This window comes from Carcharodon carcharias, chromosome 22 (genome assembly GCF_017639515.1).
Source record: "Carcharodon carcharias isolate sCarCar2 chromosome 22, sCarCar2.pri, whole genome shotgun sequence".
In the NCBI taxonomy this organism is placed as follows: Eukaryota; Metazoa; Chordata; class Chondrichthyes; order Lamniformes; family Lamnidae; genus Carcharodon; species Carcharodon carcharias.
Window position 1 is genome coordinate 56,160,113 of NC_054488.1, and position 72,089 is coordinate 56,232,201.

At 40.7% G+C, this 72,089-nt stretch overlaps 1 protein-coding gene across 3 annotated transcripts; it reads right to left on the bottom strand.

Moving 5' to 3' along the window:
* Window positions 1-6,418: 6,418 nt before the first annotated feature.
* On the bottom strand, window positions 6,419-57,307 carry arhgdia (Rho GDP dissociation inhibitor (GDI) alpha). Of its 3 annotated transcripts, none has more exons than XM_041216996.1 (6): window positions 57,194-57,307; window positions 28,123-28,328; window positions 15,957-16,040; window positions 13,790-13,866; window positions 10,936-10,999; window positions 6,419-7,890 (listed from the first exon to the last, which is right to left on the bottom strand). In XM_041216996.1, the coding sequence occupies exons 2-6, from the start codon at window positions 28,310-28,312 to the stop codon at window positions 7,691-7,693; spliced, it is 615 nt and encodes a 204-aa protein (XP_041072930.1). In that variant the 5' UTR covers window positions 28,313-28,328; window positions 57,194-57,307; the 3' UTR covers window positions 6,419-7,690. The 3 variants fall into 3 exon arrangements, with proteins under 3 accessions (XP_041072930.1, XP_041072932.1, XP_041072931.1); XM_041216998.1 differs by having other exon boundaries at window positions 57,247-57,266; XM_041216997.1 differs by lacking the exon at window positions 57,194-57,307 and adding an exon at window positions 56,304-56,324.
* Window positions 57,308-72,089: the final 14,782 nt, after the last annotated feature.

The window sequence follows — 72,089 nt, forward strand, 5'->3', positions numbered from 1 at the left end:
ACCGGAGAAAGGGTTGTGGAAAGGGGCCGGAGTAGGACTGCAACAAGGAATGTTCCACAGTTATAGCTGGGACAAGTTTTTACATTTGGGCTCCAATGAGTCTAGCATTAGCAATAATCAGAAGCCAAAACTGAAATACTGATTGATTACAAGGATGGCCTAAGGGCTGGAATTGTAAGTAAAGGGTACAAACTAAGGTTAGGTTGTTGTAGGGAAGCCATAAGCACCCCTCCCATTTCTCAAGAATTGCAAATATTTGATCAGATGTTATTAGTTGTATTGACACAAGTGCACAACTTGGGCTGAATATTGAAAAAGCTATCTGAAAAAAGGGTGTTAAAAATAGGGAAGCATCTCTAGGGCCTTTGCACTTGCTAGGGGATAGCATTTGTCTCAGGACATTTGCTAAGGGGACTCTTGCAATGAGAGAAAGTTAGTTAGTAGTTGGCATGTGCTAGGGAGTTAGCATTAACACAAGACATTATCAGTCAATGGATGTCATAGGCTGGGGATTGCCGCAAGAATTCAAAAGAGGCTGATGTAATTGTCACCGGGTTTGGAGTTTGCCGTAAGAAATCCAGGTCAGTATTTGAATCCAGTATTAGGGCCAAAGAAATTGCCTCAGGAAAAAGTGAATAGTCTTTGCCAGGAAGCTGCTTTCAGCTCAAAAGAGAGCAAGTAGCTGTGAAACACGTAGCTACAGCAGTTAAGGTGGATGGGGAAATTATAACTGAAGCCTTAAAGCTGCAAAGGGGTTTTGCTTGTATGTTGACCAAGTTCAAATCTCAAAGAATGCCATCAGTCGAGACCAGGTTCAAAGAACAAAGACCCCTCCTCCCCAAAAAGTCCCAGGATCCACAAGAAAGACAATGTATCACGCCATAACAAAAACAGAAATACCTAGAAAAACTCAGCAGGTCTGGCAGCATCGGCAGAGAAGAACAAAGTTGACGTTTCGAGTCCTCATGACCCTTCAACAGAACTAAGTAAAAACCAGCTTATATTTCACCCCTCTCCTATTTTTACTCTGTTCTGTTGAAGGGTCATGAGGACTCGAAATGTCAACTTTGTTCTTCTCCGCCGATGCTGCCAGACCTGCTGAGTTTTTCCAGGTAATTCTGTTTTGGTTTTGGATTTCCAGCATCCACAGTTTTTTGTTTTTGTTATTATTAATGTATCATGCCATGCCTCAACTAGTGGAATGTTAAGAATTAACTGTTGTCCAATAAATCTTGTTGCTTTGCATTCTAAATCAGTGTCCTTTTTGACAAAACAATTATTCCCCAACAAGAATTTTCTTACACTGAGCTTTGGGATAGGATCCAAACCTGTAGCCTTGCTGACCTACATTGATTCCCAGTCCAGCAACATTTCTATTTTAAACTTCTCATCCTTGTTTTCAGATCACTCTACGGCCTCATTCTTCCCTGTGTCAGTAATGTCCTCTGAGATACTTGCATTCCTCTAACTCTGGTCTCTTGAGAATCCCCAATTTCCTTGCCTTTGCTATTGGTGTCAAGGCCTTCAGCTGCCTGGGCCCTGAATTCATGTTAAGCTCCTTAACATCTACCTAATGACCAAGTTTTTGGTCTCCTGTTTTAACATCGCCTTATGTGGCTTAGCATCCAATTTTGTTTGATGATGCTTCTGTAAAGTGTTTCGGGATGTTTTACTACATTAAAGGTGCTATATAATTGCTGGATGTTGAATCATCTTCCTGTCAGGTAGTATGTTTAGGCCCTAATGCCATTCAATTCCCTCTCCTGGAAGGCTTGACTCAAGCTGGAGTAAGGCTCTGCGGGTGCTGGGTCCTCATCAATGGGCCATCCTTCATAGAGGAGATTAAATAGCAGCAGCTGGTTATCCTACTGTAAGGGCAGTGTTTCAGCAGAGTCCAGGTCCATTAGTCTTCCAAGTCATGTAACAGGGATCAGGTGCAGTAACTTGCCTTAGTTTCTTCTTGCTCTCCCAACGTAGGGACACTCATGTGAACTATGGCAAAATAAAATTATCACCCTGCCAGGAAACACAGAACAGACCAGGGATTGAAACAAGGAACCCAATAGCTCAATTCAGTATCCAGCACAGAACCATCCAGCTCTTAATCATAAAAGAGCAGGTCAATTTAATACTCCACTGCAGAAAAAAAAAATGCCATAGTAGAGCAGTTCAATGAGCTTCAGGGGAATATTCATAGGAACTTAATGAGAGATGCCCAGATATTGGTTGAAATGGGAACATGACAAAAAAAGCTAAAAGGGCAACAATCTGCCACGATGTTACTCCTGGGTCTGTCTGGGAATGATGATGGTTAGTCATGAACCTTGCCTGTTCCTTTAAATTCACCGATTCAAATAGGCAACTTCAGGTAACTGACATTTTTAAATTGCTGTGGTCAGAGTGTCATTGTAACTGCTTGTAAACTCCCAACTCTTTCTTTATTCTTACATGGGATGTGGGCATCACTGGCAAGGACATCATTTGTTGCCCATCCCCAATTACCCTTGAACTGAGTGACTTGCTCAGCCATTTCAGAAGTCAGTTAAGAGTCTGGAGTCACATGTAGGCCAGACAATGTGAGGCCAGCAGATTTCCTTCCCCAAAGGACATTAAAAAAAACCCACCTGGTTTACTAATGACAATAGATGATTGTTTCACGGTCACCATTACTAAGATGAGCTTTTCAATTCCAAATTTATTTATTAAATTTAAATTCCACCAGCTGCCATGGTGGGATTTGAACCCATTTCCCCAGAGATTTCACCTGGGCCTCTGGATAACTAATCCAGTGACATTATCACTACCCGTCTCCCCCAATTGAGCCATTGACAAGGCTACTTTAAAAACAATGATTGTACCTGTAGCGAAGTGCAATATGCGAATGGGACACATGTACAACTGAGGTCCTGTGGGGTTAGTGAATCAAAGATTTTATAAAGAGTCAGGTGTTAGATATTTAAATAGATATAGAGAACAGGATGAATTAGATAGCTCTTTCAGAGCCAACACAGTTAGAATGGGTCAAATGGCTTCCTATATTGGACAGCTCCATAATTCATAGAATGATGGAATAAAATCACAGGAGGCCATTCAGCCCATTGTCTGTGACGGCTTTCACAGAGCTATCTAATAAAATCTCCTTCCTTGCTCTTCCCCCATAGCCCTGCAACACTTATGCCTTTTAAGTATTTATTCAACCCTCTTTTGAAAGTTACTGTTATATAGGCTTTTACCACCCTTTCAGGCAGTGCATTCCAGATCATAATCTAACTGTAAAAAACGTTCTCATGTTACCCAAGGTTCTTTTGCCAAGATCTTAAACCTGTATCCTCTGGCTATTGACCTTTCTGACACTGGAAAGGGTTTCTCTTTATGTGCTCGTGAATGAATGATTTTGGACTCTACTTAACTGTCCAAGAACAGTCTCAGCTTCCCCAGATAACCGAAGCAACTCATCTCTGCTGCCAGTAAATCTCTTTTATACCCTCTCCAAGTTCTGCTTGATATTCTTTCCAAAGTGTAGTGCCCAGAACTGAACATAATACTAAGGCTGAGGCCTAACCAGTGTTTTATACATTTTATTATAACTTTGTTGCTTTTGCTCTATGCCTTTATTAAAAAGAGCTAAGGATCCCATTCCTTTATTCCCCAACAGCCTTCTCAATCTTAAAGGTGACGGGGCAAGTTAAGTGTATGTAAAAGCCCTACCCCCCCACCCGGTTTCTGCATGTTTAAAATTGCACCGTTTAGTTAATTTGCCGCCTCATTCTTCTTACTAAAATACACTTCATACTTCTTTGCATTAAATTTCATCTGCCATACAGTCCCCTTGAAGTCTGTCACTAGCCATCTCATTGCTTAATTCATACAAACATCTAATCTATGAACTAAACTTAGCTTGAAGCTGAATTTGAAGTGACTTGGAAAAACTGAATTAAATACAATAAGTTTTCCATTGGAGAATAATTTTCCATAAAGTGTCTTGTTCCTTTAAAATATTAAAAAAATGCCACAAGTGGCAGTGTGTTAGTGTGTTTTCAGGCATTTAAAATATAAAGCTGGACTGAACAGAGCCTTGTGAATTTAATTTCCCATTTCAAACACAGCATCAGGGTAAAAACCCTTCTACCACACAAGAAAAACCTGACAATTAGAAATCTTGTAAATGGCACATGCTTAGAATAGAGACTCCCTTCATCTGCCTTGGGGAATAGACAAGCTGAGACATAAGGAGCAAAACCTTCAACTAGGACAATTAAGTAGGAAAATATAATCTGGATTTAATGAAATGTTTTATTTTGTTTAAATTCTTTAAAAGTTTTCCATTTCAGTTGCTGAGGGCCAAATAAAATAAACCAGGGTAAATGTAACCTGTGCACATGCTATTCCAGGATTTATGTATATTAAACGACAGATCATAAACTGAATGTTAAAACATTTTCACTTCTGCACAAGGATTCTAAGATTTTAAATTGCAACTTATTTCAGCTTCTGCTCCAAGTTCCCCAAAAGATTCAAGTCAAAACTACAAAATAACCCTTTTGTAAGAAATGACTCAGCTATTTTACTTCTTAAAGGAACCATAAATGCAAGTTGTCATCAGCCAGTGGTTAAATTCTTTGAACAAAGCAAGGGAAAAATCCAGGCAAGCACATTTGTTTCCCTGATATTGATGTCTTTCTCTATACACTCAGAATTTAGTCAGTTAGCAAGAGCAAGGATTAAGGAAAGCCATGTGTGTGTGTGGGTGGGGTGGGGGGGGGGGGGGGGGGGTTTTACATTTAAACACTAAACACAAATCTTTTCAGCACTCTACACCGGTTAGCTGTTACATGTCCAGTTGGGACCATCCCATCCTGTGCAGCATTGAATCAGGCTAGCTATAGAGGGGGCATGGAAAGAATCCAACCTCTAGTTACCAGTCTATGCAATCAGTCCCATTTATTATTAGATCACCTCAAATCAAGTGTCCTAGACCTACCTCAGGTATCAGACTGGAGCAGAAGAAAATACAAGGCTGTGGATAATCCAGGCATTCGTTCTGGGTTGCACTCGCAAATAGTTGCCACACAATGAACTGAAGTATCTCCCCTTCTGTAATATTAAATTCCATGGCTTCAAGATGAATTTTGTTTCAGTGAGAAAGGCAATAGAGGCAAAATTGCCACTTGGAAGAGTGTGGGTGAATAAATGGCAGCCAACACAGATTTGGAAATGGAAAATGGTGTCTGACTAGGTTGGCTGAGATCTTTAATGAAATGACAAAGTTGAAGGTAAAGTGAGTGCATTGCGTGTTGCATATAGGGGGTCGGTTAGCACAGTTGACCAAAGTGTGGTTCAGAATAACTCCAGCAGAGCAGGTTTGATTCCTGTTCTGGCTGAGGTAAACTTGGGACTGCCTCCTCACCCTGCCCGGGAGTGGAAGGCATTGGCAAACCACCACTGACAAAAACTGCCAAGAAAATGGCTCAGGATAAAGCACCAGCAGACAATGAGCCAAGGATCTGCCTCCGGGCAGAGCACACATGAATGAATATTGTGCATCAAACTCCATTTGAAAGCCCAAAATGCCCCATAACAGACTTATTCACAACACGCATTTTATAGTGAATTGTGCTGTTCAAGCTGCTCCGAATTGTTTACCGCCTTATTAAGCTGTGTCTTTCTAAAGGGATAGTTAATGGAAAAATATGTAATTCTCTTTGCGTAGGGGTGGGGGTGGGAGGAGGGGGTTGGGGTAGGTTAAGAACTTAAAAACTATATTCAAGCCACAATATTAAGTTTGCCATAAACAGCTTTAAATATTAAGTTAAGTGAATTGTAATTTTTGCTTTTCATTCTAGTAGGAACAGGATGACAGGTTCCTCTTCTACTTCCACATTTGCTGGAAAGTTGGACTTGTTTTGCAAAGCAACAGAATTCTCTTTGTCAGCACCCACAAGCAATAAACACCAGAGAAGTACAACCCCTCAAGCTGGCTCCACCAAGGTCATGGTTAATGTTCTACCTCAACTCAACTTTACTGCCCCATTCTCCCTGTTGCTAAAAATTCTTCAATCACAGTCATGAATACATTCAATGACTTAGCATCCACAATCCTGAGTGAAGAAACTCCTTATTCTCTAGACTTCACAGATGGGAAAAATAGGCTCTCGGCACCCACTCTGTCCAAGCTCCAAGACCAACCTGAAACATTAGCCCTTTCTCACTCCATAGTTGCTGCCAGTGTTTCCTTAATTTTCTGTTCATGTTTTAGATTTCCAGCAATCATCCATACAACCTACCTCTGACGTTTGGTTACCTGTAATTTCTCATGTGGATTGGTGCCAAATTCTGTCCGATAGTGCATGTGAAGAGCCTTGGGATGTTTTACAATGTTAAAGGCATTATACAATGCAAGCTGACAAAAGACGAAACATTTAGTCGGAATACTTTATTATATTTGTTGTGAAAATGAGGGTACTGTTCTTTAACCTGTTAATGTCCAGTCTACACAGGAGTCACAAGAGAACATAAAAAAATCTATTATCTTAAAAGGGGAAGAGCAGGGATATGGCAAGACAAACAGGTAAAAATCACATTTGGTCCCAGTTCTAACCTCAATGGCTACAGATTTCCAATGATGCATGCTGACTGCCTAGAACGCTATTTCTTGAATAAGCCACATTCAAAAATCGAACTATTGAACTAAAATTAGCTGGTCAATGGAGCACAGAATCCAGGATTGGTATACTGACACAGATTGATATGAGGCACAAAATACAAAGAGGCATAATGTGAGTTCCATCATCCCTTTCCAACACTCTGAAGCAACGTTTCTTCATCTTTTTGGCTGACGCTTCATCTATTGCTGAAATGTGTGTTCAGGCAGGTCCATTTAGCACCTGCTACTTGCAAACCTGTACAGGGTTTCCTCTGTTGTAATATGCCAAGAAACAACACAAAAATCTCTCTTTAGGAACTGTAGGCCTTCAATACTCAATTTTGTACATTTGAAATACTACTTTTAATAGGTGTGCATTCACAGAGATGTCAGCACTGATCAGACTAGCTCCAGTGCAGTGCTATCACACCCACAAGCATCTAGTCAGATAAAATGGGTTCTGGATCCATGCTACTGGTATAAAAGACTTTAAGAAATTGTACCATGATTTTTTTTTCTTCTGCCATTATTTCCAAAAACAATTTTAGCGTACATAAGGCAACATGGTTACACAGAATAAAAATTACAGGTTTTTTTTTTATATTCATGAAAGAACGGCCCCTAACAATTTATATTATATTCTTCTGCCTGGTTGAAACATTATTGTGATCATTCAAATTTCCAAACTTAGCACTGTGTTTATGAAATAGACGAGAAGTGGTCAAATCCCCACTGCGTCAAGACACCAAGCCGAGTCTAATTTACTCATTGCTTCCTCTTAAATCAAAACTGCAGCCCCTCTCCCCCCCACAAAAGGCAGCTGTTGGAAGAACAAAAACAAATTAAAATGAGACTGGGGAATGAAACATGTAGCCATGCCTCTGACCTGTGTCTTACAAAAAAATGGGTTTGATTTTCTTTTGCCAATGATCTCGCTGTGCAGTATAAATCTAACACATTTTTTGTTCCTTTTCAAAAAAGATAACTTTGGTACAGGAGGTGTATTTTTTGTTTCAATTGGATGGACTACGGCTGGTCTTGCATTGATTAATCTTTCCAATCCTTCTTGATATTGAGCTGCCACTCCCAAGAGAGGTGGTTGTGCTGATCATCATCTGTGAAAAGGGATTTGATAACATAGCTGCCTCTTGCCATCATTCCTTTGGGTGCTTCTTCCTGTGGTGTAAGGAACTCGTATTCGGTGTCACGCGGACCATAGCTCCCCACCATGTAATCAGATTTATCAACTGTTCAAAATGTACAAGAAAAAGTATTTTAATGAATCATCTATTTACCTTCTCACACTAGTACATCTACAACCAAGCCCCACAGAGGTCTGCTTCGGATATTTACCTAGCAAACAGTTGTGATACATGATTACTTAAAGCATATCAGTTTATTTCCACACTCCAGCTATCATGTACTCTAAGGGCTCACTATTGACCACCCCCACTTCTCTCCCATCTAGGAGGATAAGAGCCAGCCATTCAGCACCTTGATTCTGTTCCACCATTCAATTAAATCATAGATTATCTCCATCTTACCTCCAGCCAGCCACCTTGGTTTTGTAACCCTTAATATCCTTACCTAACAAAAACCTGTGTTTTGAATTTTTCAACTCTCAACTGCTTATTGGGAGGGGAGGGGAGTTCCAGATTTAACTGAAGGAACAGTAGGACAAAATAGCTCCTCAAGCCTGCTCTGCTATTCACTAAGATCATGGCTCAATTCCCAAATCTCTTTTCCTGCTATATCCTCACAGTACTTGAACCCCTTAATGTCAAAAATTCTATCAATCTCAGCCCTGAACAATACTCAATGACTGAGCATCCATCACCCTCTGGGGTAGAGGGTTCCAAAGATTCACCATGCTGAGTGAAGAAGTTTCTCATCTCAATCCTAAATGGCCAACCCCTTACTATGACCCCTAGTTCTAGAAAGTCTAGCCAATGGAAACAGCCTCTCAGCAGCCTACCAGGCAAGTGCCCTCAGAATTATATACATTTCAATGAGATCACCTCTCATTCTTTTAAACTCTGGAGAATATAGGGTCAACCCTCTCACCCTAGGAATCAATCTAGTGAACCTTCACTGCACCCTCTAACACTAATTGTTCACAGTTCTTCAAGTATGGCCTAAAAGCCTTGAACAACTAGAGACTTCCTCAATAGAGACTTCCTCAATCTTGTACTCCAACTCTCTTTCAATAAAGGTCAACATACAAGTTGCCTTCATAATTGCTTACTGGACACCTGCATGTTAACTGTATATTGCATGTACAAAGACAACCAAATCTCTCTAAATACCGTCATCTAATAGTTTCTCACTATTTAAAAAAAAAATTCTATCTTTCCGTACAAAGCAAAAAACCTCATTTTCCCACATTATACTCAGTCATTATCTTGCCCACTCACAACCTATCTAGATCTCTTTGCAGCTTACTTTCCCACCTAGTTCTGCATCAAACTTGGGTATTTTACACCTGGTCACCTCATCTAAAGGCACTGACATAGATTGCAAACAACTAAGGCCCTAGTACTCAAGTTACACCCTGCCATCCTGAAAATGACCGTTTATTCCTTCTGTCCATTAACCAATCCTCAATCCATACCAATATATTTCTCCCAATCCCATGACCCCTCATCTTGTGTAACAACCTATTGTGATACCTTATCAAATACATTCTGAAAATCCAAATATGCAACATCCGATTGCCCCCCCCCATCTACCCTACAGTAAGGTTTACATTTGCTGTCGAAGGGTCATAAGGACTCGAAACGTCAACTCTTTTCTTCTCCGCCGATGCTGCCAGACCCGCTGAGTTTTTCCAGGTAATTCTGTTTTTGTTTATGTTTTGTATTTCCAGCATCCGCAGTTTTTTTGTTTTTATTACATTTGCGACTGCCTAATCTAGAGTTGTTCTAGAATCTAGAGAATCCTGAAAGATCTTATTCAATGCATCTATTATCTCTGCAGCTACTACTTAAAACCCTAGGGTGTAGGCCAACAGGTGCAGGATTAGTCAGTTTTTAGTCCCATTAATTTCTTCAGTACTTTTTCCACACTGACACTGAGTTCCTCACTCATTAGATTTTTCAATTCCCTCATGTTCTGATATGTTAAATCTCCCACACAAAGTCAGATAAATTATTTGCTTGGCGTTTCTGCCACTTTATTCTCCATTATAATTTCCCCCTATTTCTGCCCCTAAGGGATCCACACTTATTTCAGCTAATTTCTTCCTTTTTACAAATGGATAGGAGCTTTTACAATCTGTTTTTATATTTCTTACTACTTTATTTGCATTCTGTTGTTCACCCTCTATCCCTCTCTTGGTCATTCGTTGTGCATTTTTAAAACTTTCCCAATCCTTAGGGTTACTACACTTGTGGGCAACATTGTAACCCTCTTTTATTCTAGTACCATCCTTAACTTTTCTAATTAGCCACAGCTGTATCAACAGGAATTTAATGCAAATTGGTCAATTAGTGTAAAGGTGACCTGGAATTAGGTTTGAATGGATTATGGCTACATTAACCAGATGTCACACTCTGCTTCCTGGGAAGTGAGGGTTCACTTACAGGAGTGGTCTTTGACCTGGAAAATGAGAAACACCAAGTTTAATCCTAAAAAAAATAACATGCATCTTTGGAGGTGATATGTAACACCCGGTTTTATCCTGCTGAATGGACACCCAAACTCTCCACCGATTCCTGTGGGTAGTACACAACATTGTGGCTGACATGTTAGATGTTTTCTCATGACATAAAACAAAGAGAGAAAACATTCTTTAAGAAGTAATATTGGGAAAAATTTCTCTTCTGAGGAAGTCAGAACTGCTGTGCATTTGTATCATTTATTTCCCTTATAGATTTTCAGGGTGTCCAAATCAGATATCCCAGTTTTGAAATCTACCCTATGAGTAACGTAGAACTCTGAATTTTATTACTTGTTTACAATTTATCACCAACAAACAGAACCAATATCTACCCCAACAGCCCAAGGTTCAAATCACAATATTAACTATGAATTCTAAATGTATCAAAAAATTAAAACAACACAAATCTGTTTTGTTTGAAGTAACACAGTTGCTGCATTTGAGATCTGCATTATTTTGAAGAGGAACTAGAGTGCATTTGTATTTGGTTGGGGAGGGGAGAAGAGGAAAAGGCTGCTTTTTGGAAAAGGGTATATGAAGGAAGTGGAGCTTAAAAAACATGATTTTCATGGCAATTACATTATAAACAGACTTTTAATTACACATCAAGAGCAAGTGACACGCTTGTACTCACTTTTTATTCCTTTCCTCGTCGTTGTCTGAACATATTTCAGCCCAGAGACTATTTCTTTATTAACCTGGAGAAATGGAGAGGTTCAGTAAACACATGACCTCTCAGCTATTGATACAATGGATGCTAATCCTTGTAGTGATTTAACTTCCATCACAAGTCTTTGACATAAAACACATGCTCATTCCTGAGAACAAACTTTTTTTTTCAACATGCTTGCCCATTGTAAATTTAATTTTCCATTGGCATGAAGCATACCAGTAGATAGCTTCGCAGACAGGGTGTAAGAATGGACCCACAAAGTTAAAATTGTATCTTAAATAGAATGGATAAAACGATGGATTTCAAAGCGATAATCACCTCTCCTCTCAGCAGAGAATGAGGACTAGTGCTGAAATACAATGACACACACTAACAACATTTCCTCATGAATTTCTACATGCATCAGCAACAATTTGTATTAATAGAATGCTTTTAACATAGTAAAACATTTCAAAATGCTTCACAGGAACGTTAACAAAATTTGACAACCACGTAATGAGATATTAGGACCGAGAAGAGGTAGAGCTTAGGGTCCAGGCAGTTCAAGGCACAGCCACTATTGTGGAACAATTAAAATCAGGGATGCACAAGCAGCCAGCATTGGGGCAGTATAGAGAACTGTGAGGGCTCAAGAAGTTTAGAGATATAAAGACGAGCCAAGGAGGGATTTGAAAACATGAGTATAAATTTTCAAATTGAGGCTTTGCCAAATCAGGAGCTAATTTAAGTTCATGGGCACAGAGGTAACGAATGAACAGGATTTAGTGCGAGTTAGGATACAGGCAGTAGAGTCTTGGTTAAGCTTAAGTTTATAGAGAGCGGAGGATGGGAGGCCAGCTAGGAGAGCATTTGAACAGACAAGCCCAGAGATGATAAAATCATGGCTGATGGTTTCAGCAGAAGAGCTGAAGGTAGAGATGGGCAATGTTATGGCGCTGAAGCATTTTTGATGGCGTGCATATGCAGTTGGATAACTTGGTCAAATACAACACATAAGGATCTGGCGCATCCTTAGATATTAGCTAGGGAACAGAATGCGGGAGGGGCTGAAAACAACAGCTTTGGTCTTCCTAATATTTAGCTGGGGATACTTTTGACCAATCCAGTACAAGACACCAGACAAGTGGTGTGACCGATGAGAAACAGTGCAGGGGCCAAGAGAGGTGATGATGCAGTAGAACAGAGATCACGCATGAAGGGAAATCACTGCAAGGTCCGACCAATCCTATCCCAATAAATGCAATTTGCAGCAGTGCAAACTGGACAATCAGATGCAGGAGCCTTGGCTGATTGTTCTCCTTAGTCAAGAGACACTACAATTGTAGCACTTCTATCTAGACACAATAGAAATCACTCATACTTTATTAAACCATCTGAAATGTGTAACTGCATTAATGCTTTGTAACCAAGATAATTAACCCTAGATTTATATAGTAGTTGTTTGCTAATTTGAAAGATTATAAAAAGAAATCCCAGTAAGATATTAAATGTCACACAGAGGTCAGGAACTAGTGCAGTATCTGATTAGCACAACTTAGAAGTCAGTTGGTTGCTCCAATTATCTCAGCACTTGTGAGTCAGGGGCTTCTGTTGCTGATTACTATCTAGGTCTCTTGCCTGTTGGATATTAGCCAAGGGCATGATCAAGCTCAAATGTGATGCTGCCCTAGACAAAATGCCTGCTAATGCTCACTATCAAGACTATCACACAACTTGCCACACTTTGGGAAAGGTACCATTAGGATATTGGTTGCCACCAAGAAACATCAGTCACAACCACATGCAAGCAGCAAAGGATGGTAGGGAGAAGGTGTGAGAAAAAAAAATCAAAGAGTAGCATGCTGCTGAGAGGCTCACATGCTGCAAGCTGAGAGTTTTCACCCTGTTAGTCTGTTTCAGCCTACATGGGCGAGACTAGCAAATTTTTGTTTTATTCTTTGATGGGATATGGGAGTTGCTAATGAGGCTAGCATTTGTTGCGCATCCCTAATTGCCCTTGAACTGAGCAGCTTGTTTGGCCATTTCCAGGGCAGTTAAGAGTCAACCACGTTGCTGTGGGTCTGGAGTCACATGCAGGCCAGACTGGGTAAGGATGGCAGATTTCCTTCCCTAAAGGACATTCATGAACCAGATGGGTTTTTGTGACAATTGATTATAGGTTCATGGTCACCATTACTGAGGCTAGATTTCAGTGACAAATGTTATTAATTTAAATTAAATTCCACCAGCTGCTGTGGTGGGGTTTGAACTCATGTCCCCAGAGCATTAGCCTGGGCTTCTAGATTACAAGTACAGTGACATTAACTTTGCCACCATCTCCCCCAAATATTAGAATAACCTCCATGCCTACTGGAGAACTTCATTCATAGTAACTTCTTATATTTTCCCACTGGGTTAATTTAATTTTTCTGCCAGTTTTCCAAGCTATTCCATTTTTTGTAACCACACTGGAAGAAAATGTATACAACAGGAACAAGTCTAAAAATAGAACCAAGCAGTCATAATTCTGAATTCTAATCTTCTTTAGCATAAAGTTGGGGCAGCTTCGCAATCATAACAATGGAGCCATTTGTTAATCTGACAAAGCTGACTGCTACATTGCAAATCTGTTCTTAAATCAAAGAATTGCTTGTTCCAGACTTCAGGTTGTTAATGACATTGTACTAAAGGGATAGAGGCCGCGGAGAGAGAGGAGTTGGAGGCTACAGCCGACAGCAAACAAACATTTGCCCGAATTGACAAAGCCAGGTACAGCACATTTAAATCATTCAATGATCTCACCATTGCATTTATGATTTTAAGTACAGAAACACACCTTGAAGCTGATTTTGATCTTGTATTCCACGCCCTCTTTCAGTACAAAAGGATGCTTTTTAAAGTTCTCAAGGTCACCTGAAAATAAAGACATTTTGACATACACAAGTACAAATTATTTATAAATTTAAGCACCTTAATCTTGCACTTTCAAACTGCATGAGTGTTTCTAAACAAAATTACACTTTAATGGAGTGAAAAGGTCCAAGGCACCTTTAAAAAAAAAGGTGCCAGAAACTAAGCAGGACTTCGGCAAGTGTTTAAAAGCAAGGTTACAGAAAGCAAAATCAAATGAGAAAGCTTTTCAAAGAGGAAAGAGATGTGCCTTGGCAGAACACTTCGGAAGGGAGCTCCCAACAGAGCATGATGACTGAAGGAAAGGAGGACACAGATGACCAGAGTAGGCAGCAAGTGCCAGGACAGAACTGGAGGTTGTTGCATAAGTGGAAAGATAAATAGGCAAAACAAGGATTTTGAACGCCAATGGGATTAGTGCAGGCAATATTGCCAAGAGGTAGATTATCTTGGGTGAGTAAGCAGATACACTTTGAAGTTCAGAATCAAACATAGACCCATGTACAAAAGACCTAAATTCTAAATCTGTGTCACAGTGTCATAAATTAGTTTCCAACCACTACTGTTTGCTGAAAACACTAACGCATATCAACATACTAGATGATTGCTTAAAGAAAGCAGGCTATTGAACTGTCCTACAATCCTGCATGGAGTAAAAGGACCCAGCATCACCATTTAACTGCTCTTCCCTTTAATTGCTATACACAAATGTTTGTTCTAAAGCTAACTAAAGCTATAGCTCAAATGGAATATAAGGCAACCTCATTTTAAACTTGCGTTAGTGGCTAGAATTCTGAAATTCAGACATCAAAATAAAATGGCAATTGAATGTGATGAGCCAATCCAGCCAAACAAAAAAAAATTAGACCAAATATTAAATCTTGTTCTTTTCATTAACATATGAAAAAGTATAAAATACTGCCATAGGAAGGAAAAGCAGATAACACTGAGTTTGTGAAGTACTAAAATAGGAGGTGAAAAAAAATTGAGGGGGTGCAACTAGATTTTTACATTCAACATGTCCAATCATTGCAGAGCTGTAAATGAGGCTAACAGAGTGAGTACTTATAAAGCCAAAACAATACATTCTAAAGTTCCTTTAACATATTAAAAGGTCTCAAGGTGTTTCACTGGAGGGATACAAAGCAAAATTCAGCATAAGCCACATAAAGCAACATTAGGACAAATGGCCAAAAGTTTGGTCAAAGAGGTAGGTTTTAAAGAGCGTCTTAAAGCAAGAGAAAGAGGTAGAAAGGCAGAGAGATTAAGGGAGGGAATAGACATCTGAAGGCCGCGCCACCAATGGAGAACCAATTAAAATTAAGGATGTTCAAGAGGTCAGAATTAGATGAACGCAGATATGTCAAACAATCATGACGATGAAGGAAATTTCAGACACAGGGAAGGGCGAAGCCACAGAGGGATTTGCAAAGCAGGGTGAGAATTTTAAAATCGAGGGCTTGATTGATCAATGCAGGTCAATGTAACCAACATAGGTCAGCGAGCACAAGGATGATAGGTGAACAGTACTCGGTGCAAGTTAGGACAGGCAGCAGTTATGGATGACATCAAGTTTACAGAAAGTAGAATGTGGGAGGTCAGCTAAGAGTGTGTTGGAATAGTCAAATCTGGAGATAACAAATGCATTAATGAGGGCTTCAGCAGCAGATGAGCTGAGATTGGGGCAAAGTCTGGCGATGTTATAGAGGTGGGAATAGGTCAGAGCAAGTTATCCTAGAAACTGTACAGTGCTCTGGTCACACCTTGATGCAGTACTTAACTTATGGTCATCAAGACACACAGAAGATATTCAAGACCTGAAAAGGATGAGACTGATTCTTGGCTAGAGACGGTTATGAAGAAAGGCGGGAGAAATTTACAATTTTCAGCCTTTAAAGACTGAAATGACAGTATAAAACAGCAAATGGTACAGAAACACTACTTCAAATTAAACTACAACCATAAGACAAGGGGACAGAGGTTCAAACTAGTAAAACATAAAATCGATTTTAACACTATTTTGAAAATTATACATATGAATAGATGTGCACATTTCATGATTATGAAGATCTCAAGTAGGGAGCTTTACTCACCTGTTAAATCCAAGACTAAGGCCTGAGGCGCAGTTGCACACACCAGTGTTAATCGAATCACTTGAACATTTGGAACATTTGGGTCTGTAAATAAAAAATAAACAATAAAAACTGATCTCTAAACACAGTTCTCAATACAAAGCAAATTTTAAAAGGTCAGAGCAAGACTAGTAAAGATTTAAATATCACTTCTCTTGACATGGGTTTATGGTTTTACTCAAGTAATATCCTCATTAAATTTGTAAGTTGCTACAAGTTCAACTCCGTATAAAAATCTGAACTATAAGTTTACCATGAGTATATTCAGCTTCCACGTCCTAAATCATCCAAGCAATACCACGCTAAATCTCCTTCAAATAGGGAAGCAACAATCTTTGATCTCAAATTTGGTGAAACAGTCACCTCCCTAACCTTTTCCCCGAACTTCAGGTCAGTGTTTGATTACACCACGTCATGGGTTATTTTACAACTTTAGAAGCGTTGTACAAGTTGCTGTTGAAGCAAATAGTGAAAACTTCTCTTTAAAAGTGACAAACCAGAATGCTGTGCACCAGCCTGCAGCGCAAACAGTTGGAAACTGTCAAACAATGCAGTAAGACAAGCTGCCTGTGTTTCTTTTTTAAATGTTATGTGTCTACTTTCTTTGAACTGCAGCCTCCAAAATTCCAAACATGGTTTAAGCATATTAAGACAGTGGATTTTATTCGGTCAAAGTTCATTTTTCTCATTTATGAAAAAGTTCCAGGAAATGCAACTGAAGGATTTCAATTTTAACCACTTGCTCCAATGCTTAGTCACATTATCAACAAAAAATTAAATTCTCAGTGCCTTTAGAAGTAAACTTGCATTATTAGAAACACTTTTCTGCCCCAGAGCATTGAGAGCAGTTGCAATCATTCTGGCTCTATGCTAAGTTAACACTGAACAAACTATAGTTTATCCTATGGTCAACTACGAATCAAGTTAGAAATAATATACAACCTGAATATACTGTACAGATCAGCCATGACCTTAATGAATGGCAGAGCGGGCTCAAGGGCTTCTGCTCCTATTTTGTATGTTCGTTTGTACATTAAGCAGAATATTAACACTCTAGATACATTTAATGCAATTGTTGAATTCCAGAGTTTTCGTTTCATAACTCCATGCTTAAAATCATGTTGATTCCAACACCTTTAACAATGTCAAATCAAAGCCAGCGCTGATATGCCAAGGTAACACTGGGTCTTTGTAAACAATGTCAGCTGAAAAAGGCAGAATATTGCAGGTGCTGGAAATCTGAAACAAAAAAAAAGTGCTGGAAAAACTCAGCAGGTCCAACAGCATTTGTGGAGAGAAAGACAGAGTTAACGTTTTGAGTCCATATGACTCTTCTTCAGAGCTAAAGAGAAGTAACTGAAAGTCATCTAAAATCATTTGTTTTAACTTTGTACATTTTCCCCAAAATAGGAGTTTCACTAGGTGTGACAACAGCATGGGTTCTACCCTTTCCCTTCTGAAAACTGACTGACACCAAGACCTCAGAATTAAGAAGTTATACCACCATCCATTACATAATCGCAATCTAAACCAGGAAATCCATTGTGCCAGTTTTGCCTCACAACAAGCTTAGAATGCCTACTCCTTAACACAGACTATACAAAAGTAGCTGTATTAAATGATTCTGCACAACATGTTTAATCCTCCGAGGAAAGTTACTGTGCTCTTTTCCCTTTCCTCCTCCCACATGAAATAGTAAACAAAGCAAAGCTTGAATGGCCTTTAAACCTCACACCCTAAATTATACAGTTGCAGCTTGATACAAGATCATAAGAAATAGATGAGAGGCTGAGTAAATTAAACCTATATTGTTTGGTGTTTTGGAGAATGAGGTAACCTCATTGAAACATACAAGATTCTGAAGGGGCTTGATAGGGTGGATACAGATCGTTTCCGTTGGCCAGGGAATCTAAAACACAGGGGCACAGTCTCAGGATAAAGGGTCGATCATTTAGGACTGAGATGAGGAGTAAGTTCTTCACTCAAAGGGTGCAAATCTTTGGAATGTTCTACCCCAAAGGGCTGTCGCTGCTCCAATATTGAACATATTTAAAACTGGGATAGACAGGTTTTTGATCTCTCAAGGAATCAAGGATTATGGGGGAGCAGGCGGAAATGTGGATTTGAAGCCCAAGAGCAACCATTACTGTCTTGAATGGCGGAGCAGGCTCAACAGGCCATATGGTCCTGTTCCTCAGGAACTCCTGTCCCCATTTCTTGTGTTATGAATAGGAGTAGGTCACTCAGCCCATTGGACTTGCTTTGCCATTTGATATCATGGCTGAACTGATTGTGACCCAATTCAACTTTCTTGCCTGATCCCCATAACGCTTAGCTCCCTGGTAGACCAAAAAATCCATCTAACTCAGCCTTGAATGTATTCAATGACCCAGTCTCCAGTGCTGTGTACGGAAGAGAATTCCAAAGACTAACGATCTTCAGAGAAGAAACTCCTCCTTATTGGTTTTAAATGGGAGACCTCTCATCTTTAAATTGTGCTCCCTAGTTATAGATTCCCCCACAAAGGAAAACATCTCCCAGCATCATTTAAGTTTTAGACCCAAATTTTTCACCCTCAAACTGAATCTGAAATGATCAGTCTTACTTAGAAGATCCTTTACTGTGAGGTCATTAATTAATCCTGTCTCATTACACATTACCAGGTCTAAAATAGCCTGCTCCCTGGTTGTTTCCAGAATGTAGTGTGCAAAGAAACTGTCCCAAATACACTATGAACTCATCCTCCAGGCTATTTTTGCCAATTTGATTAGTTCAATCTATAAGATTAAAAATCTCCCACAATTTTTACACTACCTTTCTTACAAGCCCCGATTATTTATTGATTTATACTCTGCCTCACAGCATAGCTACTGTCAGGGAGCCTATAAACCACTCCCACCAGTGACTTCTTTCCATTGCTATTTCTCATCTCCACTCAAAATGATTCTACATTTTAATCATTGAACCAAGATCATTTCTCGCCACTGGACTGATCTCAACCTTAATTAACAGAGCCATTTGACCTCCTTTTCCTTTCTTCCTGCCCTTCCAAAATGTCAAATATCCTTCAATATTCTGGTCCCAGCCTGGCAACCATGTCTCTAATTGCTATCATATCAAGCTGTTTATTTCTATTTGTACTTTCAATTCATCCATCATGTTACGAATGCTGCACGGATTCAGATGAAGAGCCTTTAATTCTGTCCTTTTGCCACTTTTCCCTTCTGATCTTATTTGCTGCACCACTCATGTTTGTACACTCTGCCTTCCTGTCACACTCTGGTTATCATTACACACATTGCTACCCTGCAGTATTGCCTTGTCTTTTCTCTAACTTTCCAAATTTCCCCTCACATGAACCTTTTAACCCACTATTTAGTTTAAAGTCCTCTCTACATCCCTAGTTATGCAATTCACCAGTACACTGGTCCTAGTGTCAGGTGAAGGTGGTCCCAATAGTTCCTGCACAGCAGGTTGCCTGTCTTCTTTACATACTTTCAATTCCATTTCTAAACAGAAATTCTTCTACTTGATAAAAAATTTTCTATGGGTATGTTAGCATTTGTTCAGGAGCAATTCAACAAGCACCTACAGCATTCCAGAGAGGCCAGCCTTAAAACGTGCATCTTAAGAGCGAGGGCTGACAGGTTGTTGGCTATGGGGGATGGGGTGGTAGAACAGCCAAGCCTAAACCAATCTCATTTGATTGCTACACACAAGTTTTCCAGTATGAGTCACTGGATAACAACCCAGCCAGATTTCTCTCTTTCCATTTCCCTGAGACAATAAGGTCTCTACCACTACCCCCAAAGATTAGCAAACTCAGTACTGATCAGAAATTTATCTTGGGAAGTACACCAGTATTTTTCAGTATCACAAGATGTTGTATTTAGCCACTGAGTCAGAGTTCAATAATGTACACCTGCGTGAAGAATCAGTGGAAAACTTGACTATTGTCAGTAAAGAACATTGAAATCTAAAGATCATGCATAAGACAAATTAGGGAAATCATAACACCCAAGAAAGCATTTTATAACAAAGTTAATTATAAGAAGGGCTTAATTACAACATACCGAGTTAGCATAACTAGATTTAAAGCATCTGTTTTGTGTTATGTAAAACCTCTGGACACCTAGCTGGCAACTTATCCAGTCTTGTTAAGAAAAAAAGCAAGTTTTATTTTATGAAGAGGTTATGACATGTCAAACCACTTTGTACCACAAGTACTGACTTACAAAATCCATAAATGGCAAATTCGCAAGATATTGTGCACAGCAGTCTTCTTGTATGAAATGGTTCAGTATAGTATTGCTCTGAAACTACACTTCATGTTTTATATCAGCTTCACACTCATTTCAAGTTCAGCTCAAAAATAACTACAGTGTGGTCCATTGGAGAATATAAACCAATAACTTCTTAAATTGAAAAACAGTGCAACATGTAAACAGGAGAACAAATTCACCTGGAAAGTTAGCCACATCTGGATAAAGCAGGGAAAAAAAATCAAAAAGGCATTACTAAATGCAACTATCAGACATATAACGTGAAAGTTGCAGTTTTTTTTGTGTAATAATCAACTTGTCCTAGAACAGCAAGTAAAAGACTAAATGCACAGGCTGATAAAAAGCAATGAAATGAATAACTGAATCTCCCGTTCTATTGACAGATAATTAAGACTGATCTTTTTCAGCAGCTAAATGTTTAGCAAAAGCTCAACTTGCATTTATACAGAACGTTAATGTAGCATAACGACCCAATGAATTTCACAGGAGCATTATCAAATAAAATTTGACATAATGCCAAATAGGGAGATGTTACGGGAGGAATGATCAAAAGCTTAAAGCATGAAGCTGGAAGAAGCAGCTTAAAAGAGAGGGGTAAGGAGATTTAGGGAGGGAATGCCAGAGTATAGAGTCTTGAGAGCTGAAGGTACAGCTGTAGATAGTGGAGCAATGAAAATCAGGGATGGAGAAGAGGCCAAAATTGGAGGAAGCAGACATCTACAAACATTTGAATTAGGAGGAGTTGGCCACTTGGCCCTTTGAGGCTGCTACATCCTTCAGTAAGGTCTTGGCTGATCTAATTTTATCAACTCCACATTCCTGCCTACCCCCAATAACGTTTCAACCCCTTGCTCATCAAGAATCTTTCTAGAATTACCTGGAAAAACTCAGCAGGTCTGGCAGCATCGGCGGAGAAGAAAAGAGTTGACGTTTCGAGTCCTCATGACCCTTCGACAGAACTGTCTAGTTCTGTCGAAGGGTCATGAGAACTCGAAACGTCAACTCTTTTCTTCTCCGCCGATGCTGCCAGACCTGCTGAGTTTTTCCAGGTAATTCTGTTTTTGTTTTGGATTTCCAGCATCCGCAGTTTTTTGTTTTTGTAAGAATCTTTCTAGCTCTGCCTTAAAAATATTCAAAGATTCTGCCTCCACAGCCTTTTGAGGAAGTGTTCCAAATACGCTCAACTCTCAGAAAATAATTTCTCTTCATCCGTCTTAAATGGGCAACCCCTTACTTTTGAACAGTGACCCCTAGTTCTAGATTCTCCCACAAGAGGAAACACCCATTCCACATTCACCCGGTCAGGTCCCCTCAGGATCTTATATGTTTCAATCAAGTTGCCTCTTACTCTTTTAAACTCCAGCGGATACAAGTCTAGGCTGTCCAGCCTTCCTCATAAGGCAACCCACCTATTCCAGATATTAGACTAGTAAATTGTCTCTGAACTGCTTCCAATGCATTTACATCCCTCCTTAAGGAGATAATACTGCACACAGTACTCCAGATATGGTCTCACCAATGCCCTGTATAACTGAAGCATAACCTCTCGACTCTTGCATTCAATTCCCCTTGCAATAATTGATAGCATTCTATTTGCTTTCCTAATTACTTGCATACTACAATTTTTCCCTTATTAATCCTTTAGCCAAGTCATTTTTTGTTCTTTTATATTCTATCCAATCTCATGACCTGCCACCCATCTTTGTGTAATTAAATGCTTTTTCTTTAAGTTTGATACTACCTTTAACTTGGAGTTAACCACGGATGGTGGGTCCTTCCCTTGGAATTTTTCTCTCCTGTTGGAACACATCTATGCTGTGTATTCTGAAATATTCCATTAAATGTCTGCCACTGCATATCTATTGACCTATTCCTTAACCTTTTATTATTTTTGTATCCTCTGGCCTTACCTGCTGATTTACTCCTAAGTTTATACTGTCTGCCCCTGTCATGGTTTGTTTCCCATTTCCCACATCAACTTCCTCACTTGCCTCTTTGATTTACCACATCTTCCCAAATTTGATCCCTTGCCCCCACTATTTAGTTTAAAACCCTCCCTGCTGCCCTAGTTATGCAGTTCGCAAGAACACCATTCCCAGCATGGTTCAGGTGTAGACTGTCTCGATGGTACAGCCTCTACTTTTCCCAGTACTAGTGCCAGTGCCCCATGAGCCAGAACCCACTTCCTCCACACCAGTCTTCGAGCCATGCATTCGTCTTCGAGCCATGCATTCATCTCCTACTTATCCTATGCCAATTTGCATGTGGCTCAGGTAATAATCCAGGGACTATTACCTTTGAGGTTCTGCTTCTTAATTTGGTGCCTAGTTCCTCATACTATGCAGAATCTCCTTCCTTGTCCTTCCCATGTCATTGATACCTACATGGACCATAACAACTGGATCCTCCTCTTCCCAAGCCTTGGCATCAGGCTGGCAACATAGCCTTCTGGACCCTTGCTCTTTGATGAACATTTCAAACCTGTTTGAAATTGCAAAGACTAAGGCTCCTCCACTACTGTCTGCTCAGTCCCTTTACCTGCCTCACTCTTGGTCACATCCTCCCAGCCCTCACAGCTAATCAAACAGATGGCCCTATTCTAAGAGGTGTGGCTTTCTTCTAGAACCGTGTCCAGGTATTTCTCCCCCGCCCTTATGTTTTACAGTATCAGTACTTCGGCTTCCAGATCAATAATCTTGGCGCCTAAATCACCTTGATGCCTAAAAGGTCCAGAATTCCACAGCTGCAACATTACACCTGTCCTGCCATTATTACTTATCTTATTTAATGTAATTACTTTCTTAATTAACTTAGAATAATTCCTTTGCATACTGGAATTTACTGCTTATTAAATGCCAGTACCACATACCTTTGTTATTAAGTATAGTTTTTAGTTGTATGTGTTTTGGGTATTTATTTTAAAGTAAAATAATTAAAGTTTTAGTTCTTCTATTTATAGATCTACTTAACTTGGTGGTTTAACCTAGCTATTAACACGCTGTCCTTTACATCAAGCAATTACTGGCCAATCAACTTACTAGGTTCCTGTGATGTCACAGTTTTTTTTATAAACTAATTTCTTCAGCAGCTGAAATGGTTTTCAGACTCTCCCTGCTCTCTCCTCTCACGCCAGTTTCAAATGCTGCTCTCCCCCTTGGTGCTGGTTTCAGACTTCCCCTCCGCTCTCATTTCAAGGATTGTAGGGCTGGATGAGGCCACACAGATGGCAGGGTGATGGGGTGGGGGGAGGGGAAGAGAGGTCTGTGACAGATTTGTAAACAAGATGTAAATGTAAAAATTGAAGCGTTGCTGAACCAGGAGCCAAAGTAGGGCAGCAGGCATGGAGTTTACTGGTAAATGGGACATGATGCAAGATTGGATATAGACTGTACAGTTTTGGATGAGCTCTGGTGCGTCATACAGTGAGCACAGCTCAAGAAGGAAAACATCCCAGCTCTGAACTGTCAACTAAACAGTCTCTGAATTGAGCTCCACGTTAAAGCCAAGAATTTATCAATTGTAACCGAATAAGGAAAAACCTAACTATCCTTTCTCCCACCTAAAGAGCCATCATTAGTAAGGTTTCCTTTTCATAAACAAATATGTCACACAATCTAACTAGGCAAACTCCCTACAATATTTAAAGGGCAGTTCCAATTTGGGGAAGAAAATGGGGATTTTATTATAGCAACAAATCACTAGCTAGAAACTCACTAGACACTCCATTTTCACAGCAAAAATTACATTAGAATTTGTCTGCTGCAAAGATGGGGCAAATATCCAGTAATATGAATGGGTGAAAAAACATTCTTTCCAAAAGGTGCTGTCATGAGCCTCAAATTACTGTCTTACAGTTATTCATATCAAACTGTTGTCTTTTGGAAAACCAATACAGCCTGCAAGTGAAGACTATTAACAATTCATGCCTTGCTATTGTCAGGATCTATTTCAATTCAAATTAACAAATGTTTTAAGGGATGGATGGGTGCATCAAGTTAAAAATATGTGGTACAGATCTTTTGTTTTGAAACCGTGTGAGGCTTTCATAAGTTTGTACAAAATTTTAACATTTTAGAAACATCAATCAAGCTACCTGTCCAAAGCCCACCTTTCCTTTGTATCTGTTCAGATTCAGCTTTGGGTTCAGACTAACATTCTGAAACCATATTTATTAGGTGCTCTTGGCAAAAAAAAAATACTGCAGCTGGGGTCACAATGCAACCACTGCAAAAAATGAATAGAATTATTGTACGGGCAACAAATTTTGACTGCTACGTTTATTTGTGGATAAATGCATGTTCTGTTACACTCAATATACACAGGATACTTTTGCCCATGTCAGGCAAATGTCACAAGCACTTCAATAAAAATACACAAACCTTTAAAAAGAACAAAAAGAAATAACAGAAAATGAAAAATGCCCAGTTGTCCATCATCTGAAGCGTAGGAGGCAATGTTAAGATTTTACGAGCCCTTCATCGAAACTAGCAAAGGACTACATCCGAGGCATTTTGCCCATCTGTCAAGTCTAGATGCTGATCCCATCGACAAGAAATGCCCCTCATCTTCGTTGCCCAATTTACATTTACGTACAACAAATCAATTCCTTGGAAAATGTAACAAGATAGAATTTTACGCAATAGCCGAAAACGTGGATTACTACTTTCTATTACAGTGAACTATAAAATGTGCTTTTGTTAATTACATTTAAGCATCAGAATGTGAAAGACACTGTTGCTACAGTCACTTCAAAAAGAAGAAAACATTTTCCAACCACATCACAGTGAGCTCATATTGCCTTATCCCCCCAGCATTCATCGCACTCACTGGGAAGCTATGTAGATACAGGTTACATTGACTATATAAGCAGTGAGGGCATATTGTAAAATAAACTGAGATGCACATGCTTCAAGATGATCATTCACCCTGCTGTGAATAACAGATTGAGGGAAAATAGCATAAATGTTTATATTTTATCAATTAGCTTAATGTTACAAGAATTCAGCTCAGGCTCCCTGAGAAAAGCCAACATTCCAGTAACTCCCCCGATCATGATCACACAGCACATTAATAAAGACCTTCAGTTTTAATAGTGCATCAGTAGGGTGTGTCAGATGCTGCTTTAAAAACTTAAAAGAACAGATTACAAGACAGAACTCTGGATGCTCTTCAGGACAAAGTTTTAACTTGCTTAAAATGAAACAATGGCAGGAAGATTTGATTTAAATGCTCAATAAGCTCTGTGATCAATTCAAAGCTGGATCACAATACAGCAATCATGTAACAAATTGAAGCAATTGCAGAAACCACATAGAAGTGCAATAATGCAGAAGTGCTGTATGTTCTTTCATATTGCAATTCTAAAATATTAACAGTAGCTTATCCAATAATGGATTACTACTATCTAGGAAGGCAGTCACGTGTATTTTCAGCTGTAATATTAAATTTAATTTATTTCTAAGAAGATTAGCTTTGCACAAATGTGAAAAATATGAAGACTATGTAAGTGCATACTGTAATCTTTTGGGGGTGGGGAAGCCAGAGAGTACCTTTGACATAATGATCCTTAAAAGAAACCAAAATGTCCAGGAAAATGACAGTCTCCCTGGTTCAGCCAGTTTTATCAGCTTTAATCATAGACCTAAAACAATGCTATTTTCCCTCAATCTGTTATTCACAGCAGGGTGATTGATCATCTTGAAGCATGTGCATTTCAGACCTAAAACAAATACCATTGCAAGATGCTGGCTTTTATCTCGAGGCTTTTGGAATACAAAGCTGAGGAATTGATGCTTCAGTTTTGCCCATCCTTGGTCAGACTCCAATATGAACTACATAATCAGTTTTGGGCACCAAACTCCAGTTTAGATATATGGGCAGTAGACGGGATACAGTGCAGTCTGATTACAAGGCCTAAAAAGTCAGAGTTTGAAAATAACTTGTATAAACAGAGTTTGGTTTTAAAAATAAGACATTCCATAAGGCATTATATACAGAGAAACTATATCCTCTGTGGGGAATCCAGAGCAAGATGGCATAATCTTAAAATTATAACTAGGTCATTTAGGAGTGAAATCAGGGAACACACTTGCTACAAAAATCGTGCAAATCCAGAACACACACCCCTCCTGAAAAGCTGTGGATGCTGCCTCAATTGAAATTTTCAAGAGTGACATCAATAGATTTTTGTAGGTAACAGTATTGACAAGTAATGGGGGCGAGATAAAATCGGAATTGTACAGCACAGAAAGGAGCCTCTGGAAGAGCTACCTTCTTAATTTCTTTTTCCCACCCTCAACAGTATTTATTTTCAAATATATATTCACTTCATTCTTAAAAGCTAATATGGATTCTACTTACACCACAATTTCTGATGGGGGGATTCTACATCTTAACTACCCCCTGCTAAAAAAAACTCTTAACTCTCTTCTCCCTTTGATCTTAAAATTACACACTATAGTTACTATTTAATTTATCAGTAGAAACAGTTTGTCCCCAACCTCCGCTGCAATTTACATTACATTATTCAATGCTGAATACATCAATCAGATCTCCTCATAACCTCCATTGCTCAAACGAAAACAGCACCTGTTTCTTTGGTCTGTCAAAACTGCAATAATGCAAAAGGAATCAGTTTTATTCCCCATTGTGATTCTGAATTATTGAACAATACAAATATCTGATATTACACAGAAAGGTGGTAATGCACATTCTCCAGTTATTATTGCCAGGGGGATTTTCTCTCATTACCTTTATGTAATTATACAAACTGCCTTCTGTTCATTAAAAAAAAATTGATTTTGAGCCACTCTTAAGTAATGGATCTCAATAGCAAGATTACAAGCAGATCTTTTTTTTCATCTTTCTTGAAGGGTTGATCCTCACTAGTTACTTTTCACCCCTTCCAAACTCATTCTCTATTAATTGTGTCCTTTATTTACTGAAGCAGTCTGAATTTATATTATAAAGCCCCTTTAAGGTAAAAAAAATTGCCCCAAATCAATTCAGCGATATAATTAAAAAAGACACTGATCTGCATCAAAGAATTGGTTTAAGGGAGCGTCTTAAAGGAGAAATAGGACTTGTATGCCACTGCATATTAGACATGGTATGACAAATCATTTCTGCAATAATACTGTCAGGGACACAGATTTTTACTTTGCACCTATATAGAAGTATTTATCTTGGACTGGAAATAAAAAACAACAGTGGCAAGTTGAAAATGAATTTGACAGTGATGCAGGAAAAAAGCAATGAAGTACTTAACAGATGATTTATCTTGGCTTGATACTGATGTGCATCTTGGCAGAATCTAAGAAATCCAAATTCTAGAAGGCTTATCATATCTTCTATGTGAAAATTCATTTTAGAAGAATTTTGACTTACTAAAGATGTCCAACGCTACATCCACAAAAGGCCACTATTGCTCTGTCAATTAAAAGATGATACTCTGCAGGAGACACTCTTCAACTCATTCAAGAGGGAATTAAGCAACTTTCCCCTCCCTAACTAAGCAGTACTGAGGCCAATCTACTGTCATCACACATTTCCAGCTAGAATCAGCAAAGACTTGAGATTAAACCTAGGATCTTGTTTGTCTCTAAAGTTCAGCTGCTCCCTGGATACATTCAATAAGCCATCGGGAGGATTATTGTGGGACATAACATGTTGTTGCATTTGTTTTACATTTTAGACCAAATTTACTTCCCTTCTCTGGAATCATTGTGTACACTCAAAAGAGAGTTGGGTTTGATGACAGATTAAAAGAAAGGTAGGGGTGCCTTAAATAAAATTGAATAAAAGCAACTGGTACAAAAGTAGGTTATACAAAAATTGCAACCTACCAATAATTGTAGAACGGTTCCCCAGCAGTACCTCTTTGTACTTCCTGAGGCTCTCATCATCTTTGTCCAGTTCCTCAATCTCCTGAAGAGTCTTCTGTGCTGGCGCCTTGTAACTCACTGTAGATTCATCATCCAGATTCTCAGCAGCAATGGCAGCCAGCTGTTCTGCGGTTGGCTCCTGTTCCGCCATTTCTACTTTCTCACAACTATAAAGTACAATAAATAAATGGGTTTCCAATGCAACAAGATTACTAAACATTTCCACAAATGAACCACTGGACTTTCAGATTCAGTACAGATAATAACAATACACATAACATTCTGGAAGGTGCAAGAAACTTTGTTAGCCAATTTGGATAAATGGCTTCTGATTGTAGCACTAAACAGGAAGTTTGACAAATGCTTTGTTAAAAGCTACTTTAATTCTAAATCAATGGCTTTCTTCGGTGTAGTCAAATGTGTTCAATATTATGCACTGTTGAATGCAAGAATAATATAATCTAATACTGATTTTTTCTAAAACAAAACATTTTAAATTCCATCTTAAACAAGTACAGTTCTCCATTATTTATTTAAAAGTTATAGTTGAAGTTTAGGGTGCTTCCCCCCCAAAAGGTAACATTAAACATGTTGTGAAGCATTATTAAATAAGACAGGAAGAGAACGGAGTAACTCTTTCGAGTACAAACCCGTTTCCATCTGTTTCAGATGTAGTTACATTGTTTCATAGTATGCCATTGTGAGATTTGAACTCTTGATACTCTTTCGAGTACAAACCTGTTTCCATCTGTTTCAGATGAAGTCACATTGTTCCATAGTTTGCCATTGTGAGATTTGAACACTTGATCTGGGGGTTACAAACCCAATACCATAACCACTTGGCTATTTAGGCCAAGCTAAAACTCATGGGTGTAACTCTTTCGAGTACAAACACGTTTCCATCTGTTCCTATTCAGATGAAGTTACATTGTTTCATAGTTTGCCATTGTGAGATTTGAACTCTTGATCTTGGGGTTACAAACCCAGTACCATAACCACTTGGCTATTTAGGCCAAGCCCTAAAAATCCACTTCCATCTGTTTCAGATGAAGTTACATTGTTTCATAGTTTTGCCATTGTGAGATCTGAACTCTTGATCTTAGGGTTACAAACCCAGTACCATAACCACTTGGCTATTTAGGCCAAGCAAGAGAACGGAGTATTAGTAGTGATTTAGCAAGGGTGTTTAATTGAGGTCAATTATATATAATTCAGATGCTTGGGACAGGGAAGGGAGCTGTGTTTTCCTCCCTCTCCCTCTTTCTCCTCATTAGGCACACAAAAACGGATGTGGTTTGAATTGTATAAGGAGCTTTGATGTAAGGGTTATTTAAAAGGGATTCCGAGAACATCTAAAAATACTGTAGAGCATGATTAGCTTGTTTACATAGGAAACCTCATCTCTTCCATTTTCCCTACATATGCCAGCTGAATGAACATCGTTTCAAAATGAGTCTCAAGAAAATTCAGAAGAATTGGGCCCCATTCCTCCCTACAAGCCTTCTAAACTAGGATTAGGATTGCTAAATTTATATTTTAAAAATAGTAAATGCAATAATCTAACACAAAACACAAAGATCATAGAGCTAATAAAAAAGTAGAATACTGCAGTTGCTGAAAATCTGAAATAAAAACAAAATCTTGGAAATACTCAGCAGGCATATCTGTGGAGAGAAAGTTAACGTTTCAAGTCGGGGACCTTTCAGCAGAGCTAACTTAGAGATATAACAGATTTTGAGCAAGGGATGCAGCAGAAGACAGGAGAAACTGTATGACAGGGTCAAATGGAATTGCGATGGTGCAAGAGGAGAAACCAGCAAAGAAACAAAGGAGGTGTCTAGACCTTATTGGAGGCCGATTCTAAAGAGAATGCACATGTAGCACTGTGGACACTGATTACACTTAGGTTAACAAAAAACTTTTTACATGCTTTACATGAAAATTAGTGAAGATTGAGTAAATGACCTAAAAGATGGTCAATAAAGTAGGTTTTGACAAGACTTTTGAAGGGAGAGAATTAACATGGAGAGAACAATTAGGGAGCAATTTTGAGAGAGCGGGGGTGGACCAGCTGATGGTTACATCAATGTCAAATAAGGGAAAGGATGACAGGAAACCAGAGCAGAAGCTGCAGCAAATGGTTGGAGATGATTGGAGACATAGGAGGGTGCAAAGCAACAAATGAATTTGAACACAAGAATTATAAAGTTGACACACAGCAGGGCAGGAAACCCATGAAGGTCAGTGGATATGGGTAACAGACATGCAGACTAGGATAATGCAGAATTCAGGATGAGTTGGAGCTTACAGGAGTTGGATAGAACATTGGAGACATCAAGCCTCGAGAGGACAGGAACACAAAAGGACTTTATGGCATTATGGGGTATTAGCAGACAACATTCTGGTGATGGAAGCAGTACAAACATGCTGCAGAGGTTAACTCAGGCTTGTAAAGACAGTTTTTCCATCAAGCTACTTGAACCCCAAGTTCAGAAAGAACCACCTTCTACTGTAAGAGTGAATTTGAATTTTCCCCCTAAGCTAGCAGTTGCTGAATCAGATTGATTCAGTTCTAATCTCTACTCAGCAATTAGTAATTTAGTGGCGTGTAAGTGACAAAACTTACATTTTATGGCATCTCACATCTTTCCTCAATGCATTTCACATACAGTTACTTTGAAGTACAGAAAATTATTCCATGCACAACATAAATCAGGGTTTAATGTTAGTTTTGCATGGTACTGATTGAGAGAGAAAAGTTGGGTGTAACATTGAATCTTCTGGTGGATTAAAATCTCAAGGTACCATTTCAAATACCAGAACAGGCAGGATCCTCCAGCAATGCAGCACCACCCTCTCTCCCCGACCACTGCATGTTAGCCTAAATTGCCTGCTCAGGTCCAAAATAAGGTTTGAGCCGCTCAACCTTGATACCTGAAACAAGAGTACCACCAGAGAAAAACTATTCACCTGGCAGTCTAAATTCACTTCAAGTTCCTTGAAACTCTGAAAAAGAACATTTCATCCAATCCAGCCTAGATTCAAACCTAGGTTCCAGAGCGGAAAGATAATGTAGAACACACTAAGCTTCCCAAATGCAACAAATACATTTCAAAAACATCCCAGTTACTTCTAACATTCCTGCTGACTGTTAACTAAGATCACCACAGCAACAGAAAGTAGGTAATATTATGCCCTCAAGGATAAAGGCACAAGCCAGCAATAGGCTGGACACAATTCTATCACTTCCTAAATCCACAAAATGGTTCAAAAGACAGTATAAAATACTATACAACTTCCAATGCCACTTCATGAAACTCAAATTCAAATCAGCTAAATTAGAGTTTCTCACTCCCATTCAGTTCTAATTTATAGTTTAACAGCATAAAATATTAGGCAAATCAGTGATAATATGACACTGCTTTCCTTAGCTTCCGAATGAGCTGCAGAATATTCAATATTAAATTTCTAATCTCACTGCAACTAGTATAAACAATATTCCAGTTTATTTTAATAAGAAAACTAATGCCACCAGTTGCAACAGTAACTGTTTACATTCAATGGATTAATGCAAGACAGCAACGGAAAGAAAGGTTTTCCGATAATCCCTTACTTGTTGCCTTAAAGTATTTTATATCAAGGTAAACCAACCAAAACAAGGATGTGCATAATCCAGACAGGCATTCCAGTGCAGTATTGAGGTAGTGTTATATTATTAGTAATTGAGTAGTTAGGGCTTTTCCACTAGCGTTGAGAAGGTTATGGAGTAACCTGATACTGGCTTCAAAATCGTGAAGATCTATACCAAGATTAAAACAGATTGTATCCAAGGTGAGATAGTACTAGAAGGTACAAATTGAAGCTACTGAAAACAATTAAAGGGGCAGATTAGAAAACAATCTTAATACAATGGATAGTTAGAATGCGGGTTTCTTTGCTGAAAACTATGTTGAAGCAGGGCTCTTTCATTCTTCCAAAATGAAACTTTGGAAACTGCTTTCAAAGATGGATATTAAAGGGGGGAACAAGCAGGGGAGCAGGATTACAAGAGGAGATTCAGGGAGTACAGATTTGATGAGCTAAACAGTTTATTTCTGTGCTGTAACATTCTACGAGATACTAGCTCACATGGAACATTAAACACAAGCCTCATTTTCCTATTCAGGTGAATGATGCTAAAGGTGTACTCGAAGAGCAAGGAATTTTGCTGAGCCCCTGATCAAAATTCCTCCTCAGCCACCATCAAAAATGACCTAAAAATAAAAACAAAAAAATGTGGAACATTCCTTGTTGCAGTCCTACTCCGGCCCCCTTCCACAACTCTTTCTCCGGTACATTGATGATTACTTCGGTGCCGCTTCATGCTCTCATCAGGACTTGGAAAAATTTATTAATTTTGCTTCCAATCTCCACCCCTCCATCATTTTCACGTGGTCCATCTCTGACACTTCCCTTCCCTTCCTTGACCTCTCTGTCTCAATCTCTGGTGATAGACTGTCCACCAATATCCATTACAAACCCACCGACTCCTACAGCTATCTCGACTACAGCTCCTCACACCCCGCTTCCTGTAAGGACTCCATCCCATTCTCTCAGTTCCTTCGCCTCCGTCGCATCTGTTCCGATGATGCTACATTCAAAAACAGTTCCTCTGACATGTCCTCCTTCTTCCTTAACCGAGGTTTTCCACCCACGGTCGTTGACAGGGCCCTCAACCGTGTCCGGCCCATCTCCCGCGCATCCGCCCTCACGCCTCCTCCTCCCTCCCAGAAACATGATAGGGTCCCCCTTGTCCTCATTTATCACCCCACCAGCCTCCGCATTCAAAGGATCATCCTCCGCCATTTCCGCCAACTCCAGCATGATGCCACCACCAAACACATCTTCCCTTCACCCCCCTTATCGGCATTCCGTAGGGATCGCTCCCTCCGGGACACCCTGGTCCACTCCTCCATCACCCCCTACCCCTCAACCCCCTCCTATGGCACAACCCCATGCCCACGCAAAAGATGCAACACCTGCCCCTTCACTTCCTCTCTCCTCACCGTCCAAGGACCCAAACACTCCTTTCAAGTGAAGCAGCATTTCACTTGCATTTCCCCCAACTTAGTCTACTGCATTTGTTGCTCCCAATGTGGTCTCCTCTACATTGGAGAGACCAAACGTAAACTGGGCGACCGCTTTGCAGAACACCTGCGGTCTGTCCGCAAGAATGACCCAAACCTCCCTGTCGCTAGCCATTTTAACACTCCACCCTGCTCTCTTGCCCACATGTCTGTCCTTGGCTTGCTGCATTGTTCCAGTGAAGCCCAACGCAAACTGGAGGAAAAACACCTCATCTTCCGACTAGGGACTTTACAGCCTTCCGGACTGAATATTGAATTCAACAACTTTAGGCCGTGAGCTCCCTCCCCCATCCCCACCCCCTTTCTGTTTCCCCCTTCCTTTTTTTTCCAATAAATTATAAAGATTTTCCTTATCCCACCTATTTCCATTATAAAAAAAACCCCACCAGAGCTATACCTTGAGTGCCCTACCATCCATTCTTAATTAGCACATTCGTTTAGATAATATCACCAAATTTAACTTTAACACCTATGTGTTCTATTGTACTATTGTCGTTGACATCTTTTGATGATCTGCTTCTATCACTGCTTGTTTGTCCCTACAACCACACCACCCCCCCCACCTCTCTGTCTCTCTCTCTCTCCGCCCCCCACACACACACCTTAAACCAGCTTATATTTCAGCTCTTTCCTGGACTCGAACTCAACTTCTGTCGAAGGGTCATGAGGACTCGAAACGTCAACTCTTTTCTTCTCCGCCGATGCTGCCAGACCTGCTGAGTTTTTCCAGGTAATTCTGTTTTTGTATCAAAAATGAGCTGTTTGTTCTAGTCACTGCTGCTCGTGGAGCTCTCATGAGCAAACTGACAGCCAGCGAACTTCAAAAGTAAGCATTTAAAAGACTTCCATGAGATCTGTTATGGTGCTATGTACAAATCTATTAATATTAATTTCAGTTCATTATGACATATCATAATACACCTAAAGGGAAAACATACAATGCAAATGTTTCCAGCTATCAAATACTGTACCAGTTTAAGACAACTGGTGATGGGCAAAGCTACGTACAGGTCGCCTGAAGCTCTTGTTCACAGCTTTCGATAGCTAAAAGAGCAATTTATAAAAATCAGACACATTGCTTTTTCTGATATGGTGAACATTATTAATTTAACAGCTAATCAAAACAAAGTTTATTCCATTTTGAAACACCCATCTTTATGTGTAAAGTGCTAGAATGAGTTTGTCCTCCACAATTCAGCAAATGGTAAGACCCCCAGACCAACATCAGCAAATGTGTCTCAAGCACAGCAGCAAATTGGAAGGTTGGGGTTGAGCTTATGCAGGTGACAACTTACTGCGAGTCAACACTGCTCTAGTGCATCCAGCAGCTAACTAAAGATGGTTATTGATAGGCAGAAAAAGGGTAAATGACTATCACACAAATAAACGGAAAGAGGAAATTTATAGGTTCTAGGATAAACTTGGTATTAAAAGCGTTCTGAAAATCGCAATCACACGGCAATCCCAGACATTGAACTAAAATCTGCAGCAGAGCACTCTTTCCTGGTAGAAGGGAAAAAAAGTATAAAAAAGAACACTTTTTTTATACTTGGCTAGTCACCCAGAAAAGTCTGCAGCTATAAAGTTTAATAAGTATCAGAATACATTCCAAAAAGGAAAAGTTCCACTCTAATTTATAGTCAGATATTCTACCAGGCCCAGCTTTCAGGTTTTTTTTTAAACCCAAAGTGGCAAGTGGAATGGGAGCAGTTTGGGTCAACTGCCCTACGCCTGTACATAATATTATGGTAGGTAGGGTGGCCATTTCAGCATTGCAGGGTAGTTCAGGCACTACCATCTCAAAATGATAAATCAGGAAAAAAATAATCTACCTCCCCAAAACATTTTTCATTGATGGAAAAACAAAGACAAGTTACAGTCCATGAAAACAAAATTACATACATCTTAGAAATAGATTATTTTAGTCAAGGTTCTTCATGGGATCTTTTGCTAGAGCAACCCAAGGTAAATCCCACTGAGCTAATCTCATCATAGCACTGCATCTTTCTCTGCTTGCTCAAACCATAAAAAGGTGCAATTGGCTCTGCCTTGATCACTCCCCATGGCAAAGCATTCCTTGTTCCAACAACCATCTACTTAAAATTTCCCCTAAACTCTATACTCAGCAATAATCAGCCCTTCATCACTAAGAAAGTAGTCTTCCACATTCACCCATCACCATTTTAGAATATACAAAAATCACTTTTTCATTTTGTTAGAATTGCTACCTGTTCTTCTTTTCCTGAAGCTGGGTATTGTTACTTGTGCACTGGAAACCCTCTGGCACCTCATCCATAGATCAATCCAATACGTGCAGGTCTAGACTGTGAGCCTTTGGAGGAATCAGGGCTAGACTTACCAGATCCATGCACCGACTTTAAAGTGGGGGCCACTAAATCAGTAACAGAAAGCATGGCAAATTGGTCCCCCATACCCACATAATAGAACCTCGAATCAACAAAGCCAAATGTAAGGTCTGTTTCACTTTGCTAGAAATCTAGCTCATGACAGACTGCTGACTGAATCTCAGACTCTCCTGGTCTTCATGATTCAGTGGAATAGCAACTAAATAGACAACCAACATTCAACACTCACACATGCATAATGACTAGTTATGCAAGGTATCGCTGGCAGCCAGTGGAACTTTACAACAAAATGTCAACACCAACAGGAGTGAAAGGCAAAAGCCAGTAGAGAATAAAGAACAAATTGTGTAATCACACATTGTCAAAGTAAAAGAGCAAATCAGCATTTTATGTAGCAAATCCATCCTGTTTTTCATGAAGGGCCTACTTCAAATACAGGCATACTAATTAAGTTTGGCATTTTTTCTGCTCCCCAACGCATAAGTTTTAAGGGAATATGCAAAGTTGGGAAAGACAGAATATAAACTGTTTAGATTTTTGCATTTATCAGAGGGAATTCTAAGGTCTAAATTCAGTCTACTTCAAAGTAACATTATCTGAAGTTGAATAACTTTGACTTACAAATATCCTAAAGCAAATGAAGTTGGTGGGGTGGGGAGAAAAGCAACTCCTGTGATGCACTGCAATCTATAGTCAAACTGCAGATACAGTTTAGTAACTTTTGAAAACACCGCATCCACTTTCACATGCGCTTCAGTAATAGTCAATACTAGATTACTGAAACATATTTGTTAACTGATTAAGAGCATAATACTGTGGATGCTGGAAATCTGAAACAAAAATAGAAAATGCTGGAAAAATTCAGCGGGTCTAGCAGCATCTGTGGAGAGAGAAACAGTTAATGTTTTGAATCCATATGGCCCTTCTTCTGAGCTAAAGGGAAGTGGAAATGTGATAAAATTTATACTGTTTAAGGAGAGTGGAGCAGGTGAAGCTGGATAGAAGGCCGGCAATAGGTGGGGACAAAGGAGATTGACAAAGTCATGAACTAAAAGACAAAGCGAGTGTTAATGGTAGTGGTTAAGGGCTAAAAAAGGCACTGACAGTGGCAGAGGTAAGAAAGCAGAATGTGATAATAGCAGAACAAGGGCCAGCACTTGGGGGAGAGAAAAAACATTAAGTAATAGATGACCTTTTTGGGGATGTCGGGGGCGGGGGGAGGACAACAGAAAAAGGGATAGAAGAGGGGACAAAAAAGGGGATAAACCATGGATAAATTAAAAATAAAAATAAGTGGATAAAAAATAAAAATGAATGCAGAAAAAGGGATAAAAAAAAGGGTGAGAATAGAAGAATCCTGACATGGTCTGAAGCTGTTGAACTCAATGTCAAGTCCGGAAGGCTACGAAATGCCTAATCGGAAGATGAGGTGCTATTCCACAAGTTTGCACTGGGCTTCACTGGAACATTGCAGCAAGCCAAGGACGGACATGTGGACATGAGAGCAGGGTGGTGTTGAAATGGCAAGCGACAGGAAGGTCTGTGTCATGCTTGCGGCAGACCGAAGGTGTTCTGCAAAGTGGTCACCCAGTCTGTGTTTGGTCTCGCCAGTGTAGAGGAGACTGCATTGGGAACAGCGAATGCAGTAGACTAAATTGAAGGAGATAAGTGAAGCTCTGCTTCACCTGAAAGGAGTGTTTGGGGCCTTGGACTGTGAGGAGGGAGGAGGTAAAGGGGCAGGTGTTGCACCTTCAGTGATTGCGTGAGAAGGGGATGAGGTGTTGGGGGTGATGGAGGAGTGGACCGGGCTTCCCAGAAGGAATGGTCCCTACAGAATCCTGACATGGGGGTGAGGGGGAGATGTGTTTGGTGGTGGCATCATGGAGTTGGCGGAAATGGCAGAGGATGATCCTTTGAATGTGGAGGCTGGTGGGCTGAAAAGTGAGGATTGGAGGACATGGTTCTGGGAAGGAGGGGAAGGTGTGAGGGCTGGCGCGTGGGAGATAGATCGGACAAGTTTCAGGGCCATCAAACACAACTGGGGGGTAACCTTGGCTAAGGAAAGAAGTGCCATTTTGGAAAGTGGCATCATCGGAACAGATGTGATGAAGGCGAAGGAACTGAGAGAATGGGATGGGGTCCTTACAGGAAGCATGGCGTGAGGAGTTGTAGTCGAGGTAGCTGTGGGAGTCACTGGGCTTGTAATGAATATTGGTGGACAGTCTATCGCCAGAAATGGAGACAAAGAGGTCAAGGAAGGGAAGGGAAGTGTACTTCTCATCAGCTCTGAAGAAGGGTCATATGGACTTCAAACGTTAACTCTGTTTCTCTCTCTACAGATGCTACTAGATCTGCTGAGTTTTTCCAGCATTTTCTGTTTTTGTTAGCTTTCCTCTTTTGTGGGGGGATGGGAGAGATTCACTATTGTGCAAATAGAAAACTGAAATACTTAAATTCCTGGCTAGCTCATCTAGGAGTATTCCCATTCATCTCTCCAAGTAGTATTGACCACCTGAACTGATGATCCTCGGAACACTGTTCAGAAAGCCAAAATATACATCGGCCATTCAATGACTAGAATATATTTGTTAATGCTGCAAAAACAAAAATCCTATTGTCTTCCATGCGCACAGAATGTTTTCCATAAAAATACAATTTACTGAGTAAGCCATAATGTACAGCATACAGGTTTTGGAAATCTGAACTAACTTTAATAGGCCTTTTACATATAATAGGCTAGTCTACACTATTACCCATCTATTTGCTGTTAGCATAATTACAAACATACAAATTAGGAGGAGGAGTAAGCTCCTTGTCCAAATTCAGTCTGCTAGCATAGTAAAATGTTATCTTACAAGTTGAAATGCACAAGGGAAATAGACATAAACATAGCTCAAAATATACTATCTCTCAAAAAATTACATATTGGCGATCTGTTTCAAAATTCCTGATCTATTAAAGCTACCAGTGTAAAGTATAATTCTACTTCACTGGCACATTACAGCTGAATGCTGGCAGAGCGTATACAATGCAATTAATGTTTAAATGAGAAAAAGCCTCTCCCTCATTTCTTCAGTACTGAAAATATACAGTATTTTAAGCACTGAAATTTATCTGCAATTTCATCACAGCATCAATAGAGGCACAGCTTTTTCCAAAATGTATTAATGATGTAATAAACATTTTCAAAAACTAGGCAAGATTATCCATATGGACTGCTTTGGCTATGAGCCATTTGCTGATATTGGCTTTTTGTTCCAAAGTATACCTTTTCAGTTGGTCTATTAAAAATTACAGCTGGGTCTCTCCATCAACGGATTTAATGAACTTGAATTATTTGATAGTTCTAACTGGGTAATTTTACAAGGGGACAGGGCAGGGACAGAAAAATCCCAGCCTGCTTCTGGGGATTATCAATTCAATTTGTGTTTAAGAGAGCCCTAGTGTACAATTCTACCATTCCTCTTGACAAATGACAAGCAGTAATTACTGCAAATAAAAATAAGAAACTCTCACATAAGCCATAATTTGTCACAGTGCAATGGGAGATTTCCATCATAATCCTTGAATGCATACCTGAATTTATCCTCATTCAACAAGGCGTTAATAACCTCCTCTGCATCACTTCCATTCCCCCCCACTGACCACTAGCTCACATCTCATGGTGTGCTCCGCATGTAATACTAGGGAACAGATCAGCCACGATGTTCCAAATGAAAACAAAACATGAGCATGGCTATGCCTGGGGGTATGCAGGAGAGGTGGTGCCATCATAATGGTAACATCACTGGGCTGGTAGTCCAAAGGCCCAGGTTAGTGCTCTGGGGGCACGGATTCAAATCCAACCACAAAATTTAAATTGAATAAATCAATCTGGAATTAAAAGCTGGTCTCAGTAATGGTGACTAAGAAACCATTGTTAATTGTCAAAAAAACCCATTTGGTTCACTCATGTCCCTTTAGGGAAGGAAATCTGCTGTTCTTAGCTGGTCTGACCTACACGTGACTCCAAGCCCACAGCAATGTGGTTGTCTCTTAACTACCCTCTGAAATAGCCTACTCAGTTGTATCAAAATCCTTTAAGAAAAGTCAAAGGAATGAAACCGGATGAACCACATCAACCTAGGCACCACAAACAACAACAGCACATCCAGCCCTGTCGAACCTGCAAAGTCTTCCCTAATAACATCTGGGGGCTTATGCCAAAATTGGGAGAGCTGTTCCACAGACAAGTCAAACTACAGCCTGACAGTCATACTCAGAATCATACCTTACAATGAGCTAGACACCACTATCACCAACCCTGGGTATATCCTGCTCCACCAGCATGGCAAGAGGTGGCGGTGACACAGTGATATACAGTCACAAGGGAGTTACCCTGGGAGTCCTCAACATTGACTCCAAACCTCATGAAGTCTCATGGCATCAGGTCAAACATGAGCAAGGAAACCTGCTGCTGATTACCATCTACCGCTCCATGCCCCCACCCAGCTGATGAATTAGCACTCCTCCATGCTGAACAACATTTCGAAGAAGCACAGAGGGTGTCAAGGGCACAATGTACTTTGGCTAGTGGACTTCAATGCCCATCACCAAAAGCGGCTTGGTAGCACTACTACAGCCCGAGCTGGCTGAGTCCTAAAGGACATAGTTGCTAGACTGCGCCTGTGGCAGGTAAGGAAACCAAGAGGGAAAAGCTAATTGGCCTTGTGCTCATCAATCTACCTGTCACAGATGCATCTGTCCATGACAGCACTGGTAGGAGTTACCTTAGTTCTTGTAGAGATGAAGTCCCGCCTTCACATTGAGGATATGCTCCATTGTTGCATGGCACTACCACTGTGCTAAATGGGATAAATTTTGAACAGATTAGCTACTCAAGACTGGGCATCCATGAGGCACTGTGGGCCATCTGCAGCAGCAGTATTCCATACAACCACAGCTGTAATCTCATGACCCAGCATATATCCCACTCTACCATTACCATCAAGCCAGGGATCAACCCTGGTTGAATGAAGAGTGCAGGAGGGCATGTCAGAAGCAACATGAGGCATACCTAAATATTGTGCGTTAACCTGTTGAAGCTACACCACAGGACTACTTGCATGCCAAACAGTGAAAGCAGCATGCAACAGACAGAGCTAAGCGATCTCATAGCCAACGGATCAGATCTAAGATCTGCAGTCCTGCCACATCCAGTAAAGAGAAAGGTGGCGGACAAACAACTAGAGGATGAACTCCATGAGTATCCCCATCCTCAATGGTGGGGGAGCTCAGTACATCAGTATAAAAGATAAGGCTGAGGTATTTCTAACTATTTCCAGCCAGAAGCGCCAAGTGAATGATCTATCTTGGCCTCCTCCTGAGGTCCCTAGTATCACAGATGCGAGTCTTCAGCCAATTCGGTTCATTCCATGTGATATCTAGAAATGGCAGAAGGCACCAGATACTGCAAAACTTATGGGCCCTGACAACATTCAGCAATAATACCGAAGACTTGTGCTAGAGAACTAGCCATGCCCCTAGCCAAACTGTTCCAGTAGAGCTACAACACTAGCATCTACTTGGCAATGTGGAAAACTGCCCAGGTTTGTCCTGTCCACAAAAAACAGGACAAATCCAACCCAGCCAATTAGCACCCCGTCAGTCTATTCTCAATCATCAGCAGAGTGATGGAAGATGCCATCGACAGTACTATCTAGTGACACTTACTCAGCAATAAACTGCTTACTGATGCGCAGTTTGAGTCCCACCAGTGCCACTCAGCTCTTGACCTCATTATAGCCCTGGTCAAAATATGAACAAAAGAGCTGAACTGAAGAGGCGAGGTGAGAGTGACTGGCTTTGATGTCAAGGCAGCATTTGACTGAGTATGGCATCTAAGGAGCCCTAGCAAAAGTGAAGTCAATGGGGATCAGGAGGAAAGCTCTCCACTGGTTGGAGTCATACCTAGCACAAAGGAAGATGTTTGTGGTTGCTGAAGTCAATCATCTCAGTCCCACAACATCGCTGCAGGGATTCCTCAGGGTAGTGTCCTAGGCCCAGCCATGTTCAGCTGTTTCACCAATGATCTTCCCTCCATCATAAGATCAGAAGTGGGGATGTTTGCTGATGATTACATAATGTTCAGCACCATTTGCAACTTCTCAGACACTGAAGCAGTCCGTGCCCATATGCAGCAAGGCCTGGACAACATTCAGGCTCGGGCTGACAAGTGGAAAGTCATATCTGTGCCACACAAGTGCCAGGCAATGACCATCATAATGACATGAGAATCTAACCATTGACCTTCAACATTTGATGGCATCCTCATTGTTGAATCCCCTGCTTACGACATCCTGGGGGTTATCATCCTGGGGGTTATCATTGGCCAGAAAATGAACTGGACCAGCCATGTATGTACCGTGACTACAAGACCCCAACAGAGGCTAAAAATTCTGCAGCGAGTAATTCACCTCCTGCCTCCCCAAAGTCTGTTCACCATCTACAAGGCTCAAGTCAGGAATGTGATGGAATACTATCCATTGCTTGAATGAATGTATCTCCAATAACACTCAAGAAACTCAACACTATCCAGGACAAAGCCGCTCATTTTACTGAGCATCCACGACCTTAAACATTCACTTCCTCCATCACCAGATCACAATTGCAGCAATTCACCAAGGCTCCTTCAACAGCACCTCCCAACCCTGCCACCTCTACCACCTTGAAGGACAAGCAGATGCATGGGAACACCACCGACTGCAAGTTCCCTTCAAGCCACAGGCCATCCTGACTTGAAACTATATCGATGTTCCTTCACTGTCACTGGATCAAAATCCTTGAACTCTTTTCCTAACAGCACTGCAGGTGTTCCTACAACATATGGACTTCAGCGGTCCAAGGTGGCAGCTCACCACCATCTTCAAGGGAAATTCAGATGGGCAATAAATGCTGGCCTAGCCAACCTTCCCCACATTCTGTGAAAGAATAAAAAAAATAAGAGAATAGGGTGGATATACAGGGGTTTCCAGGGATGAAGGCAAGAAACAGGTTCTTGCTGGTAGGGGGCCTCACATTGGAACACAGAGGTTGGTCCGTATCATTGATATTGACCTGTTTTATTCTAGACTCTAATTTTCATTTTATTTCCCAAAAATGGGATCCTGCAATCGTAGGTAAAGCAATTACAGTTTGATATTAGGTGACTTACAACCTTTTCTCAGATGGGGTAATTGATTAGGCAAAATAAGAAAACCATTTACTTTGTTGGGGAAGTGGTGACAGTCAAGATGATGTCCCTTTGGAAATTAGGGAGTCTTTCCACAGAATGTCACAATCAGAAGATTAAAATAGGAGACCTTAAGGATTTATTGAAATGGCAGATTGTATGTAGCCCATGGAAAGAGTCTAATGGCCCTTTTCCAGGTCCAAGTTCTTAGAACTATCTTGTCTTTTCTTTACTTCCTTCCATTGTAGGTGCAGTCAAAAAAATTCAAATCAAAGCAACATTACAGTTGATCACAAGTGACGCACCACTTTACTATGGAATGCATGACTTCATAGTCATGAAGGATGCAACCAAAAGGAAGGTGATTATGAAACTATCCTCAAGCTCAGTCCAGGTAAACTATTCTCACCTGGAATTAGAAAGTCTATTTTTAACACTAGGTGCCACTGATTTAAAGTATTTACATCTTTTTTTCCTCTCCAAGGTTTACAAAGGTAAAGAAACAACCATGATTAAAGTGATCTGTCACTGTTTTTCCCCCTTTACGTTAGCCATCCATAGGGTTCTTCAGTAAAGGTAAAAATGTAATGTTTTCAGAGATCACGATTAGATACAATCTATTAAATCAGTACTCCTGAGCAGCTACACGTCAGAAAAATAAAGTTCTCAAACATAAACCTCTTAAAAGGTGTTTATAACAGCTTTTGGAGTAAGCTTTTGAATTATAGATAATTAGCTGAATGTCTAGTCACATTAAAATAGATCACTGAGGTGGCATGATTACTAAGGTGGGGGTAGGGGGTTCTGTAAGAGAAGTAGCTCAGCTCTCTTCAAAGTCAAATTCGACGATATCTGGAGAAAAACAATTTGCAGCTCCTGAAGCGGCAGGAAAGGTGGACCAGGTAGACTTATATTCTGCAGAATAGCACAATATTCACAGAAACATAACTAAAACTTATTAAGTTAGAATGTTGATGTTCTGTACCCTACCACCGTGACCACAGTATAAATAAATATCTAAGTAAATTATAAAACAGTAATTCAATTGAGAAGCTCATCTTCATTAACCAAAAGTAGCTCAAGTTTCATGATTGGCTAAACCCCAATTCTGCTTTATTGCCCTGCCATGTGTGTCCATTTACAACATATGGTAATTACAAGTTGTCCAACAATCCAATTCCAACAGTGTGAACTTTTTAAAAAGAAAATCACAAAAGCAGTAACGTACATTGCTGAGAATGTTTTTACACTTTGTTCCAAATTTTACAGTTAGCTCAAGGTGCTTCCTTTCAGTGTGAACAGATATAAATTTCCTTACTAGCTCCAAGCTATTCTAGCAATGGAATCATGATGATCGGGTTTACAAATTCTTGTCTGTGCACATGTGGAAATGCTATCACCAATCTCCTGTGTCCTCTTCTGTGATTGGTTTTGCTACACATGCACTGCGCAACTGATTAAGATGGCACATCTATTCCTAGCCACAGACTTGTCAATGCTTGATTCCAGCCCAGTTTCTTATATAGACTTCTAAACAGCACACATTACATAGTGACTGCTTTAAATTGTTTTCCTGCCATTTCCTATTTTACAAGAAGAGTTTTCTAATGTCTAAAAGACAAAACCATGCATTGTGCCGGACAAAGAATCTAGGTCATAGAACATGATCTTTGGTACTCTGGGGTCATGGGAAAAGTCAGCTAGCGTTTATTGCTTTAGCATTGACGCAGTGATTAACCATTTCATTATTACTCAAGAATTCTATACATGAAAATAAACAAGGACATGCTCCTGAGTGTATAAACCTATGCAACCTCATGGTGTAAACAAGATTCACTGGCAAACATTTTGATAAGGCAAAAATGGCATCTTCAACTGGGCAAATTACTGGATTAGAAATCACAACAAATCAGTTATGGTCAGCAAGAAGGACTTAATGGCCCTTACAAAGCTCTTGAAATAGCAACTGTGAATCAAGCTAAAGCTGTAAATGCTTCTTTTAGCAGGCTAGAGTAAAAATTGCCTTGGGCTTTAGGTATTTTCAGAAGCCCTCCATTGATCATCACCCTGCCACAGAGAGGCTTGTGCACTCTGACAATACTTTGAGCGGTGCAAGGGGCTCCTTGCTTGGTAGGGCCACCCGTGGCAGCTATATCTGGAGGAGGTACCAGGCAAAGGGCAGTCCAAAAAAGTCTTCAGCGACAGAACAGTTGCAGGAAGACTGTGTGCCTCACCAACTGCAAAGGCGGAAGGTGGCTGCAGGGGCAAGCTGGTCCCAGTCATCATGGTTTGACAGGTCACCGAATCTGACCACCATTCCAACAAGATCATGCAGACATATAGCACCCTAAGGTCCCCACATTAAACAAAGTCACACTCAGGCATCTACCAGGGTCCATTTGCCAAGTTCTGTAGTGACGAAGAATTGGCAATGGGGTCAAGGCCTGGGAGTCCCTAGTCAAAAATCTGCACACAGGTGACAGATGAAAGAAGGTCATTGTTGAGACAGAGGGGTCATTGGACAGCAGTGGAGAGGGGGTGGGGGCGGTGTTATTGAAATACTTAGAAAAGGTGGCCTATTTAGGCCATCCCACATTCTCCTGGCTCGGGTGCCACACCCTGCAGGATCATCTTTATGTTCAGAGACAGGAAGCTTAATTTTTCAACTTGGAATATCATGTCATGCCCAGTAGAGGCACATCCTATCCATAACTTTTAGAAACATGAACTGGAATCAGTTTGGAATCTCCAGGAACTAACTGTGTTTTTAAAAATGGACTTTCAAATGCTGCAAGATAGTTGCTGAGAGTCACTGGGTTTGATCTAATGGATTCAAAGTGTCCTTTCGAGACAGTGGCAAAAGGACACGTTCCAAACTAAGAAGTCAATACTCATATCCTGATAAAAACAAAAAAACTGCGGATGCTGGAAATCCAAAACAAAAACAGAATTACCTGGAAAAACTCAGCAGGTCTGGCAGCATCGGCGGAGAAGAAAAGAGTTGACGTTTCGAGTCCTCATGACCCTTCGACAGAACTTGAGTTCGAGTCCCAAGTTCTCAAGTTCTGTCGAAGGGTCATGAGGACTCGAAACGTCAACTCTTTTCTTCTCCGCCGATGCTGCCAGACCTGCTGAGTTTTTCCAGGTAACTCATATCCTGAGACCATCTCAAAGAGATTTACTGACTAGAATGGGTCTTTTCAGAACAAAAGACAGTGATTGTCTCAGGCCCCCAGGCTGAAAGTCTGAACACAAAGATCCAGGTTGTGGCTAATTAACTTAAACCCAACAACATATTTGGAAGGGAGCTGTGAAGGACCATTTAGTAAAGTAGCTATTGTGACCACCCTTTATTGAAGCCTCAAGTTCTGCCTGCAGCACACAGAACAGCAAAGTCAGCAGCAGCAGAAAGAGCAGCAACATATTTGCCTTTAAAAACTGGAGTCTGCAACATCTTAAGGTCTCCAAGCCTGTTCCTTTTCAAGTCCACTCATACAGGAAGAGACCTCCCAGAAACAAGGCTACAAGTGACTAAAAACAAAAAAAACTGCGGATGCTGGAAATCCAAAACATAAACAGAAATACCTGGAAAAACTCAGCAGGTCTGGCAGCATCGGCGGAGAAGAGCAAAGTTGACATTTCGAGTCCTCATGACCCTTCAACAAGTGTCAAGTGACTAACCTCATTGTCTTCTGAAGATCCATATCTTCAAGGGAATCCTGAAACAATTCTGATATACAGCACCAGCTACTGAATGCACCTACCCTTCACAAGTGAAAACACCTCCTTTACCTGGCTTGCAATGTGTTTCTCCAAGACAAGCCATCACATGAATTACAACTATTTTTTTGTTTATAACTTGCATAAGTTTACTATTCTCTTTAACTGTATTTTCCTCAAGTGTGAGAGCATTTGCTTGGTGGGCAGGGATGTAATGTTAGACTTTTAGATCAGACACATTAATAAATAATCCTCTATTTAAATTCACAAAAAGCTTGCTGCTAGTCATTCAAATTCTTCACATTCGGGTGAAACACATACATCTTCCTTTTCAAAAAGGCTGATTACATAGAGTGCCTGTCTGTAACAGTTACATCGCTCATGGATCATCTCAAGAATGACCACCCAGAAAGAAAAGTTGCAATCGTATCGTGTGAGCTATCAAGACTCCAAACTGACATCCCTGTCCTCTGACCTGACCTCTGGGAAGGGACAGCTGAAGGAAGCAAGAGATATGCCTTCTACTGGAAAGGGCAACAGCAACCCTCATGTCCACAGAGTTGGTTTTGCCAACGAGGCAAAACCACTGAAGAAGCAAACTTTGATGGTATGGACACTGTCCAGATGGCCGAAAAACATCTCCCCCACCAGGTCTTGTGTTCTCAACTTTCAAATGGCCAATGTCCCAGGTGGAGAAAAAGAAGCCGCTTCAAAGACACTGTGAAGCTCTCCTTGAAGCACGGCAACACTGGCATTAATCACATGGAGGAGCTTGCTACCAATCGCTGAAAATGGAGATTTGTTCATCAAGCTTTGAGCCACAATATCTTGGAAAGAAAAGGAAGCAAATCCTGAACTCCAGATCCCACGGCCTCATGGGGCATCGTGCCCCATGTTCCAAAGATCTGTGGGACAAGAATTGGCCTGTTCCGTCACATGAAGGCCCATGGCAGAAACTCACAAACCTGAGTAGATGTCATCCTCTAATCAAAGGACAGTAATCGACGGCTTCCAGAAGAATAGTTATGGACATGCAGTTTAGAGTGTTCACCCACAAATTAAATTACTCATTCTAAATCCTAAAAAAAACAGGCTGAGCTGTTTAATGCACAAAGTGCTGTTTTTCACATACTTCAAAAATAAAATGTTGTTGGAACTGGCTCGGTGACAGGAATTAAGGAAAATCACGTACAAATCTCTGCCTATATCAACCACATGATTGCTAGTGGTGTTGATTAAAATAAGCACCCTATTTAAATTACTGGAAGACTAATTATACATCTAGAGGACAGCAGGTAATTTTTGGTGATGTGCATTACAGTTCAATTTTCAAGCACCTCTCTTTATCAGCAACAATTTTCACCATTCTCCTATGGGCATCGACTCCTTGCTGATGCATTGTTCCCCAGGGACCTATACCTCAGAAACCACTGGAGGCATCATACAGCCATACACAATCCTACCCTCAGGCAACTAGTCTTCCAGCAGGTTTTTGGGGAGGGGTAGGGGGTCGTGGTGTATTACAAACAGGAAGGAGTAGGCCATTCAGCCCCTCGAGCCTGCTCAGCCATTTAATAAGATCATGGCTTGGTAACTCAAATCTGCATCCCGCCTACTCCCAATAACATATCACCCCCTTGCTTACCAAGAATCTATCCACCCCTGCCTTAAAAAAATTCAAAGACTCTGCTTCCACCGCCTTTTCAGGTAGAATTCCAAAGCCTCTTAATCCTCAGAAAAAATTTCACTTCATCTCCATTAAAAATAAGGGGTCACCCATTTAAAAACAGCAACCCAGTGCCACCAGAGGATAGTCAACAATCCAACCTTTTTCTTTCCTTGGCTCCATCCACTGTTTACAATATAAAGCTAGAGAGTCACCCAGAGAGCTATTTCTATTTTATTTAGGCTCTGCGGGGCGGAGGGGGTGACTGAGACTAACATACCAAAACTAATTTACAAGACTTTGTATTCCCTATTAAGCAGCACTTATAAACGATGCACCATTGATTGTATCCACAATTCAATCCATTTCAGATTCTCCCACACTAAAATGATACAGCATAGGAGGGAACCATTCAGGCCACTGATCCTGTGCTAACTTTTATGAAAGAAAAGCACACCGCTACATTCCAGTTTAAATATAACAAAAGGGGAAACAAATGTATTTAAGTGAAAACAAGTGAGTATCAATACATCCCAGAGAGTTGTGGAGGCTAGATCACTGAAAGTATTTAACAGGTGGAGTATAGATCTTTGAAATATCCTGAAGTTCAGGGCTATGAGGAGCTGAGGCCTGGAGCAATTCAGCCATGATCTTATTGAATGGTGGGGCAGGCTTGAGGGGCCAAATGGCCTACTCCTGCTCCTATTTCTTATGTTCTTACGTTAGGTTATCATTTTGAATGTGGCATCTCCCCTTCCACAATAATTCGCTTGTTACAGGTAATTTCCTGAGGATATTTATTTTAAAATGGCTTCTGTAAACATTCCGAGGATAGGACATGAGTGAAATTAAAGCTGCATAACTAAAAATATTCATTACTGACCTAGCTTAAGGTGAGAAATTCATATCATAATCAAGGGCAGAGCATTAATAGACATGATGTAATACACTCAGCTCAATTCTCAGCAGCAACCCAGGGTTCAACTGAAATGCCAAATGCCCCGCAATCTAAAGGTGAATCCTTGCAATTCATTATAAACTGTAATTATCTGAAAAAATGACCCACCAACACACTAGAGGATGCCCTCCCAAACGCAAGACTTTTCTCTTTACTTCCACACTCAGTAAACCAGGTGATATTTAGATACACAAATATTCAGGCATTTATTTTGGAAAAAATGATTTAACCTTTCAAAGTCAAATTTCAGGCATCTTTACATTTAACAGAAAAAATGCCACCCCTCAATGTTTATAAACAGGACTAGGATTACATGTAATTCAGATGCATCCAAATTAGGTTTGAAAAGTAAAGAAATAGTTATCCATTGTGTTAAACAGAAAGGTAAGTATGGTGATGCAGGCGGCCCAAAGCGAAAGCAGTTTTAGACCAGACTAAAACAGTGTTCGCACTAACGAAACTTAAGGTGGTTACCCAATCTGGGAAAACCAGCATCAGATGGGGACAATGTTGTGATTCATAAATATAATTGACAGCCAGTTACACAATGAACATCTCCAGAGCAGTCAATAACATAGTAGTCTGTCATTTATAAATGTATCCAATAATCCCCAAAGTGACAAGTAAATAAGGACATGGTATCCAGGCCACCTTGTTTGCATATTTCAAGATCAAGAATTTTGTCGACTTTCCATAGTAGCTATCCCTGCTTACATCAACCAGGTGCCATGGCAGCACAAGTTATAGTTGGGGAACTTTTGTCAAAAAGTAAATTGGGCAATAACATTTCAAAATTGTTGTACTTTAATTATTACTTTAGAGCCCATTAAGAAAATGCATCAATTTTAAACAATTACACATTACTCCTGAAATTCTAAGATGCACTCACCCATTAATGAGAATTGCCTGCTTAAGTATACTTGGCAATATTAATCAAAGTAGTCAATTGGGAACATCTGTCTTTAGCAGGTACAAATTGAAGTGGTATGAAACTCTAAAACCAAGCATCAAATTTCATTTAAACCACATTATTTAACTTCACTGTATACATAAATGCTCAAAAAACACTTTTTTCATCAGTTGGAGTCAAATTAGTTCTTACTATTTGACATGAAAAGATGACAGCCTACTTAAGGTGATGCAATTGCCTCTGGTACGAAATTCACAAAGTCACTACAGAAATCTACTTTAGAAGACCACTTTCTTCTTCTTCTTCACTTCCTCCTAAGGGCCCTTGACGTCACAACTCATATCCCCAGAGACAGAAAAGATCAGAGGCTTTTGCCAATTCTTGTTCTCACTGATACAAAAAGGTGCCAAAGACACTGGCTAGGCTCTAGTCAGTGGACTGGCATAACGAGGTCCCTGCAATAGAAAATGTCTGCCTCTGTGCAGCACTGTTCCTGGGTTGAGGCTGGGAAATACTGGCAGTCCCCAAAACTGCCTCTTAAAAAATTACATAACATGAAACCAAAAACTGCCAATTGTTCTAAGGGAGTCAGTCAAGGAATCCATAATTGTACACAAAATACTGATATTGTACTAAAAAATTGTCACAATCCTCAATCAATATTACAAAACATCAGGCAAAAAGAAAAAGGATATAAAAAAAAACCTTACAGTAGTTCTAATTCTTCACTGAAAGTACCATGGAATCAGACCCTTAAGACTAGCCCAATTATCTTTTGACAACTACTAATTAATCACGAGAAAATATAAATCTTGCAGAATCAGATTTTAAAAGGCGATTGACAATTGTTTCCTATTTAGCAGGGAAATAGTCACAACTACATAATCTCAACTGGGAGACAAGAGTTTGGAAAGGTTTTTGCCTGGGGAAGGCTGGCAGGTGAAGAAATGAGAAAAATGAAGAGTGAGTTGCAGTCTCTTATAATTCCAGTGTTTCTGCTAGTTGGCAAAAAAATAATCAACAGAAGTGTTACAATATAAAACATTACCAAATTCCATTAATTATGGACTCTCAGGAAACATTATTTAATCACAAAAGATTTGAAGATAAAGCTACCATGGGGTATTAATGCATAACATTTTTTATAGAGTTCCCAAACATTTGCTGAAAAGCTACAAAACACTGGAGATATGCATGCAAAACCAAAGCAATTTGTCATGCAAACCTCTCGTGATCCAACTTTGTAGCCCTGCCAGGTTCAAGCTGTTTCTCCATCTTTCTCTTGCATCAATGCTCAAATATTGCTTTTATTTCTCCATAATAAACTTAGATGCTGGAGAGTCGATTCCAATTTCTGTAAATTCCTGCTGCCTGATTTACACCCTGAAGATTTCCCTGTAGGTTTCAACACTTTTCCCCCCACACTTGCCCTGTTGGTTCCAGAGCCATAAAATGAAGGGGCTGTGGGGATGGGAGAAACAAAAATTTGCATTAAAATATACAAAACTTCACATGAAATGGAAGAAGGTAAAGGTAGATAAGGGAAACTCTATAAAGAATAAAAGCAAAGTAAATTTAAAGGCAAATTGTGCAACACTGATGAAAGGGGTTTAAAAGTTAATAAAATATAAGCAAAAAATTGTGGTTCTGATGTAATACTGTAGGCTTCCATTCAAAAAGTTCCAATTGGAGCATATGCATATTGCCTCTGCTGGCAACTGGGCGTTGAATTATTACAATTATGGATGCAATTCTGATATAAAGCTGATCTTATTAGTGTTCTCTTGCAATGTCACAAAAATAAATCCTGCTGGCTTTGACACATAACATTTATTATAATCCGGGGGGGGAAAAAAGAAAATCGCAAAAGTTAGGAAAAAAAACTTCACTGTACATTTTCCATGGGTTCAGTTTTAAAACCAATGATTCAGCACTGCGCTCGGGTTAATTATTTATTCACTGTCATGCATATATTAGTGTTATTGTAGTTGCATTGAGAAATGATGTGGTTGCAAAGTAATAAGAACTAGCATAAAATTTATTCACAGACTCAAAGCCTCATTGCAGTTTAGTGCCTAAGGAACACCTTGGATCATTTATATGGTTACAAATATCCTTCTTTGGCAATATTTTCCCAATAAAGACAACAGGATCCTGCCCTCCCACCCCTACCCAACTGCCAAAATAAAAATGAACATAAATGGTGAGGTTATCACATTAGAGAATGCTACACTGCAGTCAACAGTAAAGAGTTTTTAAAGGCTGATGTAGTGTAATGTGACAAATGGATCCAAGCAAACAACCTAGGAAAATCTCTTCTTACCCAGCAGATAGTTAGCATGCTATCAAGAGAATTTACGAAACGCACATAAGATGCTTCCTCTATACCCAAACCAGGACAAGCAGACATATTGTATTCCTATAACTGGTCCATCAGACCAAACACTATCACAATAACAACTTAAAGACACTAGGGCCATACATCTGTCATTACCTTCAAAACATCTCAACTTCAGTATCCCACAGTAACTGTCTCAGGTTATAACTGCTACAGTAAACACTCCTCTGACTTTGCTGTTGACTTTATACCTAACAATTAAAATTATTTTATTGCATCGGTTTTCTAGTGCATCTGGTCCTGCTCAAAGCAGCTCTTAGCATATGTATGTATGTTGTCCTGCTCTGTGAGTTCATCAGAAAATACTAACATAAGACAGCAGTTGAAATGTTAACACAAAGTTTCTACTTGATACCTACAGTACCAAAACACTTGTTTCTGAAGCGTGGCTATTAAAATGTTACCGCCCCATGGTAATGTATTGCAACATAGCGTTACAATAAGGTTAACAATCAAGGAATGTGGTCATTTTAGCAGTGAGTATACTGCACATGATATTTGTATAGATTTATTTTCTAGGGAATTAATTGGATGCATCTGTCACAATGCAATACCAGAAAATGACTCTTATAATTTGGGACCCTTTACAACATCCTGGAACAGGCTTTTGAGAAATAATCTCATATGAAAGAGTGTACCTAATGTCTATGCATACTGCATAGAGCCAAACAGAAAACTTCAATGAATATCGGAAATTATTAATATTTGTTTTAGTTTTTCACTATTTTGTTTCAAGCCCAGAAATTACTACTAGTGACATCAACAAATTATTACATTCAAACAATATTCCTTTATGTACTATTTTAACAAGTTATTCATCCACTAGTTTTTACAACAGAATTGCAAGTTAATGAATCATTAATGGAATAAAAACAGAATGTAAAGTAACTGCCATAGAACCGTTATGAAATCAGAATATTGCAGCCTGCATCATCTTGAAATTCTCTCATTTTCTGCAAAGTATAGGCTTCAAGCCTATACAAGCCCAATTCAGATCATAACTTCTCATGTTTGAGACAAAGATTACAACTCAAATGTAATGTGTACCATTACATAATTATTCATCGGCCTCATTATTACACAATTCTTCAAAATTTGGGTCTAATTAAGTGAGGAATTCTATATAGTTTTCCCTGCAAAATAATCTTAAATTAGAGATTTGCTTTCTGAAGGGGCTGACATTGGCAGAGATTATTTGAAAAAGAGGTGGAGATACACCATTGGTCTATCAAGGACCATTTGTAATTATCTTTATAACAGTGAGACAGGTGAAAAATCATGAAAATGTGGAATATATGCAAATGAAGATTAAGCCAAGTATATGATCAGATTTTGGTATATGGGTAAAATGTGGCTTGTATATTTACGTGGAAAAAACATTTTTGAGGGATAAATATTATACCCTATGGCTAGTCCGCATTTATACCTCAATCAAAAATCCACCTCAGATGGTAACTACGATGCAAATATATTTCCAATCTCAACTATACAAATCTGTGTGAAGAGGAAGTTGGACAGATTCTGAGCACTTCTTTACTGGGAGTAAAAAAGTCTACAAAGTTCTCAACAGCCAATTCAAGAACTCTAGGTGGTCATCTGCCTGTCCTGTTAGAAAAATGGAAACTGTCAGTGACATTGTCCAACAGAAATAAATTGAAGTACAAGCAACTAATCCACTTCCCCCTTTGTTTTCAAAAAAGTAGACCAATTATGAGATGTCCACCCTGCCAACATTTTAATAAGGTGGAGGACTGTTTAAAGGACACATTTCTTCTTGGCTAAAGCCCTAATTCATTAGGATTTTCTAGATAAAACATGTGGCAGAGTTAAAGTTGATACATTTCCATACAGCAAGCAAAAGATAAATTTAAAGAGTGTTAAGATTCTATATAAGTATTCCTTAAAGGGCTATTAATTTAGCAAAGCCACTTAGACCTAGTTTGTTACATTTGTTTGAAAACTGTGCATCACAACACAACATGGACTCCCCAAACAAACAATAAGTTGAACTCACCCAAGCGCTTTTATGACTCAAGAATTTCTAACAGCACCAGGTTAAGTCACTGCCACCATTTTCTAGTTGCACCCATTCAATTTACAATTTGTGTTATAAAAGAAATAGTTCACACTGTATATTTTAACTAATAAACTTAAATGACAATGTTCAGAGCTAAATAAAACATTAGCCCCAAGTTGACCAATATTTAAGAGTTCTACTGCTTCCCAAGGCTGTAATATAAATTGCAAGCTCTTAGCATATTAATGTAAGACAATAAAAACTTGACACACAACACATACTTCCTGTCAATCTCTCACTTCCCCCTTCACTATAAGGCAACACACATCACAAGATCTGCTGGTATATTAGACTATTTCCTCTGGTCAGGGAATCATTGACAAGGGATCAATAAGACTGTCTTCCAAATATGCAAAGAAACATTAAGACAAATCTTAGAATTGGCTTTTCCAGAGGAAACAGCTGATGCAGGGGTCTCGGCATCTTTGAAGGGAAAGATTGGTAAATGTCTGAAGATGTAGGGCTATTGGAAAAAAATGTAAATCAGCAGGGATTAATTTGATGTAGCTGAGCACAGGGGTGGCCTGAATGTCCTCTTTCTGGTAACACATAACTTTTTCAGTAAACTTGGAGCTCCTTGGGAAGTTACCAAAAACAGGACTGAGGAGAAATGAATTATGATCTGAACGAAGGGAATTGCCACATTGCTAGCTAGATAGTCCTATTACAAAGCTGTGTGGGGTGATTGGGAGGAAAAACAAAATGGTACATTTCTAAAGAGAAAAAGAATTTGCAGGGCTGCAGGAAACAGCAGGGGAGCAGGTCTAGACAAGTTGTTCTTGACAAGAGCCACAGAAACAATGGGCCAAATGGGCGTCTTATGTGCTGTAGCCATTCTATGATCTCAAAATGCACATTGTGCTGGCTTTCTTACTCTAATTCCAAGATTCATCATGCCAGCCAGAATATTATAACTGAACCTGATTTGCAAATCATTATGGCAAAGAATATACATGGCCAATATGGCCGACTACCCGAGGAGGGGCCTGCTTCCCTCTGGCTGAAAGAGGTGGGGGAAAAAAGCCAGTAACACACAAGCTTGATAACCAACATAACATCGCATACAGCATTTAAGTGGGGGCAAATCTTCTGCTCGCTATGATGTACAACAAAGACACTTGTTTTACCCTCTTGTGTTGATCAATCAATCAATCGATCGATGAAGCTTATGCAAAGGTAACTTAAGAGCTCCGGATGACAATGATGGGGGGGGGGGGGGGGGAATGAACCAGAAAAGGACAGATCGCCGATATTAAAATTGCAATAAAACATGTTTCCTGGATTCCGTAGAAACAGCGCAAAAGAGGGTCGGGCGCCAAGACACCGCCCTAACCATTAGAAAGGGTTAGAGAAGGGGCAGGAAATGGGGTTATCAGAAACACACGAGGTTTCTCTCCCAGCAGCAAAGAATAAAATAAAATGCATTTCGTTTCCACTGCGGCCAAGCCAGGTTGATATTTTTTTTTAAATCGCTAATTGAATCTGCTGTTTAATCAAACAGCAACACCCGGAGGATTGGTGCAGAATCTGATTATTAACTGATCTGAAGCAGCATTAATCACACATTTCACATCTTTATTCAAAAACTGCAAACCAGGAAGTGACCCGCCATATTCCTGCTTCATCAAAAGTCAGGGAATAAAAACCCCTCCGCAGCGCTCAAATCACCTTCCCAAACCGCCCCTCCCCCCACCCACCCACCCACTGATACCTGAATTCAGTTTGAAAGGGGGATTATTCCTCCTCGTCACCTCCAACAACCCGCCTTTTAATTCAGGTACAGATCAGATTGTGGAGGCGACTGAAACCCCGCGCGCTCCCGGGAAAAAGGGTGCGGGGGAGGGAGGGGAGCACAAGACCGCGCGCGCGCGCTGCCGTGGGTAGAGGAGGTTGGGGGAGGGGGGGGCACAAGCCCACGCGCGCGCTCTTCCAGGCGAAGTGGGGACCACAAGCCCCCCCACCCCCCCCCCCCCGCGCGCTCCCGGGGGAAGGGAGGGGGGGAAACCACAAGTTCCCCTCGCGCGCTCCCGGGGGAAGGGAGGGGAAACCACAAGCCCCCGCGCGCGCTCCCGGGGGAAGGGAGGGGAAACCACAAGCCCCCGCGCGCGCTCCCGGGGGAAGAGGGGAAACAACAAGCCCCGCGCTCGCTCCCGGGAGAAGAGGGGAAACCACAAGCCCGCGCGCGCTCCCGGGGGAAGAGGGGGGCATATTCCGCCGCGCGCTTCCGAGGGAAGGAGGGGTCACAAGACCCCCCCCCCCCCCACGCGTGCGCTCCCGGTGGAAGGGGGCATAAACCCGCGTGTGCGCTCCCGGGGAAGGAGGGGATGCGCTCGCGAGGGTATCAGGGGGGGTCATGCACCCACGCGCGCTCCAGAGGGAATAGGGTGCAAACGCCCGCGCGCTCCCGGGGAGGGCAGTGGGGACACACGCCCGCGCGCTCCCGGGGAGGGCAGGGGGGACACACGCCCGCGCGCCTCCGGCAGCCGTTGGGAAGAGGGAGTGCGCGCTCCCCTCACACGCACTGTGAAGGGGGCAGCTCCATAAACCCCGGGGTGTAACCCGGCCGCAACCGTGAGGCCCGCATCCCCCCCTCTCCCTTACCGGGCTGAGTAATACAGGCCGTTCAGCTGCTTAAATGAACTTGCCACTCACACCGTCTCGCTCTCTCTCCGCCAACTCCCCGAATGAGCGGCTCCGCCCGACTGACAGGGCGGGGGGGGGGGGGGGGGGGGGGGGGGCGGGCCCGTGCGTGCGTCACTTCCGGACCAGCCCTGGCGGCCCCTAGCGGCAGCTCCCTGGCACTGCCTGCAGGGAGGAGGCTTGCCCAAGGTGGAGTAGAGGGAGAATATTGGCGTTGGGCAGGGCCACTAAACAACCCTTTAGGGCAACATGAATTATAGGGATGGCCCACTAAACTAAAAAAAGCAAATTACTGCAGATCTGAAATGAAAACAAAAATGCTGGAAAAATTCAGGTGCCTGATGGGCAGCACGGACACGATGGGCTGAAGGGCCTGTTTCTGTGTTGTATAACTCTATGACTCTATGTGTGGCAGCATCTGTGGAGAGAGAAACACAATTAACGTTTGCAATCCAATATGACGCTTAGCACTTTTTTTTTATCATTAGGGATGGTCCAATCCAGCAATACCACCAAACTAAAATTGTCAGCAGTGACTGGGTTTAGTGCTTCTGACCTAACAAAAGTTGGGACGAATAGGGACAGAAATGTTTTTCACCTTTGCTAATATATAGCCTCTCAATCAATCTAACATTGGCGTGACATTTGAATGGCATTAGAACTTATTTTACTTACTCTGTTGCACAGCAAGTAGCTTGGATCTGGAATACACTGCCCGACAGTCTGGTTGAGGCAGATTCAATCATGGCTTTCAAAAGGGGATTAGATCATTATCTGAACAGTAAAAATTTGCAGGGATACAGGGAAAAGGCAGGGGAGAGACTCTAAATGAATTGCTCTTGCAAAGAACCAGCAGGGACATAATGGGCCAAATAGCCTCCTACAGTGCTGTAACCATTCTGTGATTCTATTTTATCAAGAACACGATTTAAGATGAATGGTAGGGAATGCAGAAAACAATAGAATTTAGAAACAACATTGCTGACATTGATCCTTTCCCATTTAAAACTACTTATCTGGAATTGGACTGCCTGGGGAAGTTCCTAATAGGTGTTCCAGGAACAATGTGATTTAGTAAAATAACCATTTCATTTTCAGGAGTTTGGGTAATGCCCTTGAGCCACCTGAACTTTGAACTTATGTTTTCCTTGCTTTTTGCTTGTTACTCGTTTATTACTCATTCCTGTCCCCATGATTTGAAATTCAGTTGGCTGGTCCTTACAAGGCCAGACTAATGACTCAACCCTGGTCTGAGCTGCACCTTCCTATTCTAAGTTCAGTCATTTATAAGCAATATATGATGAAAACAGGACATGGTAGGAAGTAGAAAGGTCATCTTGACCAACAATCTCTCTGGTTTATTGTTGCTGTCAGTCTGTCCTCCCACCATCTCATCAGCTCTGTCTGTCCCCTATTTCTACACATATTGCTGCTTGAAGTTAATTCTATTCTTTAGTGTTGTGAAATAATTGGACTGAGATATTGGCTGCGACAATTATTTTACAATTTTGAACAAAGAATTGTTGCTCCACTCTGAGGTTTTAAATCCTGGAGTAGCATCAATGTCAGCAGTGTACTGCCCTTATGAAAAAGAGGTGAGCCTTAAGGAAGTTCTAGTGGGGCCAGTTCTCTTTCACCCAGTGGTTGAGCATCCCTCCCTCATCTGCCGTTGCATTAGGAAATCCAGCTTTGGGTGTGGTGGGCCATCACATCCAAACCCAACTCTGATCTTACCTAACTTTCACAATATTCAGTAGATGGTCACTGGATTGTGATCAGGAGGAGAAACCTTAAATAATTTTCTGCTCCATAACCAACTATTGCCTGGGCTGAGATCAGTGAAATAAGAATGTAGCCTTGTGATCTGTGGCTATGTTAAAATCTACCCCTTTGACCAAACCTTTGGTCATCAATATCTTCTTGCATGGTTCAAGTTTAGTCCGCTAATGCTCTTGTAAAGCATCTTACAGTTTTCTACATTAAAGTCACCAAATTAATTCAATTTGCTGTTGTGGTAAGGGTTAACAGAACACCAACTTATCTACTTTACCAACGAGCCATCAACTTGCTTCCTGTTTATTTCTAAACATTGCCGTTTATCTTTGATCAGATTATTTCCACATTCCAGGACTAGTCAGCTTCATTTTCTGAATTGATTTTGTTAAATTGGAAAATTATTGTTCAACATTTTAAAACCAATACCACACACAGAGCACTGTCATTTTTAGACCCAATGTCCATATTACATAAAATTGGAGGGCAACCTGGTTATAAGACAAACTCAATTATGAATCAACAATTGAATTCTGATGAAACATCATGAACTTTGTCTATCTCCACAGATGCTGCCAGACCTACTGCGTATTTCCAGCTTTTTATCATTTCACAGTTTTAATTGGTTTAGTGAGAATGATTTAACTGTACCACAGCTAAAAAAAAACCGAGTTTAGAAAAAGGTCTAAACTATCCAGAAGGGACAGCTATTTTTGGGGACACATACATCCATTCCAAGAGGTCTGTAATTTCCAGTTTAACACTAATGCATAGAGTCTTTGGTTTCTTACTAATGCACAGAGCCATTGGCTCCCTACTATGAGCCAAGATACTGTGGCATTGTTTGCTATTAAGCAGATGGTTTACACTATTGCAAGCCAGGGATGTTACCAAACAGAACAAAAACAGAATTACCTGGAAAAACTCAGCAGGTCTGGCAGCATCGGCGGAGAAGAAAAGAGTTGACGTTTCGAGTCCTCATGACCCTTCGACAGAACTTGCGTTCGAGTCCAATTCTTGGACTCGAACGCAAGTTCTGTCGAAGGGTCATGAGGACTCGAAACGTCAACTCTTTTCTTCTCCGCCGATGCTGCCAGACCTACTGCGTATTTCCAGCTTTTTATCATTTCACAGTTTTAATTGGTTTAGTGAGAATGATTTAACTGTACCACAGCTAAAAAAAAACCGAGTTTAGAAAAAGGTCTAAACTATCCAGAAGGGACAGCTATTTTTGGGGACACATACATCCATTCCAAGAGGTCTGTAATTTCCAGTTTAACACTAATGCATAGAGTCTTTGGTTTCTTACTAATGCACAGAGCCATTGGCTCCCTACTATGAGCCAAGATACTGTGGCATTGTTTGCTATTAAGCAGATGGTTTACACTATTGCAAGCCAGGGATGTTACCAAACAGAACAAAAACAGAATTACCTGGAAAAACTCAGCAGGTCTGGCAGCATCGGCGGAGAAGAAAAGAGTTGACGTTTCGAGTCCTCATGACCCTTCGACAGAACTTGCGTTCGAGTCCAAGAATTGGACTGCCAGATGCTGCCAGACCTGCTGAGTTTTTCCAGGTAATTCTGTTTTTGTTTTGGATTTCCAGCATCCGCAGTTTTTTTGTTTTTATGTTACCAAACAGGCTCCTTCACATCTTTCTCCAACAGAAAAATTAGCTCCTATCAGTAAGCCTGCACCTTTTTAAAAAATGTTTCTTATTCATTCAGGGGATGTGGGCTTTGCTGGCTGGGCCAGTATTTATTGCCCATCCCTAATTGCCCTTGAGAGAGTGGTGGTGAGCTGCCTTCATGAACCGCTGCAGTCCATGTGCTGTAGGTACACCCACAGTGCTGTTAGGGAGGGAGTTCCAGGATTTTGACCCAGCAACAGTGAAGGAACGGCAATATATTCCCAGGTTAGGATGGTGAGTGATTTGGAGGGGAATTCCAGGCAGAGGTGTTCCCATCTACCTGCTGCCCTTGTCCTTCTAAATGGTAGTGGTGGTGGGTTTGGAAGGTGCTGTTGAAGGAGCCTTGGTAAATTTCTGCAGTATATCTTGTAGATGGTACACACTACTGCTACTCTGTGGTGATGGTAGAGGGAGTGAATGTTTGTGGATGTGGTGCCAATCAAGCGGCCTGTTTTGTCCTGTACGATGTCAAGCTTCTTGGATGTTGTGGGAGCTGCACTCATCCAGGCAAGTGGGGAGTATTCCATCACACTCCTAACTTGTGCCTTGTAGACGGTGGCCAAGCTTTGGGGAGTCAAGAGGTAAGTTACTTGTCAGACAATTCCTAGCCTCTGACCTGCTCTTGTAGCCATAGAATTTATATGGCTAGTCCAGTTCAGTTGCTGGTTATTGGTAACCCCCCCAGGGATGTTAATAGTGGAGATTCAGTGATGGTAATGCCATTGAACGTCAAGGGGCGATGGTTAGATTCTCTCTTGTTGGAGATGGTCATTACCTGGCACTTGTGTGGCGTGAATGTTACTTCCCACTTGTCAGCCCAAGTCTGGATATTGTCCAGGTCTTGCTGCATTTGGACATGGACTGCTTCAGTATTTGAGGAGTCACGAATGGTGCTGAACATTGTGCAGTCATCAGTGAACATCCCAACTTCTGACCTTATGATGAAAGGAAGATCATTGATGGAGCAGCTGAAGATGGTTGGACCGAGGACACTACCCTGAGGCACTCATGCAGTGACATCCTGCAGCTGAGATGACTGACCTTTAACAACCACAACCATATTCCTTTGTCTCCAACCAGCAAAGAGTTTCCCCCCTGATTCTTATTCATTCCAGTTTTGCTAGGGCTCCTTGATGCCACACCCGATCAAATGTGGCCTTGATGTCAAGGGCAGTCACTCTAACCTCACCTTGGGAGTTCAGCTCTTTTGTCCATGTTTGAACCAAGGCTGTAATGAGGTCAGGAACTGAATGGCCCTAGCAGAATCTAAACTGGGTGTCAGTGACCAGTTTATTGCTAAGCAAGTGCCCCATGATAGCACTATTGATGACCCCTTCCATTACTTTGCTGATGATCGAGAGTAGACTGATGGGGTGGTAATTGACTGGGTTGGATTTGTCCTGCTTTTTGCATACAAGACATCCTTGGACAATTTTCCACATAGCTGGGTAGATGCCAGTGTTGTAGCTGTACTGGAACAGCTTGGCAAGGGGCGCAGCAAGTTCTGGAGCACAAGTCTTCAATACTATTGCCAGAATATGGTCAGGACCCATAGTCTTTGCAGTATCCAGTGCCTTCAGCCATTTCTTGATATCACATAGAGTGAATCGAATTGGCTAAAGACTGGCATCCATGATGCAGGGGACCTCTGGAAGAGTCCAAGATGGATCATCCACTGAGCACTTCTGGCTGAAGATTATAGACAATGCTTCAGCCCTGTCTTTGAAGACTTTGTGCACAAAACATCCTGGGATGATGTTTCACATGTGGGAAAATGTGAAGTTTTCACTTTGGCAGGAAGAACAAAGAAGCAGAGTGTTACTTAACTGGAGAATGGCTGAATAATTCTGAGGTGCAAAGGGATCTGGGTGTTCTCATACATGAATCACAAAACATTAGTAGGCAGATACAGCAAGTAATTAAGAAGACGAATGGAATGCTATCCTTTATTATGAGAGGGATTGAGCATGAAAATAAGATGACATTCTTCAGTTATACAGGGCATTGGTGAGACCGCACCTCGAAAACTGTGTGCAGTTATGGTCTCCTTGTTTAAGGAAGGATGTAAATGGATTGGAGGTGGTTCAGAGGAAGTTTACTAGATTGATACCTGGAATGAGTGGGCTGTCTTATGAGGAAAGGTTAGACAGACTGGGTTTGTTTCCACTGGAGTTTAGAAGAGTGAGGGGTGATTTGATTGAAATATACAAGATCCTGAACAGTCTTGACAAGGTAGATGTCGAGAGGATGTTTCCTCTTGTGGGTGAGTCCAGAACTAGGAGGCAATGTTTTTAAAGATGGGGTCGCCCTTTCAGGACAGAAATGAGGAGAATTTTTTTTCTCTCAGAGGGTTGTGTGACTTTGGAATTTTCTGCCTCAGAAGGTGATAGAGGCAGGGTCATTGAATATTTTACGGCAGAGTAAATAGATTCTTGTTAGGCAAGGGAATCAAAGTTTATCAGGGTTAGATGGGAATGTGGAAATCGAAACACAAGAAGATCAGCCATGATCTCATTGAATAGCGGAGCAGGCTCGAGGGGCCGAATAGTCTACTCATGTTCCTATTTTTTATGTTCTTATTATTTTGGGGCTTTTCACTGCAGGCCCCCATTATTTCACAAGACTAAATTTTGCTGAAAAAAGAGTCTTTTTTAGTCAAAGCTTTTCATCTTGCATTCATCAGACAATTTGCAAGAATACAAAATGAAAAGGAAACAACAATTTATACCACAAGAGAAGAGAGTGCTTATTGGCTGGCAAGTGGACTCTGATTGGTAGAGGCATTGCCATGGAGAATGCACCAGCTGATGATGACTGATAATTAACTGCCAAACATTGTTTAAAATTTAAACCAGGCCGCTGGGCTCTGATTGGTCAAGGCATTGCTCTGAGAAATGAACCAGCGAATGGCAGTCACTTATTTTGTTTAGCTAAAACAGTTGCAATGTGTGTACATGTTCTTTCTGTCTGCAGTCTCAATGCTCAATACAGAAGTTCTGTGCCACCAAACGAGTATTTGGTAATTTTGTGAACATTCTAACCTACAAAACAGGCTGATTCATGGACAATACAGCATGTAACTGTACAGCAACATCTGAATTTGAAAATTCTCATCCTTATCTCCAATCACTCTATGGCGTCTCTCCTCTCAATCTTTGTAATTTCCTCCAGCCCTACACCCTCTGAGATCTTTGCAATTCTCCAATTCTGGCCTCTTGCAGATTCCCAATTTTCACCGCTCCACCTTGGGCTGCCAAACCATTTCCTGTCAAAGCCCTAACCTCTGGAATCCCTTCCCTAAACCTCTCCCTCTCTCTGCCTCACTTTCTTCATTTACAGATGCTCCTCAAAAATCTACCTCTTGATCAAGCTTTTGGTCACCTGTCCCTATTATCTCTTTATGTAGCTCATGCTGAATTGTATTTGATAACCTTCCTTGGAATGTTTTACCATGATAAAAGTGCTATTTAAATGCAAGGTGTTGTTGTTATTGTCAGAGCGGGTTGTTGAAGTCAATCCAAATAACAGAGCAATGTCAAATCAGCTGATAAAAGGATTAAACAATCAGTTTAATTCCTTTAAATGGCTTTTCTGATGCTCTTCCAAACAAAAGACAAATACTTCTCAGAATGGTTGGATCTACCCAATCCCTACTGGTTATAAAAACAGAAAATGCTGGAAAAACTCAGCAGTTCTAACAGCATCTGTGCAAAGAAAAACAGAATTAACGTTTCCAGTCTGTATGACTCTTCTTCAAACAATAACCTACTGGTTATATAGTCTTTCCTTGGAATTTCACACATGTTCCTACATACAGAGTGATTGCCTCTGCGTCTGTTGATCAAACATGTATTATCTTAATGTTCATGAAACATTTTAAAATGCAGACTTGCCTTTGAAAAGTCAATCTATGATATAGCAAGGGAAGAAAAGAAAGATTTTCATTTATGTAGTGCTTCTCACAACCATCAGATATCACAAAGTACTTTACAGTCAATGAAGTACTTTTTGAAGTGTAGCCACTGTTATAATGTGGGAAATACAGCAACCAGTTTTTCACACAGGAAGCTCCCACAAACAGCAATGTGATAATGAGCAGATAACCTGTTTTTATGATGTTGATTGACAGATAAATATTGGCCAGTATAATGGGGATAATTCCCCAGCTCTTCTTTAAAATAGTGCCAAGGGAAATTTTACATCCACCAGAGCAGGCCGATGAGGCCTCAGTTTAATGCCTCATTCGAAAGATGGCACTGCTGACAGTGCAGCACACCCTCAGTACTGCACTCGTATGTCAGTCTTGATTTGCGTTACATATCCCTCATACAGTGAAAAGCAAATTTCACAACTCTTAAACAAGTGTCATGCAAACAATTACTGTTTATATAAGATTTACTTTGATTAGATTTTTTTGTTCCTTAATTTCCCACTTTATTAATTTCTGGTGCAGTATACATAGTTGTTCCCTTTAGAATTGGCATTCTTGCAAATCTGTCCTGATGAGTGCAAGACTAAAATCTTTGATATGTCTCTTTTTTCAGCATTATTTCTAATGCTAGGCTGCGTTCAGGAATTGTTTTCACAGACACAGGCACATATATCTGTAAGTAATCAGCAATATTAACTTATTTCAGGCATACTCTAGGTAGAGCTGAACCTAAATAGGAATAGTGTAGGCATTGGAAACAGAGAGTAGGCATAAATGAGTTATTTTCTGGTTGGCAAGATGTAATGAGTGGTGCACCACAGGGATCAGTGCTGGGGCCTCAACTTTTTATAATTTCTATAAATAATTTGAATGAAGGTACCAAAGGTATGGTTGCTAAATTTGCTGATGATACAAAGATAGATAGGAAAGTAAGTTGTGAACAGGACATAAAGAGGCTACAAGGCAACATGGGTAGGTTAAGTGAGTGGGCAAAAATCTAGCAAATGGAGTATAATGTGGGAAAATTTGAAATTGTCCATTTTGGCAGGAAGAATAAAAAAGAAGCATATTATCTAAATGGTGGGCGATTGAAGAGCGCTGAGATGCAGAGCGATCTGGGTGTCCTAGTACATGAATCACAAAAAAGTTTGTATGCAAATACAGCAAGTAATTAGCAAAGCTAATGCTATTGTTTATTGTGAGGGTAATTGATTACAAAAGTAAGAGAGCGTATGCTTCAGTTATACAGGGCATTGGTGAGACCACATCTGGAATACTGTGTACAGTATTGGTCTCCTTATTTGAGGAAGGATATAAATGCATTGGAAGCAATTCAAAGAAGGTTTACTAGTATAATACTTGGAATGGGAGGATTGTCTCATGAGGAAAGGTTGGACAGTCTAGGCTTGTATACACTGAAGTTTAGAAGAGGAGGAAGCAACTTGATTGAAATACATAAGATCCTGAGGGGTCTTGACAGGGCGGATGTGGAAAGATATTTCCTCTTGTGGGAGAATCTAGAACTAGGGGTCACTGTTTAAAAATAAGGGGTCACCCATTTAAGACAGAGATGAAGATAAATTTTTTTCTCTCAAAGGGTCGTGAAGTCTTTGGAAATCTCTTCCTCAAAAGATAGTGGAAGCAGCGTCTTTGGGCTGAATTTTGCACTCGTCGGGTGGGCCCAGGAGCAGTCACAAAAATGGCAGCCGCCCGCGACTGGGCCCTGACCACGGTCTCACCCTGGCCGGCCAATTAAAAGCCAGCCAGCGTGAAAGGTGCACGCAGAGCCTCAGCGCTGCTGGGGTGGGGGGGCAGGAGGAGGGTGAGCGCTGAAAGTGTGCACATGCTCGTGGGTGGGGTGCACTGAGTGCTCCCAGAAGGCACAGAGCTGCCTCGGGGAACTGAAGAATAAACATTTAAAAAAAATAAGGTGAACATGTCCATTCGCGTGACTCTGTCACGTGAGCAGGGACATGTTATAAGTGAGATTTAAACATTTTCATCTCATTTTTAATTCCTGTTGGAAACTTCCTCCCGCCTGCGGATGAGGCTGCAGAAAAAATCCAGAGGTTGGACGGGCAGCGAAAAATCCGATTTAGTTAACTGATTAAGGGCCTAAATAGGCCTTATAATTGTTGGTGAGTGCGCTGTCGCCTCTCATGCGCCCCCGCCAAGTGAAATATCGCGAGAGTGCGCGATGACGTTGGGATACCCACCCAACGTTGTCACGCACTATTCTACTCTCGTTCAGGACAGGCACGTGACCGCCCGACAAGAGAAAGATTCTGCCCTTTGGATATTTTTGAAGCCAGAGCTAAATCGATTCATGATAAGTGAGGGGATGAAAAGTGTTCAGTCGTAGGTGGGAATGTGAGGCTGAGGTAACATTTAGATCAGCCATGATCATATTGAAAGGGGGAGCAGGCTCGAGGGGCCAAGTGACCCTACTCCTTGCTCCTAATTTGTATGTTCGTATGTTAGAAGCTGGTGTCTTAGAATGCACTGCACTATAGAAGCAATTTTAAAGGTGGAAATTGTCTTAAAAGGACCTGTCCTTAAGCTATGAAATACAACACAGAGAGGATGCCAAAAGCTACAGACAAAATACATTATATTTTAAAAACAAAAATATAAAAACAAAAATAAAAACAAAAAAACTGCGGATGCTGGAAATCCAAAACAAAAACAGAATTACCTGGAAAAACTCAGCAGGTCTGGCAGCATCGGCGGAGAAGAAAAGAGTTGACGTTTCGAGTCCTCATGACCCTTCGACAGAACTTGAGTTCGAGTCCAAGAAAGAGTTGAAATATAAATATATTTCAACTCTTTCTTGGACTCGAACTCAAGTTCTGTCGAAGGGTCATGAGGACTCGAAACTTCAACTCTTTTCTTCTCCGCCGATGCTGCCAGACCTGCTGAGTTTTTCCAGGTAATTACATTATATTTTGTTACATCCGGTCATATATTAGTTAATAACCTGTTGCTAAGGTGCAACTTTGTTCCTTTAAGACAACCTCCCAAAATGTTGTTAAGTAAACAGAGCTTCAGGTCAACCTGGGTTTAATTGTTTGGTGAAATATTCTGCAGATCGGAAAATACTTGCAAGTTTCTGGTTTCAAGTTAGAATCACCAGAATTAAATGACTGTTCTTATTTCTTTTCTGGTGTGTGACACACTAAACATGCACTAAGAGCAACATTTTCTTTCATATGATAAGAGTTTGAGAAACAGAGCCAGTGTTGAAATGGAGGTTGCTTATTTTTACAACAGGCAGTGAACCAGATACCTTATGTGAATCGGGCAGAGTTGCTGCCCGTTAATTAGCTAATAAAGAAAACTCCCTTTGAGGTCAGGGTGGTATGTTTAAATATTAATGATTCCAATTGTTGTCAGACAGATATATAACTTGTAATTATGATCAGGTGTGTAAACAGACTGAAGGGAGTGCAATGGTTTTACGTCAAAGATGCTTCCCTGAATCCTAGCCCTGGTTTCTAGGGAGAATGTAATGATATTGATTGCTAACAGATGTACACATCTGGAAAAACATTTGCTGCATTCACCAAAGAATTAGAATTCAAGTGTATCACGGAAAAATAAGGAATAAAAATCCTATTGGTGAAGGAGTATAGGGTTTAGTGTTTATTGTTTATTGCGAGGGGAATTGAATAAAAAAGTAGAGAGGTTATGCTTCAATTATACAGGGATAAAAACAAAAAACTGCGGATGCTGGAAATCCAAAACAAAAACAGAAACAGAAATACCTGGAAAAACTCAGCAGGTCTGGCAGCATTGGCAGAGAAGAGCACAGTTGACGTTTCGAGTCCTCATGACCCTTCAACAAAACTAAGTAAAATAGGAAAGGGGTGAAATATAAGCTGGTTTGGGGGGGGTGGGGAGAAGGGGGGGTGTGTGTTGTTGGGAAAAGCAGCCAGTGATCGGAGGAGATAACAAAAAGATGTCACAGACAAAAGAACAAAGAGGTGTTGAAGATGGTGATATTATCTAAAGGAATGTGCTAATTAAGTGTGGAGAGCAAGTCAAGCAAGGTACAGATATCTTTAGTGGGGGTGGGGTGAAATAAGACTAAAAGGTCTAGATAAACGATGGGTGGAAATACATTTAAAAATAATGGAAATAGGTGGGAAAAGAAAAATCTATATAACAGGGCATTGGTGAGACCACATCTGGAGTACTGTATACAGTATTGGTCTCCTTATTTAAGGGAGGGTGTAAATGCATTGGAAGCAGTTCAGGGAAGGTTTACTGGTCTAATATCTGGAATAGGTGGGTTGTCTTATGAGGAAAGGTTGGACAGGCTGGGCTCATATCCGCTGAAGTTTAGAAAGGTAAGATGTGACTTGATTGAAACATATGGGGCAGAATTTTTAGGTAAGTGGGCGGGCGTGATCGGTGGGCCCAGGATCGGCCGGGGAGCAGACCGCTGACCGCAATGGACCCCCAGCTGCGGTTTCATGCTGGCTGCCGATTAACAGCCAGCCAGTGAGAAGCTCAGCGCTGCTGGGGTGGGGGCGGGTAAAGGGCTGGCGCTGACATCAACGCGGGTGTGGGCCAGCGCTGAGAGAAAGCTCCCTGAAGGCAGAGAGCAGCCTCAGGGAGCTGAAGACCTGACAGATCGAAAATCAAGTCTTGAACTACATTAAAAAAAATGTCCATGCAGCATAATCAGGCACCTGAAAATGCACAAGTTAAAACTGCTGTCCACCGATTTTCACTTATTTTAACCATCACAAAAACCCCATCCCACCCTTGAATGAGGTTTCATGAAAAATGTAAAGGCCACCTAGCCGGTTCGTCTGTCCGCCAACTGTAAGGTTGGAGGGACAATGTAAAATTAAAGGCAGTTGCGCCGTTAATGACCTTAATTGGCCTCTTAATTGTTAGCAGGCGCACTTCTGATTTTTGCACGTGCCCGCTGACCTGACCCGAAATATCACATGAGGGCAGGATGATGTCGGAATGCTCGCCCAGCATCATCTCGCCCAATTTCACTCCGGGTCAGGTTGAGTGTGTGCCTGCCTAATCAGCATTAAATTCTTCCCATAAGATCCTGAGGGGTCTTGACAGGGTGGATGTGGAAAGGATGTTTCCTCTTCTGTTTCATTTTTAACCTCTTGTGAATTTATGAGACTATGGACTGGGTGCTAACGATTGAGCAAAGGCTCAGCTGATGTTCTAACGGTTTCATTCTTAGAAACTGTAACAAAGAAACTTACTTAAAAAAAAGCATATTATCTCTGAGGGTTGTTTCTACCTCCCATATAAGTACTCTGATGTTTAACATCTTGTCTATGGGATCTGTGTATTATTTTGCTTATAAATAAATCCAAAGCTGTAATTTAGCCTGTAGAAAGTGGGTTAGCAGTGTGACTGGTGTACGGAGCATACTTTTCTATGAGGAAGGTTAATTGTTAGAGCTGGGCTACACAAGCCCAAATATGCTAGACAGTAAAGACCACAGGTTTCAGTTCATAGGGGACTTCAATATGCTTAACAGGAAGTGTTGTCAAGCTATTTACACAAGAAATTTTGTTGGGATAAACTGTCAAAAAGGACTGAGGTTGTAAAAAAAATGGGGTGAATCAATTATTATTGTGCAGGTGATGCCAACCTAAGTTTATGGAAGTATGTAGCTGGCAAGAAGAATACACATCTGAAATGGGTATATGGAATATACACATCTGAAGGAGGTATATGGAATATACACATCTGAAATGGGTATATGGAATATACACATCTGAGGGAGGTATATGGAATATACACATCTGAAATGGGTATATGGAATATACACATCTGAGGGAGGTATATGGAATATACACATCTGAAATGGGTATATGGAATATACACATCTGAGGGAGGTAAGGAGCTCCACAGTTTCTGAGATCCTGGAAAATAATTAGGTAGAATAGGACAGACAGCAAGAAACTTAATGTTAAGACTATTTCCAGGGAAGAGGAAGAGCTAAACATTGAAGTCTGTTTTATAAATCTGACATGAGACTCCAGAAGTTCAGAAGAATATGCTTTTTTTCACTTCATAAAATAAACCCTCTGTCACATTTTAATTCTGAGAACCTGGATTATAATTTTTGTTTTGTTTGAGTGGCTTCGATCATCATTATCTTGTTTTACTTATAGCTCACAAGCATCACCAAACAGATTAAATGACGTGTTGGGATTGTAATTTACACCAAATGTGAAACCTCTGTAATGTGACCTATGTCTCTTGTTATAGTGTGCCCATGATATGTACACTTACTGCATTATGTGAGCCCAAAGTAAGTCTTTGAGTTGCAGGTATAAATATAATATGGGATTTATTCCCTTGAGATAATTGAAATGTTCTATTGAGAACATTCTAGGTCAGGGAAATCAGGAAACACAACCACACACAAAGGGTGGTGGAAGTTTGAAACTCTCATCTTCAAAAGGCAATTGATGCTAAATCAATTGTTTTTCGATTTATTAGACTTTTGTTATCCAAACGCATTAAGGAATATGGGGCAAAGGTGGGTATATGGAGTAGGATCAGCCATGATCTCACTGAATAACAGAACAGGGTCAAGGAGCTCAGTGGCCTCCTCCTGTTCCTATACTCCTGCTCCTATCCTATAATTATCCAGATGGGGCCATCTAACAAGCGGCTCCTATCCTTGGTTTATACATGCAAAGAAAAGACAGCCTTGCAATTCTAGAGAATGTTATTACATCTCCCATAACATCAATGAGTGGTTGGCATGAAATGAATTACTTTGAGGAGCTGTGTTCTCTGTTGTGTATTGCTAAGCTGAAAAAGATCCTGCATTCATTAATCAATGTTATGCTTCACAATCAACTGATGTTCATTTTATGAATGTGTCCACTTCTGAGCTGATGAGACTCACCCCAGCTACACTGGTATTGTGGAGACCTTAGTGGGGCAGTTTATGGATTGTGCCCCCACTGACTCGTACTTCACCGAGCCTGTGCATACCTCTGGTACCTGTCTAACTTTAAAATCGTGTGCAACTGCTGGATGTGGAGATTACCCTGTAATTTAAAGCTTGCCAATTGATGGGTAGTATGCCAGCTGGTGATGAAAAAAACAATGGTGAGCTCCTTCTCTAATAGGACAATGAAGTTTTTTGTAGAAGAAATAAGACAGAAATGGGGGCTGGGCATGGTTTGGGGGGGGGAGGTGCGGTATGATGGGGAAGAAGACCTCTTTGACTGCAAGTACTGCAGACAGCCCAGCAGGTATAGGAAGAGTTGTCCGCCAGCTTGAGCACATTGCACACCTGAAGTTGGTTTAGAGGAACATTTAATGATCTTACCAGGTCAGCTAAGGTAGGGGAAAGTATCTTTGATGTTGAAAATAGTTGGACTGAGGACACTGAGGCTGATGATGACCGGCCTCCGACAACCATGTCTGTCTTCCTCGTCATTAGGTTTATCCTTTAGTCTG

Excerpts from the sequence above, each read along its gene's own strand:
- arhgdia (XM_041216996.1), bottom strand. The coding sequence starts at position 28,312 with ATGGCGGAACAGGAGCCAACCGCAGAACAGCTGGCTGCCATTGCTGCT. Across the intron at positions 13,867-15,956 it reads CTTAGTCTTGGATTTAACAG|GTGACCTTGAGAACTTTAAA; the intron begins GTGAGTAAAGCT and ends CTTTATTTTCAG. Across the intron at positions 7,891-10,935 it reads GACGAGGAAAGGAATAAAAA|TTGATAAATCTGATTACATG; the intron begins GTGAGTACAAGC and ends CATTTTGAACAG.